The following is a 72,089-nucleotide window of genomic DNA, read 5'->3' as shown; positions in this document are numbered from 1 at the left end:
GATATTGATCATGTTCTTGCTGGTTTGCCTTTTGCTCTTGGTAATTTACTTGCCATTGTTTTGTCCTGAACGACCCGTCAAGGGCCACATAGGTGTCGATTTCATAATCGTCACCACTTTCTTGGTCCGTATGGACCTCAGGCTCGACTGTAGGCCGTTTGCCTTCATTTGTTGGTACAGTTTCAGAAGCCATCTAAGAAGTACTCTCCCCACAGACAGCGCCAAATGTTTCGGGGGTTTTTGATGTGTCCTACGGGAGAGTTACAATCCCTAGTATGTGTAACCGACGCCTGTACCTGCAAAACCACGGAGACTCCGGTTGGTGGGAGCTCCGCCTCCGACGATCAAGTCAGTAACGTACAGGAGGTAATAAGTGCGGAAACAGTAATTACTCCTCGCTAATACAGGAGGATTCTGCAATTAATATTGCTCGGGATTCGTGTTTGTATTTATGGGTTTGTGAATGCCCAATAAATGAGGACTGACCCACTATTTATAGTGGGGAGACCAGTACCCCATCTAGGGTTCAAAGGACACGTGTCAATAGGGGATTGGCGCCAAGTTGACCTATGGCTGGTTGCCACGTGTCTCAAGGCCATTAGGCCACGTGTCTAGGGTAATTTTTACCCTAAACAACTACGACTAGGAAAAATCTAAATATTAAGGTACAAAAATACGCAACGGTACGCAGACCGTATTTAGATTTACAAAAATACATGACGGATCGTAGTCCGTATTTACTATACTAGTGGGGCCCCACTAGTTGCCATTTTCACAAAACCTGTGAAACAATATACATTCCATTCATCCATTCACTATTTGTGAATGGCCCATGCATTTTACAACGCTAAACTAGTAACAATGCATAACACGCGCATACTAGTAACTAACTTAGGTGGTTAATCTAATTAACGCGCCTAATTAAAACTAGTCAAAGTTGTTAAATATTTTATGTGATTAAGACGCAATTAGTTCATGCAATTAACGAAGCTCCCACTAAATTCCGCATCCAACTTAATTAATCAAATTGATTAAGTCGGTTAACCCAAATTTTGTCAAAAATATTTTTGCAAGAACAGGAAGAACCGAGGCCTAGCCTCGTTAAAATAATTAAAAAAAGATAATTAAAACGGCAAAAATTCGCAAAACACATAGCCCACATAACATAAAAATCAGCCCACTAAAACCGAGTGCCTAGCATCCTAGCCTTGGGGTTAGGCTTGCTAGGCACCAAGGCTGCATCTTATGTGTGCTGGCGCTGGCAGAGTGTGGCTGGGCCTGCTGGGGCTCGCTGCCTTTCCGCCCAGCAGCTCTTGCGAGCATCGTCCAACAGCCCTTGCACCACATAGCAAGCACACACCTAGTGTGCACTCCCAGACTGCCACACAGCAGCAGCATCTTGAGGTAGGAGCACCTCCATGCGCACCTAGGCAGCCACATGTGGGCTGCATGAGTAGCCCGGCTAGCCTTGGTGGCGCTTGGGTGATTTTATCTCGATTTGCGTGCTTTTATCTCGGCATTTTAATCCCGATATATGTGTGACAAAAATTAATTCTAAATTTATTTTAGAACCAATTTAGAGCAAAATGAAAATAAAACAAGTCTAACTTAATTAAATTCAATTTTAATAGTGCACAAGCCTAAATTATTCAAGAAGCATTCTTTAAATCAATTTAGGTCTATCTTAAAGCTACAAAATTGAAGGGCTATACTCATAATTAATTTAACCAAATATAAATTAATAATGAGATTTGACAAAATTAAAGGGGTTGGAAAAATAAAACCTTTCATCCAATGAAAAATTTCCAACAATAACTTGTGTATAATTGAAAAATTACATCTTCCAATATGAAGATTAATTAAATTTTAATAAGTTTTGAACTTTTAGGACTTTAATCAACTAAAAAATGATTAAATCCGAAAATTAGTTCAACATGGAATTTAGCAACCAAAGTTCCAACCAAATAAACAATTAAAGATTGGATCTTTGAAATATTAGGGACTTCAAAATTTCAAATTCACCATAAACATTCACACTTGAAGCAATTTATTTGCAAAAATGTGAAAATTTCAAGTTTATGTGAAAAATGAACTCACCAAATTAAGAACCAATTATGACTACATAAACATGCTTAATAAGGTTTATAATTGCAGTAGATTAGTGATGCAACCATACATTTAATCTACCTTTAACATGCCATAATTAATCAAGGTTTAAAGATTTAAAATTTTTCGTCAAAAACGAAAAGCCCCTCGAAAAACATGTTTCTGGGTGGATTGTGGCTTCTGGACAGTCTTTAAAGAAGGTCAAAAACGATTTAGAACATCGATTCCGCCCAAAAATCACTATTTTTGAGTCAGAATTAGGGTTCGTTGGCCAAAATTAGTAAAATACGAGATTAAAACTTATTAAAACGAGCTTAATTAGAAAGCAAAACCAGAATTTAAATCCATTTGAAATCACCTCAATTAATTATAAGTTAAATTATTAAAATGAGCGCGGCTCCGATACCGCTGTTGGGTTTCATAGCATCTAACGCTACGCGGAAGAGGCCCAAGACCCGCTCACTAATTAAAGCAACTAAACATGCACTCACATAATTAACAACATAAGAGAGAGAAAGAGAAAAGACATTCTTACCGTTGACGCGTGCTTCGCTCGATTCACGAGCTCTTAAAGACTTCAAAGTTTGAGCCTCGCAAGTGCAACGGCCTCCTACGACTCGCACCCTCGACCCGACTCGAACGGTCTTAATCCCGAAGGTTAGTCTGGACTTGACCAAATAAAACTAGAGTATTACGAACTTAAGGTTTTCTCACTTTACAAATGAGATGCCTTTTTAGTTCCACTCAAGTGATTTTTTCCAAACCTAAAACTTGGGTATGTATAGGGAATGGAGCCTTAATCTCCCTTCTCCCATCAATTTGGGAGATTTGCATTTTCCTCTATTTTATTTTAATCAAAACAAAATAAAAAGGCAATGCAATCAACAAGCTCCAAGTGGCACAAGGAGGGAGAGAGTAGGTGAGGACCACCAAAGGAGGGACCAACTCACCTAGCTCCCCAAACCAAACACCATCCCCTTTGGTCCCTTCCCTTGACCGGCTGACCATGCCACATGGCTGGTTGGCAGCCTGCCTTGGCTGCCAAGGCTTCCAGCTGGCGCCTAGCACAAAGGCTGGACTACCCAGCCAGCACGCCCATGCATGCATGCGTGCAGCTAGCAAGCCACGCAAGCACAACATGCAGCGATGGTTGGCCCAGCTTGGCTAGTAAGCACGCACAGTGCTATACGTTGCCTGCTTGCGATAGCGAGGCCTAGCAAGCACTTGCGTGCTGCTGGCCTTGTGATGCTTGCAGGCTATGCTTGGTCATGCCTAGCATGTTGCGATGGCTGGTGCTGCTATGCTAGCAATCACGCCCAGCCATGCTTGCACAGCCACAGCACGCACACACGCATGGCACGCATCTTACGATGCTTGGGCCATGCGATGTGCGTGTGCTAGGCGATGCTAGACACGCATGGGATGGTGACCTCGCCTAGCCTAGCACTTGCATGGCTAGGCCAATTCGAGGCTACGACTTGGCTTTAACTTGTCGCTTGCTTGATTCCACGTCTCGTCGAATTCTAAATTCGCCTCGACTTATGACGCTCGGTCTTGATGCTCTAAGCTCGATATCCGACGTCTTTGTTCGTAATACTCTAATGACTCATCTAATCCTTCCACTACGCGAAAAAGGCAAATAGGAACTGGTTCAAACCCCCTCTTTGGCACCGATTTTGAACCGTTGGGTATTTGAGGGATGCCAAATCTCTGAAGATTTGGCACCGGTTCAAAATCGGTGGCTATTAAGAGCTATGGCACCAGTTAACCGGTGCTAAATACACTCTTTGGCACCGGTTAACCAGTGCCAAAAACCCATGGCGCTTTTTTTTTTTTTTTATTTCAGCACAATAGGCACCGGTTTGAAGCCTGAACCGGTGCCTTTAACTTTTTTCTTTTTTCGGCTATAAATAATAATATTAATACTAATACTAATAATAATAATGAGAATCTGTACATCCTGCATTCATTCTACAAATATTACATAACAATAACAATAATAATAATAATTATTATTATAATATTATAATTAATAATAATAATAATAATTTGTAAATTGGAATAATATACATCAATACATAGATATTAATTAATAATCCCAAATGCAATACTATTTACAAACAATACTAATTTAAAAAGTATCATAATTACAAACAATACTAATCAATAATGTAGTTAACAAGTTCAAATAGAAATGATATTTACAAGTTAAATGTGATGAAGGACGCCAACATGTCTCGAACTTCATTAAGTTCTTTGCACGTCAACGGACTTCCCTTCTGTACTTTGCAAAACTTGGAATAAACAAAAAGTATGTTAGAATTATTTATTGTAGGTTATGCATGTAAAAATGCAATTTAAGTGTTTTAGGGTTCATTTTCATCCAAATTGGCCCAAGTAAGGCATGCAAAACCTGGATGACTACTAGGATGCCTATTTCCTACATTTCTTGTCAAATGAACTCATTCTTTCTCATAACATGTCATTATTACTTAGTTACAGGCGACTAAGTCTTGAAATCACAAGAAAGGAGCAATTTAAGTGTTTTAGGCTTCATTTTCGTCCAAATTGGCCCAAGTAAGGCATGTAAAACCTGTATGACTACTAGGATGCCTATTTCCTACATTTCTTGTCAAATGAACTCATTCTTTCTCATAACATGTCATTATTACTTAGTTATAGGCGGCTAAGGCTTGAAATCACAAGAAAGGAGCAATTTAAGTGTTTTAGGGTTCATTTTCGTCCAAATTGGCCCAAGTAAGGCCTGTTTGACTAGTAGGATGCCTATTTCCCACATTTCTTGTCAAATGAACTAATTCTTTCTCATAACATGTCATTATTACTTAGATATAGGCGGCTAAGGCTTGAAATCACAAGAAAGGAGCAAATTAAGTGTTTTAAGGTTCATTTTCGTCCAAATTGGCCTAGGTAAGGCATGTAAAACCTGTATGACTACTAGGATGCCTATTTCCTACATTTCTTGTCAAATGAACTCATTCTTTCTCATAACATGTCATTATTACTATGTTATAGGCGGCTAAGGCTTGAAATCACAAGAAAGGAGCAATTTAAGTGTTTTAGGGTTCATTTTCGTCCAAATTGGCCCAAGTAAGGCCTGTTTGACTACTAGGATGCCTATTTCCCACATTTCTTGTCAAATGAACTAATTCTTTCTCATAACATGTCATTATTACTTAGTTATAGGTGGCTAAGGCTTGAAATCACAAGAAAGGAGCAAATTAAGTGTTTTAAGGTTCATTTTCGTCCAAATTGGCCTTGGTAAGGCATGTAAAACCTGTATGACTACTAGGATGCCTATTTCCTACATTTCTTGTCAAATGAACTCATTCTTTATCATAACATGTCATTATTACTTAGTTATAGGCGGCTAAGGCTTGAAATCACAAGAATGGAGCAATTTAAATTAAGTGTTTTAGGGTTCATTTTCGTCCAAATTGGCCCAAGTAAGGCCTGTTTGACTACTAGGATGCCTATTTTCTACATTTCTTGTCAAATGAACTCATTATTTCTCAAAACATATTATTATTACTTAGATATAGGCGGCTAAGGCTTGAAATAAGAAGAAAGGAGCAATTTAAGTGTTTTAAGGTTCATTTTCGTCCAAATTGGCGTAAGGCATGTAATACCTTTATGACTACTAGGATGCCTATTTTCTACATCTCTTATAAAATGAACTCATTCTTTCTCATATAATGTCATTATTACTTAGTTATAGGCGGCTAAGGCTTGAAATCACAAGAAAGGAGCAATTTAAGTGTTTTAGGGTTCATTTTCTTCCAAATTGGCCCAAGTAAGGCCTGTTTGACTACTAGGATGCCTATTTCGTACATTTCTTGTCAATTGAACTCTGTCTTTCTCATAACATATTATTACTTATTTATAGGCGGCTAAGGTTTGAAATCACAAGAAAGGAACAATTTAAGTGTTTTAGGGTTCATTTACGTCCAAATTGGCCAAGTAAGGCATGTAAAACCTGAATGACTTCTAGGATGCCCATTTCCTACATTTCTTGTCAAATGAACTCATTCTTTCTCATAACATGTCATTATTACTTAGTTATAGGCGGCTAAGTCTTGAAATCACAAGAAAGGAGAAATTTAAGTGTTTTAGGCTTCATTTTCGTCCAAATTGGCCCAGGTAAGGCATGTAAAACCTGTATGACTACTAGGATGCCTATTTCCTACATTTCTTGTCAAATGAACTCATTCTTTCTCATAACATGTCATTATTACTTAGTTATAGGCGGCTAAGGCTTTAAATCACAAGAAAGGAGCAATTTAAGTGTTTTAGGGTTCATTTTCTTCCAAATTGGCCCAAGTAAGGCATGTAAAATCTATGTGACTACTAGGATGCCTATTTCCTACATTTCTTGTTAAATGAACTCATTCTCTCCCATAACATGTTATTATTACTTAGTTATAGGCGGCTAAGGCTTGAAATCACAAGAAAGGAGCAATTTAAGTGTTTTAGGGTTCATTTTCGTCTAAATTGGCCCAGCTAAGGCATGTAAAACCTGTGTGACTACTAGGATGCCTATTTCCTACATTTATTGTCAAATGAACTCATTCTTTCTCATAACACGTCATTTTTACTTAGTTATAGGCGGCCAAGGCTTGAAATCACAAGAATGAAGCAATTTAAGTGTTTCAGGGTTCATTTTCGTCTAAATTGGCCCAAGTAAGGCCTGTTTGACTACTAGGATGCCTATTTCCTACATTTCTTGTCAAATGAACTCATTCTTTCTCATAACATGTTATTATTACTTAGTTATAGGCGGCTAAGGGTTGAAATCACAAGAACTGAGCAATTTAAGTGTTTTAGGGTTCATTTTCGTCCAAATTGGTACAGGTAAGGCATGTAAAACCTGTACGACTACTAGGATGCCCATTTTCTACATTTATTGTTAAATGAACTCATTCTTTCTCATAACATGTTATTATTACTTAGTTATAGGCGGCTAAGGCGTGAAATCACAAGAAAGGAGCAATTTAAGTGTTTTAGGATTCATTTTCGTCCAAATTGGCCCAGGTAAGGCATGTAAAATCTATGTGACTACTAGGATGCCTATTTCCTACATTTCTTGTCAAATGAACTCATTCTTTCTCATAACACGTCATTTTTACTTAGTTATAGGCGGACTAGGCTTGAAATCACAAGAATGAAGCAATTTAAGTGTTTCAGGGTTCATTTTCGTCTAAATTGGCCCAAGTAAGGCCTGTTTGACTACTAGGATGCCTATTTCCTACATTTCTTGTCAAATAAACTCATTCTTTCTCATAACATGTTATTATTACTTAGTTATAGGCGGCTAAGGTTTGAAATCACAAGAAAGGAGCAATTTAAGTGTTTTAGGGTTCATTTTCGTCCAAATTGGCCCAGGTAAGGCATGTAAAATCTGTGTGACTACTAGGATGCCTATTTCCTACATTTCTTGTTAAATGAACTCATTCTTTCTCATAACATGTTATTATTACTTAGTTATAGGCGGCCAAGGCTTGAAATCACAAGAAAGGAGAAATTTAAGTGTTTTAGGGTTCATTTTCGTCTAAATTGGCCCAGCTAAGGCATGTAAAATCTGTTTGACTACTAGGATGCCTATTTCATACATTTCTTGTCAAATGAACTCATTCTTTCTCATAACACGTCATTGTTACTTAGTTATACGCGGCTAAGTCTTAAAATCACAAGAATGGAGCAATTTAAATGTTTTAGGGTTCATTTTCGTCCAAATTGGCCCAAGTAATGCCTGTTTGACTACTAGGATGCCTATTTCCTACATTTCTTGTCAAATGAACTCATTCTTTCTCATAACATGTTATTATTACTTAGTTATAGGCGGATAAGGCTTGAAATCACAAGAAAGGAGCAATTTAAGTGTTTTAGAATTCATTTTCGTCCAAATTGGCCCAGGTAAGGCATGTAACATCTGTGTGACTACTAGGATGCCTATTTCCTACATTTCTTGTCAAATGAACTCATTATTTCTCATAACATGTTATTGATACTTATTTATAGGCGGCTAAGGCTTGAAATCACAAGAATGAAGCAATTTAAGTGTTTCAGGGTTCATTTTTGTCCAAATTGGCCCAAGTAAGGCCTGTTTTACTACTAGGATGTCTATTTCGTACATTTCTTGTTAAATGAACTCATTCTTTCTCATAAAATGTTATTATTACTTAGTTATAGGCGGCTAAGGCTTGAAATCACAAGAAAGGAGCAATTTAAGTGTTTTAGGATTCATTTTCGTCCAAATTGGCCCAGGTAAGGCATGTAAAATCTATGTGACTACTAGGATGCCTATTTCCTACATTTCTTGTCAAATGAACTCATTCTTTCTCATAACACGTCGTTTTTACTTAGTTATAGGCGGCCAAGGCTTGAAATCACAAGAATGAAGCACTTTAAGTGTTTCAGGGTTCATTTTCGTCTAAATTGGCCCAAGTAAGGCCTGTTTGACTACTAGGATGCCTATTTCCTACATTTCTTGTCAAATGAACTCATTCTTTCTCATAACATGTTATTATTACTTAGTTATAGGATGCTAAGGGTTGAAATCACAAGAAAGGAGCAATTTAAGTGTTTTAGGGTTCATTTTCGTCCAAATTGGCCCAGGTAAGGCATGTAAAATCTGTGTGACTACAAGGATGCCTATTTCCTACATTTCATGTTAAATGAACTCATTATTTTTCATAACATGTTATTATTACTTAGTTATAGGCGGCTAAGGCTTGAAATCACAAGAAAGGAGCAATTTAAGTGTTTTAGGGTTCATTTTCGTCTAAATTGGCCCAGCTAAGGCATGTAAAACCTGTGTGACTACTAGGATGCCTATTTCCTACATTTCTTGTCAAATGAACTCATTCTTTTTAACATGTTATTATTACTTAGTTATAGGCGGCAAATCACAAGAAAGGAGCAATTTAAGTGTTTTAGGGTTCATTTTCGTCCAAATTGGCCCAAGTAAGGTATGTAAAACCTGTGTGACTTCTAGGATGCCTATTTTCTACAGTTCTTGTCAAATGAACTCATTCTTTCTTATAACACGTCATTTTTACTTAGTTATAGGCGGCCAAGGCTTGAAATCACAAGAATGAAGCATTTTAAGTGTTTCAAGGTTCATTTTCGTCTAAATTGGCCCAAGTAAGGCCTGTTTGACTACTAGGATGCCTATTTCCTACATTTCTTGTCAAATGAACTCATTCTTTCTCATAACATGTTATTATTACTTAGTTATAGGCGGCTAAGGCTTGAAATCACAAGAAATGAGCAATTTAAGTGTTTTAGGGTTCATTTTCGTCCAAATTGGCCCAAGTAAGGCATGTAAAACCTGTGTGACTTCTAGGATGCCTATTTCCTACATTTCATGTCAAATGAACTCATTCTTTCTCATAACACGTCATTGTTACTTAGTTATAGGCGACAAAGGCTTGAAATCACAAGAATGGAGCAATTTAAGTGTTTCAGGGTTCATTTTCGTCCAAATTGGCCCAAGTAAGGCCTGTTTGACTACTAGGATGCCTATTTCCTACAATTCTTTTCGAATGAACTGATTCTTTCTCACAACATGTCATTATTACTTAATTATAGGCGGCTAAGGCTTGAAATCACAAGAAAGGAGCAATTTAGGTGTTTTTCGGGTTCATTTTCGTCCAAATTGGCCCAAGTAAGGCCTGTTTGACTACTAGGATGCCTATTTCGTACATTTCTTGTCAAATGAACTCATTCTTTCTCATAACATGTTATTATTACTTAGTTATAGGCGCCTAAGGCTTGAAATCACTAGAAAGGAGTAATTTAAGTGTTTTAGGGTTCATTTTCGTCCTAATTGGCCCAAGTAAGGCATATAAAACCTGTATGACTACAGGGATGCTCATTTCCTACATTTCATGTGAAATGAACTCACTCTTTCTCATAACACGTCATTTTTACTTAGTTATAGGCGGCGAAGGCTTGAAATCACAAGAATGAAGCAATTTAAGTGTTTCAGGGTTCATTTTCGTCTAAATTGGCCCAAGTAAGGCCTGTTTGATTACTAGGATGCCTATTTCCTACATTTCTTGTCAAATGAACTCATTCTTTCTCATAACACGTTATTATTACTTAGTTGTAGGTGGCTAAGGGTTGAAATCACAAGAAAGGAGCAATTTAAGTGTTTTAGGGTTCATTTTCGTCCAAATTGGCCCAAGTAAGGTATGTAAAACCTGTGTGACTTCTAGGATGCCTATTTTCTACAGTTCTTGTCAAATGAACTCATTCTTTCTCATAACACGTCATTTTTACTTAGTTATAGGCGGCCAAGGCTTGAAATCACAAGAATGAAGCATTTTAAGTGTTTCAAGGTTCATTTTCGTCTAAATTGGCCCAAGTAAGGCCTGTTTGACTACTAGGATGCCTATTTCCTACATTTCTTGTCAAATGAACTCATTCTTTCTCATAACATGTTATTATTACTTAGTTATAGGCGGCTAAGGCTTGAAATCACAAGAAATGAGCAATTTAAGTGTTTTAGGGTTCATTTTCGTCCAAATTGGCCCAAGTAAGGCATGTAAAACCTGTGTGACTTCTAGGATGCCTATTTCCTACATTTCATGTCAAATGAACTCATTCTTTCTCATAACACGTCATTGTTACTTAGTTATAGGCGAAAAAAGGCTTGAAATCACAAGAATGGAGCAATTTAAGTGTTTCAGGGTTCATTTTCGTCCAAATTGGCCCAAGTAAGGCCTGTTTGACTACTAGGATGCCTAATTCCTACAATTCTTTTCGAATGAACTGATTCTTTCTCACAACATGTCATTATTACTTAATTATAGGCGGCTAAGGCTTGAAATCACAAGAAAGGAGCAATTTAAGTGTTTTTCGGGTTCATTTTCGTCCAAATTGGCCCAAGTAAGGCCTGTTTGACTACTAGGATGCCTATTTCGTACATTTCTTGTCAAATGAACTCATTCTTTCTCATAACATGTTATTATTACTTAGTTATAGGCGCCTAAGGCTTGAAATCACTAGAAAGGAGTAATTTAAGTGTTTTAGGGTTCATTTTCGTCCTAATTGGCCCAAGTAAGGCATATAAAACCTGTATGACTACTAGGATGCTCATTTCCTACATTTCATGTGAAATGAACTCACTCTTTCTCATAACACGTCATTTTTACTTAGTTATAGGCGGCGAAGGCTTGAAATCACAAGAATGAAGCAATTTAAGTGTTTCAGGGTTCATTTTCGTCTAAATTGGCCCAAGTAAGGCCTGTTTGACTACTAGGATGCCTATTTCCTACATTTCTTGTCAAATGAACTCATTCTTTCTCATAACACGTTATTATTACTTAGTTGTAGGTGGCTAAGGGTTGAAATCACAAGAAAGGAGCAATTTAAGTGTTTTAGGGTTCATTTTCGTCCAAATTGGCCCAGGTAAGGCATGTAAAATCCGTGTGACTACTAGGATGCCTATTTCCTACATTTCTTGTTAAATGAACTCATTCTTTCTCATAACATGTTATTATTACTTAGTTATAGGCGGCTAAAGCTTGAAATCACAAGAAAGGAGCAATTTAAGTGTTTTAGGGTTCATTTTCGTCTAAATTGGCCCAGCTAAGGCATGTAAAACCTGTGTGACTATTAGGATGCCTATTTCCTACATTTCTTGTCAAATGAACTCATTCTTTCTCATAACACGTCATTTTTACTTAGTTATAGGCGGACAAGGCTTGAAATCACAAGAATGAAGCAATTTAAGTGTTTCAGGGTTCATTTTCGTCTAAATTGGCCCAAGTAAGGCCTGTTTGACTACTAGGATGCCTATTTCCTACATTTCTTGTCAAATGAACTCATTCTTTCTCATAACATGTTATTATTACTTAGTTATAGGCGGCTAAGGCTTGAAATCACAAGAAATGCGCAATTTAAGTGTTTTAGGGTTCATTTTCGTCCAAATTGGCCCAGGTAAGGCATGTAAAACCTGTGTGACTTCTAGGATGCCTATTTCCTACATTTCCTGTCAAATGAACTCATTCTTTCTCATAACACGTCATTGTTACTTAGTTATAGGCGACAAAGGCTTGAAATCACAAGAATGGAGCAATTTAAGTGTTTCAGGGTTCATTTTCGTCCAAATTGGCCCAAGTAAGGCCTGTTTGACTACTAGGATGCCTATTTCGTACATTTCTTGTCAAATGAACTCATTCTTTCTCATAACATGTTATTATTACTTAGTTATAGGCGGCTAAGGCTTGAAATCACTAGAAAGGAGCAATTTAAGTGTTTTAGGGTTCATTTTCGTCCTAATTGGCCCAAGTAAGGCATATAAAACCTGTATGACTACTAGGTTGCTCATTTCCTACATTTCATGTGAAATGAACTCACTCTTTCTCATAACACGTCATTTTTACTTAGTTATAGGCGGCGAAGGCTTGAAATCACAAGAATGAAGCAATTTAAGTGTTTCAGGGTTCATTTTCGTCTAAATTGGCCCAAGTAAGGCCTGTTTGACTACTAGGATGCCTATTTCCTACATTTCTTGTCAAATGAACTCATTCTTTCTCATAACATGTTATTATTACTTAGTTATAGGCGGCTAAGGCTTGAAATCACAAGAAATGCGCAATTTAAGTGTTTTAGGGTTCATTTTCGTTTAAATTGGCCCAGCTAAGGCATGTAAAACCTGTGTGACTACTAGGATGCCTATTTCCTACATTTCTTGTCAAATGAACTCATTCTTTTTAACATGTTATTAGTACTTAGTTATAGGCGGCTAAGGCTTGAAATCACAAGAAAGGAGCAATTTAAGTGTTTTAGGGTTCATTTTCGTCCAAATTGGCCCAAGTAAGGTATGTAAAACCTGTGTGACTTCTAGGATGCCTATTTTCTACAGTTCTTGTCAAATGAACTCATTCTTTCTCATAACACGTCATTTTTACTTAGTTATAGGCGGCCAAGGCTTGAAATCACAAGAATGAAGCATTTTAAGTGTTTCAAGGTTCATTTTCGTCTAAATTGGCCCAAGTAAGGCCTGTTTGACTACTAGGATGCCTATTTCCTACATTTCTTGTCAAATGAACTCATTCTTTCTCATAACATGTTATTATTACTTAGTTATAGGCGGCTAAGGCTTGAAATCACAAGAAATGAGCAATTTAAGTGTTTTAGGGTTCATTTTCGTCCAAATTGGCCCAAGTAAGGCATGTAAAACCTGTGTGACTTCTAGGATGCCTATTTCCTACATTTCATGTCAAATGAACTCATTCTTTCTCATAACACGTCATTGTTACTTAGTTATAGGCGACAAAGGCTTGAAATCACAAGAGGGGAGCAATTTAAGTGTTTCAGGGTTCATTTTCGTCCAAATTGGCCCAAGTAAGGCCTGTTTGACTACTAGGATGCCTATTTCCTACAATTCTTTTCGAATGAACTGATTCTTTCTCACAACATGTCATTATTACTTAATTATAGGCGGCTAAGGCTTGAAATCACAAGAAAGGAGCAATTTAAGTGTTTTTCGGGTTCATTTTCGTCCAAATTGGCCCAAGTAAGGCCTGTTTGACTACTAGGATGCCTATTTCGTACATTTCTTGTCAAATGAACTCATTCTTTCTCATAACATGTTATTATTACTTAGTTATAGGCGGCTAAGGCTTGAAATCACTAGAAAGGAGCAATTTAAGTGTTTTAGGGTTCATTTTCGTCCTAATTGGCCCAAGTAAGGCATATAAAACCTGTATGACTACTAGGATGCTCATTTCCTACATTTCATGTGAAATGAATTTACTCTTTCTCATAACACGTCATTTTTACTTAGTTATAGGCGGCGAAGGCTTGAAATCACAAGAATGAAGCAATTTAAGTGTTTCAGGGTTCATTTTCGTCTAAATTGGCCCAAGTAAGGCCTGTTTGACTACTAGGATGCCTATTTCCTACATTTCTTGTCAAATGAACTCATTCTTTCTCATAACACGTTATTATTACTTAGTTGTAGGTGGCTAAGGGTTGAAATCACAAGAAAGGAGCAATTTAAGTGTTTTAGGGTTCATTTTCGTCCAAATTGGCCCAGGTAAGGCATGTAAAATCTGTGTGACTACTAGGATGCCTATTTCCTACATTTCTTGTTAAATGAACTCATTCTTTCTCATAACATGTTATTATTACTTAGTTAAGGCGGCTAAGGCTTGAAATCACAAGAAAGGAGCAATTTAAGTGTTTTAGGGTTCATTTTCGTCTAAATTGGCCCAGCTAAGGCATGTAAAACCTGTGTGACTACTAGGATGCCTATTTCCTACATTTCTTGTCAAATGAACTCATTCTTTCTCATAACACGTCATTTTTACTTAGTTATAGGCGGACAAGGCTTGAAATCACAAGAATGAAGCAATTTAAGTGTTTCAGGGTTCATTTTCGTCTAAATTGGCCCAAGTAAGGCCTGTTTGACTACTAGGATGCCTATTTCCTACATTTCTTGTCAAATGAACTTAGTATTTCTCATAACATATTATTATTACTTAGTTATAGGCGGCTAAGCCTTGAAATCACAAGAAAGGAGCAATTTAAGTGTTTTAGGGTTCATTTACGTCCAAATTGGTCTAAGTAAGGCATGTAAAACCTGTATGACTACTAGGATGCCCATTTCCTACATTTCTTGTTAAATGAACTCATTCTTTCTCATAACATGTCATTATTGTTTAGTTATAGGCGGCTAAGGCATGAAATCACAGGAAAGGAACAATTTAAGTGTTTTAGGGTTCATTTTCGTCCAAATTGGCCCAAGTAAGGCCTATTTGACTACTAGGATGACTATTTCCTACATGTCTTGTCAAATGAACTCATTCTTTTTAACATGTTATTATTACTTAGTTATAGGCGGCTAAGGCTTGAAATCACAAGAAAGGAGCAATTTAAGTGTTTTAGGGTTCATTTTCGTCCAAATTGGCCCAGGTAAGGCATGTAAAATCTGTGTGACTACTAGGATGCCTATTTCCTACATTTCTTGTTAAATGAACTCATTCTTTCTCATAACATGTTATTATTACTTAGTTATAGGCGGCTAAGGCTTGAAATCACAAGAAATGCGCAATTTAAGTGTTTTAGGGTTCATTTTCGTCCAAATTGGCCCAGGTAAGGCATGTAAAACCTGTGTGACTTCTAGGATGCCTATTTCCTACATTTCCTGTCAAATGAACTCATTCTTTCTCATAACACGTCATTGTTACTTAGTTATAGGCGACAAAGGCTTGAAATCACAAGAATGGAGCAATTTAAGTGTTTCAGGGTTCATTTTCGTCCAAATTGGCCCAAGTAAGGCCTGTTTGACTACTAGGATGCCTATTTCCTACAATTCTTGTCGAATGAACTCATTCTTTCTCACAACATGTCATTATTACTTAATTATAGGCGGCTAAGGCTTGAAATCACAAGAAAGGAGCAATTTAAGTGTTTTTCGGGTTCATTTTCGTCCAAATTGGCCCAAGTAAGGCCTGTTTGACTACTAGGATGCCTATTTCGTACATTTCTTGTCAAATGAACTCATTCTTTCTCATAACATGTTATTATTACTTAGTTATAGGCGGCTAAGGCTTGAAATCACTAGAAAGGAGCAATTTAAGTGTTTTTGGGTTCATTTTCGTCCTAATTGGCCCAAGTAAGGCATATAAAACCTGTATGACTACTAGGATGCTCATTTCCTACATTTCATGTGAAATGAACTCACTCTTTCTCATAACACGTCATTTTTACTTAGTTATAGGCGGCGAAGGCTTGAAATCACAAGAATGAAGCAATTTAAGTGTTTCAGGGTTCATTTTCGTCTAAATTGGCCCAAGTAAGGCCTGTTTGACTACTAGGATGCCTATTTCCTACATTTCTTGTCAAATGAACTCATTCTTTCTCATAACATGTTATTATTACTTAGTTATAGGCGGCTAAGGCTTGAAATCACAAGAAATGCGCAATTTAAGTGTTTTAGGGTTCATTTTCGTCTAAATTGGCCCAGCTAAGGCATGTAAAACCTGTGTGACTACTAGGATGCCTATTTCCTACATTTCTTGTCAAATGAACTCATTCTTTTTAACATGTTATTAGTACTTAGTTATAGGCGGCTAAGGCTTGAAATCACAAGAAAGGAGCAATTTAAGTGTTTTAGGGTTCATTTTCGTCCAAATTGGCCCAAGTAAGGTATGTAAAACCTGTGTGACTTCTAGGATGCCTATTTTCTACAGTTCTTGTCAAATGAACTCATTCTTTCTCATAACACGTCATTTTTACTTAGTTATAGGCGGCCAAGGCTTGAAATCACAAGAATGAAGCATTTTAAGTGTTTCAAGGTTCATTTTCGTCTAAATTGGCCCAAGTAAGGCCTGTTTGACTACTAGGATGCCTATTTCCTACATTTCTTGTCAAATGAACTCATTCTTTCTCATAACATGTTATTATTACTTAGTTATAGGCGGCTAAGGCTTGAAATCACAAGAAATGAGCAATTTAAGTGTTTTAGGGTTCATTTTCGTCCAAATTGGCCCAAGTAAGGCATGTAAAACCTGTGTGATTTCTAGGATGCCTATTTCCTACATTTCATGTCAAATGAACTCATTCTTTCTCATAACACGTCATTGTTACTTAGTTATAGGCGACAAAGGCTTGAAATCACAAGAGTGGAGCAATTTAAGTGTTTCAGGGTTCATTTTCGTCCAAATTGGCCCAAGTAAGGCCTGTTTGACTACTAGGATGCCTATTTCCTACAATTCTTTTCGAATGAACTGATTCTTTCTCACAACATGTCATTATTACTTAATTATAGGCGGCTAAGGCTTGAAATCACAAGAAAGGAGCAATTTAAGTGTTTTTCGGGTTCATTTTCGTCCAAATTGGCCCAAGTAAGGCCTGTTTGACTACTAGGATGCCTATTTCGTACATTTCTTGTCAAATGAACTCATTCTTTCTCATAACATGTTATTATTACTTAGTTATAGGCGGCTAAGGCTTGAAATCACTAGAAAGGAGCAATTTAAGTGTTTTAGGGTTCATTTTCGTCCTAATTGGCCCAAGTAAGGCATATAAAACCTGTATGACTACTAGGATGCTCATTTCCTACATTTCATGTGAAATGAATTTACTCTTTCTCATAACACGTCATTTTTACTTAGTTATAGGCGGCGAAGGCTTGAAATCACAAGAATGAAGCAATTTAAGTGTTTCAGGGTTCATTTTCGTCTAAATTGGCCCAAGTAAGGCCTGTTTGACTACTAGGATGCCTATTTCCTACATTTCTTGTCAAATGAACTCATTCTTTCTCATAACACGTTATTATTACTTAGTTGTAGGTGGCTAAGGGTTGAAATCACAAGAAAGGAGCAATTTAAGTGTTTTAGGGTTCATTTTCGTCCAAATTGGCCCAGGTAAGGCATGTAAAATCTGTGTGACTACTAGGATGCCTATTTCCTACATTTCTTGTTAAATGAACTCATTCTTTCTCATAACATGTTATTATTACTTAGTTAAGGCGGCTAAGGCTTGAAATCACAAGAAAGGAGCAATTTAAGTGTTTTAGGGTTCATTTTCGTCTAAATTGGCCCAGCTAAGGCATGTAAAACCTGTGTGACTACTAGGATGCCTATTTCCTACATTTCTTGTCAAATGAACTCATTCTTTCTCATAACACGTCATTTTTACTTAGTTATAGGCGGACAAGGCTTGAAATCACAAGAATGAAGCAATTTAAGTGTTTCAGGGTTCATTTTCGTCTAAATTGGCCCAAGTAAGGCCTGTTTGACTACTAGGATGCCTATTTCCTACATTTCTTGTCAAATGAACTTAGTATTTCTCATAACATATTATTATTACTTAGTTATAGGCGGCTAAGCCTTGAAATCACAAGAAAGGAGCAATTTAAGTGTTTTAGGGTTCATTTACGTCCAAATTGGTCTAAGTAAGGCATGTAAAACCTGTATGACTACTAGGATGCCCATTTCCTACATTTCTTGTTAAATGAACTCATTCTTTCTCATAACATGTCATTATTGTTTAGTTATAGGCGGCTAAGGCATGAAATCACAGGAAAGGAACAATTTAAGTGTTTTAGGGTTCATTTTCGTCCAAATTGGCCCAAGTAAGGCCTATTTGACTACTAGGATGACTATTTCCTACATGTCTTGTCAAATGAACTCATTCTTTTTAACATGTTATTATTACTTAGTTATAGGCGGCTAAGGCTTGAAATCACAAGAAAGGAGCAATTTAAGTGTTTTAGGGTTCATTTTCGTCCAAATTGGCCCAGGTAAGGCATGTAAAATCTGTGTGACTACTAGGATGCCTATTTCCTACATTTCTTGTTAAATGAACTCATTCTTTCTCATAACATGTTATTATTACTTAGTTATAGGCGGCTAAGGCTTGAAATCACAAGAAATGCGCAATTTAAGTGTTTTAGGGTTCATTTTCGTCCAAATTGGCCCAGGTAAGGCATGTAAAACCTGTGTGACTTCTAGGATGCCTATTTCCTACATTTCCTGTCAAATGAACTCATTCTTTCTCATAACACGTCATTGTTACTTAGTTATAGGCGACAAAGGCTTGAAATCACAAGAATGGAGCAATTTAAGTGTTTCAGGGTTCATTTTCGTCCAAATTGGCCCAAGTAAGGCCTGTTTGACTACTAGGATGCCTATTTCCTACAATTCTTGTCGAATGAACTCATTCTTTCTCACAACATGTCATTATTACTTAATTATAGGCGGCTAAGGCTTGAAATCACAAGAAAGGAGCAATTTAAGTGTTTTTCGGGTTCATTTTCGTCCAAATTGGCCCAAGTAAGGCCTGTTTGACTACTAGGATGCCTATTTCGTACATTTCTTGTCAAATGAACTCATTCTTTCTCATAACATGTTATTATTACTTAGTTATAGGCGGCTAAGGCTTGAAATCACTAGAAAGGAGCAATTTAAGTGTTTTTGGGTTCATTTTCGTCCTAATTGGCCCAAGTAAGGCATATAAAACCTGTATGACTACTAGGATGCTCATTTCCTACATTTCATGTGAAATGAACTCACTCTTTCTCATAACACGTCATTTTTACTTAGTTATAGGCGGCGAAGGCTTGAAATCACAAGAATGAAGCAATTTAAGTGTTTCAGGGTTCATTTTCGTCTAAATTGGCCCAAGTAAGGCCTGTTTGACTACTAGGATGCCTATTTCCTACATTTCTTGTCAAATGAACTCATTCTTTCTCATAACATGTTATTATTACTTAGTTATAGGCGGCTAAGGCTTGAAATCACAAGAAATGCGCAATTTAAGTGTTTTAGGGTTCATTTTCGTCTAAATTGGCCCAGCTAAGGCATGTAAAACCTGTGTGACTACTAGGATGCCTATTTCCTACATTTCTTGTCAAATGAACTCATTCTTTTTAACATGTTATTAGTACTTAGTTATAGGCGGCTAAGGCTTGAAATCACAAGAAAGGAGCAATTTAAGTGTTTTAGGGTTCATTTTCGTCCAAATTGGCCCAAGTAAGGTATGTAAAACCTGTGTGACTTCTAGGATGCCTATTTTCTACAGTTCTTGTCAAATGAACTCATTCTTTCTCATAACACGTCATTTTTACTTAGTTATAGGCGGCCAAGGCTTGAAATCACAAGAATGAAGCATTTTAAGTGTTTCAAGGTTCATTTTCGTCTAAATTGGCCCAAGTAAGGCCTGTTTGACTACTAGGATGCCTATTTCCTACATTTCTTGTCAAATGAACTCATTCTTTCTCATAACATGTTATTATTACTTAGTTATAGGCGGCTAAGGCTTGAAATCACAAGAAATGAGCAATTTAAGTGTTTTAGGGTTCATTTTCGTCCAAATTGGCCCAAGTAAGGCATGTAAAACCTGTGTGATTTCTAGGATGCCTATTTCCTACATTTCATGTCAAATGAACTCATTCTTTCTCATAACACGTCATTGTTACTTAGTTATAGGCGACAAAGGCTTGAAATCACAAGAGTGGAGCAATTTAAGTGTTTCAGGGTTCATTTTCGTCCAAATTGGCCCAAGTAAGGCCTGTTTGACTACTAGGATGCCTATTTCCTACAATTCTTTTCGAATGAACTGATTCTTTCTCACAACATGTCATTATTACTTAATTATAGGCGGCTAAGGCTTGAAATCACAAGAAAGGAGCAATTTAAGTGTTTTTCGGGTTCATTTTCGTCCAAATTGGCCCAAGTAAGGCCTGTTTGACTACTAGGATGCCTATTTCGTACATTTCTTGTCAAATGAACTCATTCTTTCTCATAACATGTTATTATTACTTAGTTATAGGCGGCTAAGGCTTGAAATCACTAGAAAGGAGCAATTTAAGTGTTTTAGGGTTCATTTTCGTCCTAATTGGCCCAAGTAAGGCATATAAAACCTGTATGACTACTAGGATGCTCATTTCCTACATTTCATGTGAAATGAATTTACTCTTTCTCATAACACGTCATTTTTACTTAGTTATAGGCGGCGAAGGCTTGAAATCACAAGAATGAAGCAATTTAAGTGTTTCAGGGTTCATTTTCGTCTAAATTGGCCCAAGTAAGGCCTGTTTGACTACTAGGATGCCTATTTCCTACATTTCTTGTCAAATGAACTCATTCTTTCTCATAACACGTTATTATTACTTAGTTGTAGGTGGCTAAGGGTTGAAATCACAAGAAAGGAGCAATTTAAGTGTTTTAGGGTTCATTTTCGTCCAAATTGGCCCAGGTAAGGCATGTAAAATCTGTGTGACTACTAGGATGCCTATTTCCTACATTTCTTGTTAAATGAACTCATTCTTTCTCATAACATGTTATTATTACTTAGTTATAGGCGGCTAAGGCTTGAAATCACAAGAAAGGAGCAATTTAAGTGTTTTAGGGTTCATTTTCGTCTAAATTGGCCCAGCTAAGGCATGTAAAACCTGTGTGACTACTAGGATGCCTATTTCCTACATTTCTTGTCAAATGAACACATTCTTTCTCATAACACGTCATTTTTACTTAGTTATAGGCGGACAAGGCTTAAAATCACAAGAATGAAGCAATTTAAGTGTTTCAGGGTTCATTTTCGTCTAAATTGGCCCAAGTAAGGCCTGTTTGACTACTAGGATGCCTATTTCCTACATTTCTTGTCAAATGAACTTAGTATTTCTCATAACATATTATTATTACTTAGTTATAGGCGGCTAAGCCTTGAAATCACAAGAAAGGAGCAATTTAAGTGTTTTAGGGTTCATTTACGTCCAAATTGGTCTAAGTAAGGCATGTAAAACCTGTATGACTACTAGGATGCCCATTTCCTACATTTCTTGTTAAATGAACTCATTCTTTCTCATAACATGTCATTATTGTTTAGTTATAGGCGGCTAAGGCATGAAATCACAGGAAAGGAACAATTTAAGTGTTTTAGGGTTCATTTTCGTCCAAATTGGCCCAAGTAAGGCCTATTTGACTACTAGGATGACTATTTCCTACATGTCTTGTCAAATGAACTCATTCTTTTTAACATGTTATTATTACTTAGTTATAGGCGGCTAAGGCTTGAAATCACAAGAAAGGAGCAATTTAAGTGTTTTAGGGTTCATTTTCGTCCAAATTGGCCCAAGTAAGGCATGTAAAACCTGTGTGACTTCTAGGATGCCTATTTTCAACAGTTCTTGTCAAATGAACTCATTATTTCTCATAACACATCATTGTTACTTAGTTATTAGCGGCTAAGGCTTGAAATCACAAGAATGGAGCAATTTAAGTGTTTTAGGGTTCATTTTCATCCAAATTGGCCCATGTAAGGCCTGTTTGACTACTAGGATGCATATTTCCTACAATTCTTGTCGAATGAACTCATTCTTTCTCACAACATGTCATTATTACTTAATTATAGGCGGCTAAGGCTTGAAATCACAAGAAAGGAGCAATTTAAGTGTTTTCGGGTTCATTTTCGTCCAAATTGGCCCAAGTAAGGCCTATTTGACTACTAGGATGCCTATTTGCTACATTTCTTGTCAAATGAACTTATTCTTTCTCATAAAATGTAATTATTTCTTAGTTATAGGTGGCTAAGGCATGAAATCAAAAGAAAGGAACAATTTAAGTGTTTTAGGGTTCATTTTCGTCCAAATTGTCCCAAGTAAGGCCTATTTGACTACTAGGATGACTATTTCCTACATGTCTTGTCAAATGAACTCATTCTTTTTAACATGTTATTATTACTTAGTTATAGGCGGCTAAGGCTTGAAATCACAAGAAAGGAGCAATTTAAGTGTTTTAGGGTTCATTTTCGTCCAAATTGGCCCAAGTAAGGCATGTAAAACCTGTGTGACTTCTAGGATGCCTATTTTCAACAGTTCTTGTCAAATGAACTCATTATTTCTCATAACACATCATTGTTACTTAGTTATTAGCGGCTAAGGCTTGAAATCACAAGAATGGAGCAATTTAAGTGTTTTAGGGTTCATTTTCATCCAAATTGGCCCATGTAAGGCCTGTTTGACTACTAGGATGCATATTTCCTATAATTCTTGTCGAATGAACTCATTCTTTCTCACAACATGTCATTATTACTTAATTATAGGCGGCTAAGGCTTGAAATCACAAGAAAGGAGCAATTTAAGTGTTTTCGGGTTCATTTTCGTCCAAATTGGCCCAAGTAAGGCCTATTTGACTACTAGGATGCCTATTTGCTACATTTCTTGTCAAATGAACTTATTCTTTCTCATAAAATGTAATTATTTCTTAGTTATAGGTGGCTAAGGCATGAAATCAAAAGAAAGGAACAATTTAAGTGTTTTAGGGTTCATTTTCGTCCAAATTGTCCCAAGTAAGGCCTATTTGACTACTAGGATGACTATTTCCTACATTTCTTGTCAAATGAACTCATTCTTTTTCATAACATGTTATTATTACTTAGTTATAGGCGGCTAAGGCTTGAAATCACAAGAAAGGAGCAATTTAAGTGTTTTAGGGTTCATTTTCATTCAAATTGGCCCAGGTAAGGCATGTAAAACTTGTGTGACTTCTAGGATGCCTATTTCCTACATTTTTTGTCAAATGAACTTATTATTTCTAATAACACGTCATTGTTACTTAGTTATTGGCGGCTAAGGCTTGAAATCACAAGAATGGAGCAATTTAAGTGTTTCAGGGTTCATTTTCATCCAAATTGGCCCATGTAAGGCCTGTTTGACTACTAGGATGCCTATTTCCTACAATTCTTGTCGAATGAACTCATTCTTTCTCACAACATGTCATTAATACTTAATTATAGGTGGCTAAGGCTTGAAATCACAAGAAAGGAGCAATTTAAGTGTTTTTGGGTTCATTTTCGTCCAAATTGGCCCAAGTAAGGCCTGTTTGACTACTAGGATGCCTATTTGCTACATTTCTTGTCAAATGTACTTATTCTTTCTCATAACATGTCATTATTGCTTAGTTATAGGCGGCTAAGGCATGAAATCACAAGAAAGGAACAATTTAAGTGTTTTAGGGTTCATTTTCCTCCAAATTGGCCCAAGTAAGGCCTATTTGACTTTTAGGATGACTATTTCCTACATTTCTTGTCAAATGAACTCATTCTTTTTCATCACATGTTATTTTTACTTAGTTATAAGCGGCTAAGGCTTGAAATCACAAGAAAGGAGCAATTTAAGTGTTTTAGGGTTCATTTTCGTCCAAATTGGCCCAGGTAAGGCATGTAAAACCTGTGTTTCTTCTAGGATGCCTATTTCTTACATTTCTTGTCAAATGAAATCATTCTTTCTCGTAACACGTCATTGTTACTTAGTTATAGGCGGCTAAGGCTTGAAATCACAAGAAAGGAGCAATTTAAGTGTTTCAGGGTTCATTTTCGTCCAAATTGGCCCAAGTAAGGCCTGTTTGACTACTAGGATGCCTATTTCCTTCATTTCTTGTCAAATTAACTCATTCTTTCTCATAACACGTCATTGTTACTTAGTTATAGGCGGCTAAGGCTTGAAATCACAGGAAAGAAGCAATTTAAGTGTTTTCGGGTTCATTTTCGTCCAAATTGGCCCAAGTAAGGCCTGTTTGACTACTAGGATGCCTATTTCGTACATTTCTTGTCAAATGAACTCATTCTTTCTCATAACATGTTATTATTACTTAGTTATAGGCGGCTAAGGCTTGAAATCACAAGAAAGGAGCAATTTAAGTGTTTTAGGGTTCATTTTTGTCCAAATTGGCCCAAGTAAGGCATATAAAACCTGTATGACTTCTAGGATGCTCATTTCCTACATTTCATGTCAAATGAACTTATTATTTCTCATAACATTTCATTATTACTTAGTTATAGGCGGCTAAGGCTTGAAATCACAAGAAAGGAGCAATTTAAGTGTTTTAGGGTTCATTTTCGTCCAAATTGGCCCAAGTTAGGCATGTAAAACCTGTATGACTACTAGGATGCCTATTTTCTACATTTCTTGTCAAATGAACTCATTATTTCTCATAATATGTCATTATTACTTAGTTATAGGCGGCTAAGGCTTGAAATCACAAGATAGGAGCAATTTTAGTGTTTTAGGGTTCATTTTATTCCAAATTGGCTTAAGTAAGGCCTATATTACTACTAGGATGCCTATTTCCTACATTTCTTGTCAAATGAACTCATTCCTTCTCATAACATGTTATTATTACTTAGTTATAGGCTGCTTAGGCTTGAAATCACAAGAAAGGAGCAATTTTAGTGCTTTAGGGTTCATTTTATCCAAATTGGCCCAAGTTAGGTATGTTTGACTACTAGGATGCCTATTTCCTAAATTTCTTGTCAAATGAAATCAATCTTTCTGATAACATGTTATTATTACTTAGTTATAGGCGGCTAAGGCTTGAAATCACAAGAAAGGAGCAATTTCAGTGTTTTAGGTTTCATTTTATTCCTAATTGGCCCAAGTAAGGCTTGTTTCTTACATTTCTTGTCAAATCACATTTTATGAGCAAATAAACTAAGTCAATGGCATACCTCATCAAGCTGTAGTAACGACTCACTATGTCAGACATGAATCTCATCACGTATAGGCCATAATCAACTCCGTTATCTTGTTGCGCACTTGTATAGGAACGAAATACATGAATCAAACATGCATATATAGCAAAGTAGTATTTTTTTTACGCATTGTTTATTACGAAAATCACAATGTCATGTGGCATTACCATAGGTGATTTCCATGTGGGACCTTGAGGAGCTCGACAATTATCTTCTTCATAACACTATAGAAAAGAAAGGTCAAATTTGATTAGTATGACTAATAAATGAGTTAGGTAATGATAATCAACACTAGGTAGCTCCATTTACTTTTGCAGTATGGACTTCACGAGGAGCTTTTTAGATGAGGCAATCGAGCTGAATCAAAAAGGAAGATTGTGTTACTGGAAACACAAATCACCAGCAGGGTCCAATGCAAACTACATAAATTCACAATAGACAAACAAATAAATTATTAGCCATGTACAACATATAATCAGGGGAAACAAATGAACTTGACATGGTATAACGTACTCCTCATAACATGGGGCCAATATGAACTTGTCTCCCGCACGCACTGATTCCTTGATACTCCGTTCAACATAGTACAACACGTCAGGGTGGTTGCCTAAGATTCTAGTAGTGGAGATCTGCTCGGGGCATAACCACCCAACTTGACACGGAGAATCAATGTCACGTAAGTGCTCCTGTAGTGCTCTGCATGCATGATAATAGAATATTAATGGAAAAATAAACGACAATCACCACTCATTTGAATAACATACTTTGAGCGGCATTGAATTACCTCATGAATGTTTGAATGAGGGAAATGTTAAGCATTGATCCACTTAGAAATTCCTTCACATCTTCTTTGCTGAGCCATGCAATTGCATCGTCATCATAGTGGAACAATGCCTTAGGTAGTGCAACTTGAACGGGAGTGTCACTAGGCAACACAGTTGTGTAGATAAGTTAAATCTTTAGAGAGCGATTGAAGGACCGTGTCTGCAACAAGTGGAGTAGCTTGCATAGCTGAACCTTTCGAAGAGTTCTTCTTCGACGCTTTTTCACTCTCCGACCGTTGTTCACTCCTCTTCTTTGGCACCGGTGGATCAATGCTTGTAGGCTGCTCCACTCTCCTTCTCTTTGAAGTTTGGCTTTTCTTCGAAATCTGATAAAGCAAATCACGCAATTGGTTAGAAAATAAATCCATCCAACTCTTGGGAAGACAACCGGGCATAAAGTAAAGAGTGAACCCGAAATCTTACCTCGTTGATCAACCTTACCCAAGCACAGGGCCATTGCACAAAGCTCCCTTTTGCTTCCTAGAGTGTAGTAATCCCATCCTCCTCTACGGGCACCGGTACTAGGATGTACTCGAACCCCGCAATCACAGAATTGATCCCGACCGAGTAATGTTGTGGCCTAAGCGGTCGCGAATGGACCGTACCACTGGCCGTTTTTGCACTAGCATACGCAACCATTTGCGAAGGTCCACTGTTTGATAGCCCCGGGTGTAGAAGTGCACAACGGGTCTCTTCCTACACCAATTTGGAAGAAGAAATCTCATTACCGAAAACAAAACCGAAAACATCCGTACAGCAACACACACAACAACACAATGCAACACACACAACAACACAGAGCAACACACACAACCACACACAACAACACACACAGCCACAAACAGGCAGGCAGCAGGCAGACAACATCATCACAGCATGACAGCATAGAAACAGAAACAGCAGGCAGGCAGCAAGATCACAGCTCACAACTCAGAAACAGGCATGACAGCAGGCAAGCAGATGATCGGTGGACAATAAGTCGTTAGTTTACTATCCTAGATCAAAATTACAATTTATATCTCCTATCCTAACTCTATCAATTCTACTTTAGATAGTGGTAAGGTAAGGTCGATTCCCAAGGAAACAGGGGTTTAGCACAATTAATACGATATCTAGGATAAATTGCTAGTAACAAAAAGAGGTATTGAGATTTGTGTTTGAAGAATCCTATGGACAAACCATCTACTATTGAACCTATAATAAACTAAAAACGATGGGAATAGATGACGAGGGTTAAATCGGTCGCTACAATCTAACTCTCAATCAAACAATACTTATACGAACACCCTATAACCAAGTACAATGGCAAATAAAGGTTCGGTCCACGAGGAACGAGAGTAATTGCAAATCAATCTTAAACCTAAGCTAGTTCGAAATCAATGGAAAATGGTGTTCTAAAATACTACTAATAAGATGGAATAAATCAATAAACTAAGACACTAGGGAGAACGGGAATTCACAAAACCATCGGTAACTACGCAACAAGGAATCACAGAGACAAACAGGATATGCAAAGACTATATGTCTGATCAATATCATGTGATAGGAAGACAACGGGCAATACTAAGCTTGGATTTCTCATGCACTTAACATTACTCGATACATAATAAAACCACATTCAATAATGAAATACTCAATTCACAATCTCTTGTTCAAATCAAGGATATCATGCAATCAAATTCAAGATTCTAGGTTAGCTACTCCTATTATAATGAATTAACATGCAATCGCATATAATCAATTTAATCACAATCCGTTTATCAAAATCAATCCTCAATTACATAGATTACCTAGGCCGGGTTTCATCCCGAAACCCTAGCTAGGAGACTACTCACACATATTCATAATCAAAGCAATAATGAATTCCAAAAGCATAATAGATATAAACATGAATTCTGATTAAGGAATAATAAAGCTTGATTAATAAACAAGAATGAATAATACCAATTGTATTGATGCGAATCAATGGAAAAGTTCAGAACTTTGATATCCGTCGTCAATGAATAATACAAAGAATCTTCACAAATCTTGCTTCAAATCAATCCAAGAAAACTAAAATCGCTAGAATAATCTCTAAGAAAACTAATGAATATCTAAAACTAAGAACGTTCTCCAATAACTCTCTACAAAGGCTCTCAAAAACTATCTCTAAAAAACTGTCTGTTAACCCTTACAATCGGGCTATATATATATGTTTTAAATCGGAAAGTAAATCGCATGCTGCCCTTCGTGAATCGGCACGGCCGTGCTGGAAGTGGCACGGCCGTGCAAGCATGGCAGTAGCTGATCCGCAATATCTTCAATTATGGCACGGCCGTGCTGAATTTGGCACGGCCGTGCTAATGCCTGGCACGGCCGTGCTGAATCTGGCACGACCGTGCTAATGCCTGGCACGGCCGTGCTGAATCTGGCACTGGCACGGGCATGGAAATTGGCTTGGCACGGCCGTGCTAATGCCTGGCATGGCCGTGCTAAAAGTGGCACGGCCGTGCAGCATAGGCAGGAAGGTTGCAGGCACTTTGGTCTTCTTAAAACAGTCACAACTTCTTATCCAGAGCTTCGTTTGAGGCGTGCAATATATCGTTGGAAAGCTCTTCAAGTCTACTTTCTAATGCAATTGAAATCACTCCATTATCATTTGTATACCGAAAGTTGTGAGCAAAATAGTGAACAGGTGTCATATTTGTGAACTGTTCTGCCTTGCCTGCTACTTAACTTGCCTTTCAAGGCCTTGAGAACCGCAGCAAAGCCTTAGCTTGGTGGACTAGGATCGATAATAGCCTGATTACGCACCAATGGTTCGGGACTCGACATAACTTGGTCAACTATACCTGTTAACACACCAAAAACAGACCGAAACCCGTGAAGCACGTAATATGAAGGAAACGAGTGTAACAAGGCAATAAACGACCAAAACGGGCCTAAATACATCCAAAATCACCCATTTATATGCCTTAAAGCGCGCCCTAATGTGCGCTTGTCAATAGATTAAACACTCTTAAATGCAAGTAAATGGACTAGATTAGAGAGATAACAATGGCAAAAGCACTAGGGAGAGGGGGTTCCAATCATGACCGACAAGATACTAATGAGAATCAATAAGGAAACATAACAAGGAGTTCAAACTCTACTCAAAGCAATTCATTCTCATGCAACTACTCAAAGCAAGTTGATGAAATCAATCGACCCTAAACTAGATCATTCTCATGCATCTAATCTAGGACTAAAACATTGGGGTTATAGGTGCACACAATAACTCCAAGCATATTAAGCACAAATCATCAACTCAAGGTATTTTCCAATCAATAATCAATAGAAACTTAAATAAACATGATTTTCACCCCCTTCCCTAGCTAAAAATCTAAGCTAGAGAAAGGAAAATAGCTATGACAACCAAGCTAAACAAGTTTTCAATCCTAATACAACCTAGCATGATTCTAAGTCAAGGAGAAAATCAAAGAAACCAATAAAGCTTGAATATTTATGAAGGAAAACTCAAGTAAGAACAATAAAACCAAGTAAATAAAAAACTAGAGAAACAAAAGTAAAGATTGATATTATAATGTTGAAAGAGTACCAAATCACCAAAGTAGTAGCAATAATCTAGAGGAAATCTTGAATATTTGATTACAAAGATTGATTCTTGAAAGCTAATGTTTTATCTCTCTAAAAGACATGGATTTTCTCTCTCTACAAATGTTTTGAAGCCAATGGAATAGTGAATATCCAAAAACTCAAGCTAAAGACTATTTATAGTCTTCTTCCAAAAAGAAGAAAAAGGGCAACGGAGAGGGCTCTCCGAACTGGCTTCCGCGCCCTCTCCAAACTGGGTATTAAGTTCGTCAGACCCAGATTGCCGCGCCCGCGGAGGAAAATGTCGCGCCCGCGGGTCTTCTCTGCCGCGCCCGCGGGGCCAATGCTGCGCCCGCGGCTCGCCGATCTCCACTTTCTTTAGCTTGTATCAGGACCTCCCTGTCCGCGCCCGCGGCCATTCTTAACAGCGCGCCCTCTCCATTTTGGCATCTCCACTTCCTTGGCAAGCTCCTTTAGCATCTCTACTCGAGCTACCAATTCATGATTCGCACACGAGCGCTAGGAGGTAATTACTAAAAGAAAAGACAAAAAGGGAAGGGAAAACATGAGAGGGAGCTAAAGTGACTAGAAACGAGGTAAAAGGGGTGCAAAGAGGCGTAAACGAGTGACAAATCCGGGGGAAATCTCTAATGAAAGAGGGTAAAAAGGTGGCATAAATGCTACACATCAAAATCCCCCACACTTGCCTCTTGCTTGTCCTCAAGCAAGACAAAAAGAGAAAGATAAAACAAACACCACAAAGACAAACATAATATGACATGGTTTTGGAAAAACAACATTAGAGTTCGAAAGGAAAAATGCCTTATTCGGACTCAACCATGTCAAAAACATCAAAGAATCTTAGCTATTCTCAATTACATGATGCATGCACGCCTCAAGATGCTAAAAATTGCAAGAGTTAAGCCTCAACCAAGCATAGAGAACTAGTGAGTCGTCTTCCGCCCTAGTCCTCTCTAAAACGGTCCGCGTTCTCCCCACTAGCTTCAAATCGTCTCCCTAGATAGCTCCTCATGGTTCCATGAAGGAACCGAACAAAGATTCATTTTGAGGAGGTAAAAGGTCATCCCGACATCTCAACTATGCACGCTCTTTCCACAGGGTTGAAAACCATCTCCCTCCACCGGTTGTTGACCACGTACTCTGGCAAAGGGGCTTCACAAGGGTTGTAATGACACGGCTCAAGGTAGAGGCAGGGAGGACATTTGAAATAGTGGTGGCAAATCCTAAGTGAAGCAAAAGAATTGCAAATTCTTATAGACGAAACAAGTCACAACCACAACTCAAACGAATACCCATAATTTCAATTTCATCGCATTATCAACCTTATTCAATTATATACAAAATAGGCAAGCTTTCTTATTCCTATACGACATTTTTTTCAATTTTTTTTTTATCACTCTTCTCCAATCTTCCTTGCATGCGCAACTTTAGGATTACAAACCAATTTCACCAATGATTCATGCTCATATTCATGACGCTCTTCACACTAGCCTCACAAACCCATTGCTTTAGTAACTAAAAGGGTTGGTAAACATAGGTCATTAGGCTTGTAATGGGGTTGAGATAAGAACGAGAAACATCAGGCTCAAATTGGTTGGCAAGAAGGTTGATGCAGAAAGGAAAATCAAATTTGTAACTAAATAAAAGAGAATATAAACAAAAATGAGAAATAGTGCCTTTTTCCTCCCCTAAAAGTCCTAGGTCACGATCTCGGGAGCTAGTAATCAACACAAGGATTCAAACATGCATAGTCGAGGATCCTAAAACGCCACTCAACAAATTGATGAAGGCTTGAATAATGTGAACCTCACAAGGGATGAGAGAAGTAAGCAAATACCAACTAGAGAGCTTCAAATCCACTACAGGGAGCAACTCCATCTTACCACATCCCATGAACTAGGGGTTCAAACGCCCTCACAAGTTCTTACCCTTGCTATCTTAGCTAAGGCTCGTCTAATTCGACCAAAAGCAATCTCAAAATGTGCATCTCATCACAAATTTAAGAAAAATGACAAACATTCTAGGATGCATTATCACGGAGATAGAGTCCAAATGTAGTAAGCAAGTTCCGAAATACTACCATATCATCATGCCATAATTATGCTTATCACACAAATGAAAGTGGAACAAAAGAAGAAAGGAATAAAAAATGTTCATATAAGAGGCATAAAGATACAAATTAATCCCAATCGACATATAAGTGATCGTTCGGTATCAATACCAACGATTCCAGGTTCCTTGGAACCGCAAGCAAACATCCTCGAACCATTCAACTCCTTCCTAAGCTATATCCTAAACTAAACACAACACGAGAAGGGAAAAAAAAAGTAAAGGAAAGATCTCACCCATCTCTCTTGAAGAAAGAATAAAGCAACCATGCAATTTACCGTGTCTCCACATGTCGCTTCCAATTTCTTCCAAGCTACAAGGGAGAGAAAAACAAAGAAAAACAAGACAAGTACTACCAAGAAAAAGAGGTTAGTACTATAGAGAGAAAAAGAAAATCAATGAACTCAATTCTTTGGGAATGACCTACTACCCAAACATACCATCATCAAGAAATCATCATCATCATATCATTATCATCATATCATTATCATCATATCATCATAATCATAGAAATGGACATCATAGACACCAAACAACAACAACGCTACCAACAACAACTACACCCAAAACCCCTAAATAGTCCCTTGAGTCCTAGGTGCTTTTCCCCCACACTTACCTAAAGCATTCCCTAACACTCTCCTTTGACTCAAACACCCCCTCACACTTGGGTAAAGCATTGTCCTCGATGCGTCACAAGGACATGTAATAAATGGGAGGGAAAATAAAGGGAGGGAACAAATAGAACAAGGTGGAAACTAATGGCCACTAGGGCTGGCACCATCGTTATCCGCATGCCCACTGTTATAAGAGAAGCCCGAGGGGGCCCATAGGGGTCCCAACTGTTTCGGGGTTTTCTGATGTCCTGCGGGAGAGTTACGATTCCGGGACTGGAACCGTGCGCCTGTACCTGCAAAACAACGGAGACTCCGGGTGGTGGGAGCTCCGCCTCCAACGGTCAAGTTAGTACTTGTTTTAGGAGTAATAAATGCGGAAAAAAGTAAAGGTTTTCTCTAGGTGAGAGTAATTAATTACTGAATCCCATTTAATGAGGATTAAGTGGAGTATTTATAACCTTGGGAAACGTGTTAAATACTAGGTTTAGATTAACCTAGGGTTGTCTGGGCTTCCCTCGGAAACTGGGCCTAGGTGGCTGTTTGGCCTCTCTAGCATACGGAGGCCACGTGGTGTGACACGATTGGTCCATGGTGTACAGATCACCGCCTGACACGTGGCAGGCTTCTATTGGTCCATGTGGCGGACACTTGGCAGAGCCTGAATGGTCCACTTGTCAGATGGTGATTGGTAGGGAAAAATCCCCTAATTATTTGCCCCTCATAGGTGGCACGTGACTGGTCACTTGTCATCTGTGACAGGTGTCGGCCTGTAATAGGCGACAGCCTGCTACAGGTGTTGCTTGGCGAGTGGCCGAGGGTTTTTCCCGCTCATTTTTGAATTTGGGAGTGACCCTTCGACTTCTCATTTTTCCTATATAAGGGCATGTTGACTTCAAGTTTATTTTCACACTTGAAATCTTTGAAAGAGAACACTCGGATCCCTGAACTTGCTCTGACATTTTGGACATTTATAGCCCACCGCCTGATCTGACAAGCCGGCTGATTTTTCAGATACCTGCTTTTCACAACTTCATCAATTCTTGAATCGTTCAGGTAACCGTCTGTTCTCTTACTTTTCTCTTTATTTCTCTTGAACTATGGTACCTCGAAAGAACCCGGCACGACCTAGGGTAGTGATCAGTCGGTCACCGGGGATGGCTGAATCTTGGACTAGGAGTGCCGCCTGCACCTTTCCGGACCAAACTCTGCCCTTTATACATAGCCCAACTGTCTTTGTGTCTGTGCAGAACACGATGGCTCGAACTAAGAGAACAGCCAGGATCACCAACTCTGATGGCTCCTCCTTTTATGTGCCGGTTAGCGAGACATTTGACCAGGCGCCTGATGCTGAAGTCAACCAAAGCGGCTCTGTCGCTGGGAGCTCAGAGGAGGGAGCCAAGGTGTTCCCTACCCACTTCACTGTTGACTTAGCCAGTCGACAATTGACCACTACAGAAGGAGAGGGGTCGGCCCCCTCTAGGACAGAAGAGGAGTCGGACTCTTCTGATAGTGAGTCCAGCTTTAGCTCCTCAAGCCGTCACTCCCTGAACTCGGAGGAGAGGCACTCCCGACTGCATGAGTCAAGACTTTCTCATGCGGCCGAAAAGGGGGACGAATTGTCAAAACCATCCGCCTCTAACAGGGCGTTGAACACTCCTTATTTCTGCCATGTCCCAAAGGGCCGCATCAAGGCCATGAAAGAAAAATTGGACTCCTTTCTATCGGACCATGTGATGGGTCCAGATATTGATTTATTTGTGCCGGATGTTGAGGATGCGGTAGTCTAGCCTAAGACGATCAGTTATGGGGACGCCTGCTTTGGTTGCTATGAGGCAGCCATTAAGGCGGGGATTCGATTTCCCTTGCATCCGGCTGTTCAGAAAATCCTCGATGGATACGAGGTGGGGCTATGACAGCTAGCCCCTAACTCTTGGTTTAACATCCTTGGCTATGTGGCCGGATGTGAAATGCACGGGGTGGAGCCAAATTTTGAGGCGTTCACCCATATGAACTATTTGAGTCGGACCCCCAAAACAAGCGGTATCGGCTGGTACCAGCTATCAAGCCACAAGGGCTACTTAATGACGAGAGGGAAAGAAAATAAGTGGAAGGACTAGAGGAACACCTTCTACCTCATCCAAACCTCTGATCCTCTGTTGAACAAGTGGTACAACAGATGGAATAGAAATCTGCCCCTCCTTGCAGGCGGTGCTGGCATGCCGCCTGTTCCTCGCAAAGCGAAGGAAGAGATCCTGGACCGAGGGCTCTTCAAGGTGAAAACACAACTCAACCCCGCTAGCGGGGAACGGGAGCAGGTGCCTTTACATTGTATCCCCAAATTCAGGTGGCTATATGACATGACAAATACTTCCTAGCCGTCTGTGGCCTGAGTATTCGGGTCTCGAGAGGTAGCCGGCACCTTGTTTCTTTTTTAAGCAGATGTTGATTTATTTCTCAAGACTTTCCTAACTCTCGGTTGTATCTTTTCAGCGAAAGCTATGGACAATATTTCTGCTTCCAGGAAGGCGGCAACCATGCTCAGGGCCGCAGTAATTGGCAGTCCAAGGCCCTCCACTGAACCTCCTTCAAAGGAGTCGCCCCAAGTGAGCTTTGACCCTTCAAGCTTTGTCTTCTACACATTTGTGTTTATTTAATATTGACCATCCATCGATTTCTGCAGGCAGGCATTTCTAAGACCTCCTCCGAGCAACCACACTCAAAGGTTCGGAAAACGACTAGTGGGAGTACGTCTGGTTCTGCCAGGAAACAGGCGACCGACAAGCAGCCGTTCACCCCCCAATCTGGGGTAAAACTACTCAAGTCTCTAGCCAGCCCCCGAGAGGTACAATCCGGTTCCCTGTTTTGTTGATTCATTGCTTTATTTTCTTTACTACATCGCGCTAATGTTTACCATTTGATACAGGCGGCGAGCAAGGACCGGACCTGGTGAAAATGGCCAAGTCCATGGTGAGAGCTGTCCCTCTTGAGGAGAGGGACGCGGTCCGGGGAGTCGGCACCCTGGATCTTGATGGCATAATGGGTCTCCTCTCTGAGGTATACTTGGTATTTTTGTCGTTGTTTTCCAAGACGCCTACTTTTTGTCTTAGTATCTGACGCCTGTTTTTCTTTTATAAACCCTACTCCGAGTAAACGGCCTTCGCAAGCCAATTAATGCGAAGAACAAAGAGGTAAAGGCTGATAAAGCCATGGCCGCCTCTGACTGTGACAAGGCAATGTTTCAAATTGCCCAAAATGAAAATTTGACAGCTAATATTCTTTATTATCAGGCGCAGGCCACTTTAACGGTCCGCACTGAGTTGGAGGCGGCCAAGAAGAAGAATGCGGAGCTGGAGACCGCCATCAAGACTCTCCGAGAGGAGCTGGAGCCACTCAAGCATATTGCGCACCTTAATGAATCTTTGTTGAAATCAGTAGAGAATCTCAAAGGACAGCTAAAGGTCCAGGAGGCGGCCATCACCAAGGAGCTGACGGCCAAGGCTAAAACTGAAAAGATGGCTTTGGTTAGGTCTATGATGGAGGACCTGGCAAAAATCCAAAAAATTAACTTGGTCCCGCCTCTTCCCAAAAGCCAATTATGCCTCATGGGAGAAGAAGTTCAAAGCTTGTACTGAAGAGTACAATCGAAGGATTATGAAGGCGGCGGTTGTGGCGGATGAGGCGCAGGAGGTCAGCGAGGAGGAAGAGGCGGTGGTCGCCCTTGACCCAATGGAGGTGGATGTAACCAAGGATTCGGCCCCTGAAGGCGAGTCAACTAAGAAGGGTGCTTTGAAGGACCAAGCGCCCACAGTTGATGTCGATCAGGCGGCCGTTAATACCGATGCCCCTCCAAATGCTTCAGCTTTTTATATCTTCAACTTTTTCTTCGCCTGCGTGCCGTTTATTTTTGTCTCTTTACCCGGCCAGGGGGCCGGAGTATTTGAATATTTTGCCGGTCTTTATGGCCGGCTGTTTATGAATTTGGCGACCATCTTTTGGTCGTCTTTGCTTATTGAATTTGTTTCATACTTTGTTTTTGCTAAGTGTCGAGGATCCTTGATATCCGCTTGCATGTCATGCCGACTGTGTTTTGGCCATATTTAAAATTTGTAAGCCAAAATTTGCGCAGCCAAAAATTGCGAAAAGGTGCACATTAATGGCTGCCTTTGCCCTTGGACGACTGGTTGTCTTGGTTCCAGGTTAGGCGATCAGTCGGCCATATACCCAGTCAGGCCCCAACATATTTTAGGCGATACGTTAGGTTTGTTTAACATTTTCAAGTTAGAAAGGAGCAGGCCGCTTATAACTAGCCCGCCTGTTTGTTAAGATAGGAATAGTTTTTTAGTCCTTGCTTTCCAAAAAGCAGTCGACCCACGAACCAGTTTTTCAAACTTGTTTGGTTTGAAAAGAAATCATCTTAGCAGGGTGGGGGTACGAGAGCTCTTGTTTGCCTTTAAGCAGGCGGACTCGTCATACCTTTTGAATCCTGACTAAGTATGAGAGAGTGACTTGTGGGGAGGTTACCCATTCGTCATTTTCTATGCTTGAGTAGTAGAGGCACCAAGCGGCGGAGGCCGGCTGGTCCCCTTGATTCGCCAATGTTTGTTAGCTTTTAACCCAAGGAGTGGTAACCTAGTAGGAATAGGGGTTTGAATGTCCCTGTTTGCCAAAAAACAGGCGGTCTATTCAAACCTTTTAGATTCCATACCAAGTTTGAGGGAGTGACTATGAGTTAACGTTGGTGTTATTCAGTCGTCGTCACTCCTGCTTGAGTAGTAGAGGTACCATGCGGCGGAGGCCGGCTAATCCTCTTGATTCGCCAATGTTTGTTGGCTATTAACTCAAGAGGTACCGGCTGTACTTATCCCAAGTAATACAGACGGTTATCCGACTCAGATGTTAACAGCTAACACTTGTTTGGTTTAGTGTTAGAGTTATCCTTTCCTCAAAAACGGCTACGTGGTTGTCCTTGTGGACAGTCGTCTAGGTGCCGTGTAATTAGTTTATAGAACAATGTTCCACCCAAAAGGGAGCTGCTCTCTGTGACGAATTTCATCTGAATGGATGCCGCCGGACGCCTTCTATGATGTTGGGACAAGTCGTATTAGTTTAAAGATTGGACCAATTGGCTAGGCGCCTGTTTTGATCATTCGGCCGTAAGCCTTAGATAGTTCTTGACGAACTAAGTATAGGAGAGCAGCCGACTGTATTGCTATAGGCAGCGTGCCCCTCTTAATTAGATTCATATTTGAGTAAAATGGAGAGTAGCCGACTGTTTTACCAGTTTGGCATGCTCCTCAATTGATAGAAAAAATGGAGAGTAGCCGGTTGCTCATGGAGCAGGCGGCATGCCTCTCATAATACAAAATAGATGAAGTAAAATAGCAAACTTTCATTACTAGCTCTTAGCTTTTTACATCATTCAGAAATAATACTTCTTGAGATTATTTACATTCCTGGTTTGAGGCAGGGGTTGACCGTCTGGTGTTTCCAGACGGTAGGTGCCGTATTTATAGATTCAGTAGGGTCCTTCCCAGTTGGGAGTTAACTTGCCTGACTCATTAGCCTTACCGACTGCTTCCATTTTTCTTAGTACAAAGTCCCCCCACTTCGAGTGGACGCCTGTGCACTCTTTTGTTATATGACCTTATCATTCTTAGGCGGTAGATTTCATGGCGCAGGGATGCATTGCCCCTTCTTTCTGGAAGTGAGTCCAATGCCAGGCGCATGGACTCCCAATTTGCCCCTTTGTCATACAACATTACTCGAAGAGTCGGCTCATAGTGTTCAATTGGAAGAACAGCTTCTGCACCATAAGTTAAGAGGAATGGAGTTTGTCCAGTCGACCCTTTTTCAGTTGTCCTAATGGCCCAGAGAACATGTGGTAATTCGTCTGCCCATAGGTCGCCTACTCGTTCAATCTTCTTCTTGAGTCCGTTTGAGATGATCTTATTGAAAGCTTCTACTTGGCCGTTTGCTTGAGGACGACCGACTGATGCAAAGCAGTGTGAGATTCCTTGGTCCCCCAACCAATTTTTGAGAACAGGCGTTTCAAATTGGGGACCATTATCAAAAACCATAGACATGGGCACCCCAAACCGAGTGATGACATTTTTCCAGATGAATGAGATCACATATTTCGTCTTGATTCCCTTAACAGCCTCTGCCTCTACCCATTTGGTAAAGTAGTCAACTGCAACATGTATTTTCTGCCGCCTGTAGCAGGCGTATAGGGACCAAGGATATCCATGCCCCACTTAGCAAACAGTAGTGGGCTATGGATGGCAGTGAGATCAGTAGCCGGACGGTGAATTAATTTGCCAAACCTTTGACACTTGTCACACTTTTTAACTATCTCCATGGTGTCTGCTTCTAAGGTAGGCCAAAAGTAACCCTGCCGCCTTGCTCGTTGAGCAAGCGACCTGCCGCCTATATGAGAGGCGCATAATCCAGAATGCAGATCCTCTAAGACCTCTCGTCCTTTTTCTGGGGTAACACATTTCAAGAGGGGTTGAAGGTACCCTTTCTTGAAGAGTTCCCCTTTTCGCATCTCAAAACTGGACGCTCGCTTTTTTAGTAAAGCTGCCTGGTAATGATCATCCGGCAAGGTGCCGTCTGTTAAGTATGCCCTGATTGAGTCCATCCAGGTTGAACTTCGATCTAGAATTCCAATATGATCTTCTTTAATACTTCTCTTCTCCATAACTTCCCAGAAGACGGTTCTTGGAGTATCACAGGAGGCTGAGGAGGCTAACTTTGAGAGAGCATCCGCCTGGTTATTTTCAGACCTGGGCACCTGAGTCAGATGAAACTCTTCAAGGGACCCGACTGCTTGCCGTACCGCCTGCAAATATTTAATCATGGCCGGATGGGTTGCTTCGTATTCACCATTATACTGACTCACTATCAATTGTGAGTCAGAGCAGGCGTCTATTCTTCTTGCCCCAGCCGCTTTGCACATGCGGATACCGGCCAGTAAAGCTTCATATTCTGCCTCATTGTTCGAGGCTTGGAAATTAAAACGTAGAGCATACTTATACCTGTCGCCTTCTGGCGACTGACATATGACGCCTGCTCCACAACCACTTGAGGTGGAGCTCCTGTCCGCATAAACTTTCCAGACTTGGTCTGGAATCTGAGAATCAAAGGGCCGAGTCATTTCTACAATAAAATCAGCAAATGCTTGCCCCTTTATTGCTCTTCTAGACTCTAATGTGATTTCAAGGCTCTGAATCTCTATTGCCCATTTGATCATCCTGCCTGACGACTCCATGGTCGTTAGTGGCCGCTTGATTGGTTGATCTGTGTATACGACGACTGAATGTGCCAAGAAGGACAACACTTAGAGCATGGTCAGACACTGCGAGATACATGTATAGCACTTCTTTAGGCAAGGGACTGACCAGCCTTGGCAAGGAATGCAGATGAACTTTCAGTTTTTGGAAGGCCACCTCAGCATCCGGCCCCCATTCAAACCTTGCCTTCTTCTTTATTGCCTGGAAAAAGTAAAGGCACTTGTCTCCTGACCGACTGAGAAATCTTCCCAAGGCCGCCAGACAACCTGTTAATTTCTGAACCTCACGGATGGTGCGAGGCGACTGCATGTCAATGACCGCCTGCACTTTCTTAGGGTTTGCCTCTATACCTCTTTGATTAATGAGGAATCCGAGAAACTTTCCAGACTCAACCCCAAAAACACATTTCTTGGGATTAAGCATGACATGGTGCCGCCTGAGTGTGGTGAATGTTTCTCAGAGGTCCGCTAGATGATCCGTCTGAAGTTATCATCTATGTATGCCTCGACATTCCTTCCAATTTGGTCAAAGAAGACCGTATTTATCATTCTTTGAAAGGTAGCCGGGGCGTTCTTCAAACCAAACGGCATGACCGTGTAACAATACAGCCCTTGATCAGTGACGAAGGCCGTCTTCTCCTGATCTTTCTTCCACAAAGGAATCTGATGGAAGCCTGAGTAGGCGTCCATGAAGCTCATTAAAGCATGGCCGACTGTTGAGTCGACCAAACTGTCAATTTTAGGCAAAGGATAGCTATCTTTAGGGCACGCCTTGTTCAAATCTGTATAGTCCACACATATTCGCCAGGTACCATTCGGCTTTTTTACTAGTACCACATTTGCAACCCAGTCAGGGAAGTAACATTGCCGAATGAACCCTCCATCAAGCAGCTTTTTAACCTCGGCAACAGCCGCTGACTTCTTTCTTCACCATGGTTCCGCTTCTTTTGCCTGACCGGCTTCTTTTTCGGATCCACAACCAATTTATGTACAGCCAGGTCAGGACTGATGCCTGGCATTTCATGAACTTCGAATGCAAAGATATCTTTGAATTCCTTCAAAAGTTGGTGAAAATCTTCACCCAAAACTTGAAGAGCAGTCGTCCCAACCTTGACTGTTCGGTCAGGACGTGAGTCGTCCAAGACAACATCCGTGTGCTCGCCAGCCGGCTGAGGGCGGAATTCATCTGACCGCTCCTCTGCCAGTGATTTCTATCTTTTTTCTTTTCTCTCGGACCCCAATTGGGTAGCCTTTCTTTTCTTGCCTCCTGCCTTTTGAACAGGCGCATCCTCCTTGATGAGTTCAAGGTTAGTTCTTTCACCACTTGGGCCAGTAGCCGCCATAGTGGGTTTGATATCCAAGAGGTAACACTCTTGGGCCATCTTTTGATCTCCCCTTAGGGAGCCGACTGTTCCATTATCCCTCTCAAATTTGAGCAGCATAAGAGAGGGTATAATGACAATTTTAGAGTTGTTCAGGGTGGGTCGTCCCAATATCATATTATAGGCCAAGAGTTCCTCAACGACTAAGAACCGAACCACCATGTGACGACCCTCCCCTTTCTCACCCAGGCGGATGGGTAGATCCACTCGTCCTACTGGGTGTACGACACTTCCTCCAAATGATACTAAAGGGTGAGATACCGGATGTATGCAATAAGTTTTGTACTTGAGCTTTTCCAAGCACTTGTTGCTGATCAGATCAGAAGAACTACCAGTATCTATGAGGATCAGGCCAACTCTTTGGTTGGCCACCTTACATTAAATGACAATGGGGTCATCATGCAGCCCCTTAACACCTCCCAGATCCTCTTCTGTGATGACAATTTCTGGGAATGAACTCTTGGCGGTCCGTCCTTGGTGAACGGAATTAACATCTAGCCGCCTGATATTGTCTTTGTTGCCCCTTATAGTGGGGCCGCCTCCTGAGAAGCCGCCGACTATAGTGTAGACGACTGCGTCATCAATATCAGAACTGTCGGCCGACTGATAATTCTTCTTGGTCGACTGCTTGTTCTTTGTGGGAGCATTCCCCTTGGACTTCTCAACATAGGAGTCAAGGTCGCCTTTTTCAGCCCGGCGGTCCAGGTAGCGCATGAGGCTGATACATTCATTGGTTTCATGACCAACATCTTCATGAAAATGACAGAATTTATCCTGGTTCCGATTGCTTATAGAACCCTTCATGGGGGTCGGCTTCTGGATTGAGATCCGGCTCTTGATTTCTTTGAGGATAGCTTGGCTATCCTTGTTGAATGCATACTTGGGAGAGTATGGTTTAAATTCTTTCTTCTTTTTTTGGGCTGGATGTCCAAAAGAGTCGGCCGCCCAGACTTCTTTCCTCTTTTTCTCATCTTTATTTGCCGACTGCTTTTGTCGGCTCTCTTTTTTGTCAGACGTCCTTCCATCCGACTGTTTTCCAGTGTTACAGAGATCAGTCGCCTGTATATAGGCTTCAACTTCGATCAATGCTTCTTGGAGAGTGGCAACCCTCTTTCGGAACAAGTCTAACTTGAAGGCCGACCCATCCTTAAGACCTCTGAAAAAGTCAGTGTAGGCTACCTCATCCGGCAGCCCTTGTACTTGAATTCTCATCAGGTTAAACCGCCTGATGTAGGAACGAAGTCCCTCCTTCTCTCCCTGCTGAATGGTGCCCAAGTCAAGGGTCGTCTTCTTAGCAGGGATGTTTATAGAAAAATTGGAGGTGAACAAGTAGGCAAGTGTTTTGAAGTTATTCACACAACCAGTCGGCAGGTTGCCGAACCATTGTTGTGAAATTCCCTTGAGAGTGGCTGGGAAGCACTTGCACCAAGTGGGATCATCCAACCCTTGGAGGTACATTAGGTTGGTGAACGCCATTAAATGATCTTCTGGATTAGTAGTGCCATCATAGGCGCCTACTAAGACATTTTTCACTTTGGCCGGCTGGGCGGCCTCAATAATTTCCTTAGAGAAGGTGGACGGTTGTTCTCCAAGTCTGAGCAACCATAGCTGCCAGTCCAATGGTTGGACATTTCTTGCCGCCTGCCCTCCAAAACAAAGGGGGCTGCAAGAAGTATTGTTGTTGCGTTACGTATGGTACATTCGGTACCGACTGATCTTTATGAGTTCCGGACCCACGGGAGGTACCGCCTGTCTGACTCTCATAATTTGATTGAGTATACCTCATGGAGGTATTATGAAAACTATTTTGAAAATCTGAAGTAGAGGCCGACTCTGACAATCGGTCATTCTTCTTCTGCTCTAGCAACAGTCGAGCATTTGAATAAGTTTTCTTTGACCCATCCGCTTGTACATGACGAATGGGCTTTCTCTTCCCTGGTGAAGGAAAGCGGTACTTTGTTAAGTCAATCACAGGCGGCTCCCACTTCCTAGAGTTAGGGTGAGGAGTCGCCTCTCGACCTTGTACAGGTTTCCTTCTTCCAGACTGAGAAGGTTTTCCAGCCAACTGCTCCTTGGAGGGAGTAGGCGTCTTCTTATTAATCAACTCTTGGAACTCTCCCTTAAATCCCCTCATGAAAGTCATGAGTTCGTTCCTTGTAATGGGAGCGGATCCTTCAGCCACCTGTTGTTGCTCAGGCGGTGGGCCGGCTGGATTGCTGGGTCCAGCTTGGGAATCTACCCGTTCTTTCCTCTCGGTGTGACGGGTGCGTTGAGCTCGTAAGGTCCCGTCTGGGGCCGTATGAGTCTCAACCTCAATCTCATTTTCAGTATCCTGGTCACTATAAACCTGAGGGTCGTTCGTAGGACGCCTCTCGCTCTAAGTCGGTACAGATTGTGACTCCATCTCGAAAGTACCCACCCCACAGACGGCGCCAAAATGTTTCGGGGTTTTCTGATGTCCTGCGGGAGAGTTACGATTCCAAGACTGGAACCGTGCGCCTGTACCTGCAAAACAACGGAGACTCCGGGTGGTGGGAGCTCCGCCTCCAACGGTCAAGTTAGTAATTGTTTTAGGAGTAATAAATGCGGAAAAAAGTAAAGGTTTTCTCTAGGTGAGAGTAATTAATTGATGATTCCCTTTTAATGAGGATTAAGTGGAGTATTTATAACCTTGGGAAACGTGTCAAATACTAGGTTTAGATTAACCTAGGGTTGTCTAGGCTTCCCTCGGAAACTGGGCCTAGGTGGCTGTTTGGCCTTTCTGGCATACGGAGGCCACGTGGCGTGACACGATTGGTCCATGGTGGACAGATCACCGTATGACACGTGGCAGGCTTCTATTGGTCCATGTGGCAGACACTTGGCAGAGCCTGAATGGTCCACTTGTCAGATGGTGATTGGTAGGGAAAAATCCCCTAATCACCAACCTCCGGAGTAGCCAGGTGGCCACCCATAATGACCTTTAAAGAGGTCAAGTTGGGATGCGGATAAATGGTCATATGGCTCGGGTTGGACAAAGGGTGCGGGGTGAGAGGGATCAACATAGGGGTAGTTAGGATCACCCCTGTAATCACTCCCACCCAAAACCCGATAATCATAATGACCGGACTCATCAGGGAAATCACGCCTAGGCACATTAGGGTCCGAGGGCCCCTGCCAATAGGGGTACGTAGGTTGGTTGTCACCCCCCCAAGATGGCACGGGCCCTTGTTGGGCCGGCACATATAGGTAGTTGACCGGGGAGGTGACATCCCCTCTACGTACACTCAAATCATACAAAGAGTTGGTTTGGTAAGAAAGGTGTTGGTGGGAAGCAAACATACCTTGCATGCCAAGTTGCATGCTTTCCATTTGGGCTCTCATCGCCTCCATTTGTTGTTGGTAGTCGGGTTGATGATGTTGTTGTTGTTGCCTTCTTCCTTGCTGTTGTTGTTGCTGTTGCTATTGTTGTTCGAACTCATCCTCCACACTTTCATGGCTTTGACCGGACCTTTCACCCATAACCATTCTTGCACTAGGAAGGACACCCGAGTCCTTCTTTACCCACCATGGGTAATTTACTCCTTCCCTCGTGAAGGAAGTGAATTCCGGCTTGGGAAGGAAACAATGATGTTCATGGGAGACAAGTAAGCTCCAAGTCCTTCCTCGATCCGCGATATCCGCGATGAATTTCATAGTTTTTAGTTGATCGAGGTCGAGCCAAATATCGCTCCAATCACTCTTCCCCACGGAGGTGCAAGATTCCAGCTTAGCCAAATGCCCCAACTTCTCGGCTATCCGAATGACCATCCCTCCAAAGTGGATTTCCCCCTTCCTTGTTCCCGAGAGGACACCTTCAATGCACTTAGTGAAAAGAAACCCGAAGTTCATTCTATGCCCAATCTCTGGCTACGTAGCAAGCCATAGAATTCGGATTTTGTCGGTGGTAATCTTCCCCAAGTCTTGCTTATTTAAGACCATGTACCCAAGAATTCGATGCAGATGTCTGATGGCTGGGTGCATGATTTGGCTGGCCAAGGAATACTTGGAGTTGAAGGCGTCCATCCTTGAGATGAATTTCCACCAGTGAAGGGGCTCGTAAGCATGGAGGCCTGCATGCTCGGGTAAGAAGATATCGGCATCTGGATTTAAGTCCAGTAATTGGTTGAACTGGCGGAGGGTGAAGGTTTCTTTTTTGTTAAAGAGTTGGAAGGAGATGGAGAGATCATTATCCCCTGCTGCATGGCATTCGAATGAGGCAAGAAACTCAAGGGTAGGCTCTTTGTAGGTTCGATATGCACTAGTCACAAAAGACCCTAGTCCGAGATTGTTGAACAAGAACCAACAATCCTCGTCGATGCCAAGCTTGGTGGTGGTGGGTTGGTGGTAGTGTTTGGTTGGTCTCAATTTCTTGTTTTGGAGGTTGTTGTAGATGGGTTTATGGATTTTATTGTGGAATTTGAGGGGTGGTAGAGGTGGTGGAGCGGTTTGTGTTTGTTCATTTTGTTGGGGGTTTGAGGATGACGAACCTTGAAGTTCCTTCCCACTCTTTCTTTTCTTTGAACCAAACACCATTTTTACCACACAAATATACTAATACCAAGAAATTCTCCTCAACAAGCCACACCAAAATCAACCGCAACAACTTTCAAATCCAACCAAACACCACAAAGAACACCTCCAAGTAATTACCAAGAATAACTCACAACAAAGAAATCTATATGGGGAGACAACTATCACAAACAACAACTCAAAAATCAATAATGGTTAAGATGATAAATGAGTATAAAATAGGAGTACAACCATCAAGAATTTCAACATGCAAAATCACAAACATAAAATTTTCTCAAACAAGCATATACTTCAAATTCAAAGGAAATAAAGAGTAGAAGAGAAATTTATACCAACAATGAGTTCAAATGAGTACTCCTACTAGCCTTTGAAGAAGAAGAAAAGCCCACCTCCAAGAACCCTTCAATGGTGGAACCAAATCCTACACAAGAAGTAGTACCGAAATGTTGGGGTGTTTTGATGGTGAAAATTCATATTTTTGTTGAGAAATTGCAAGTAAAGTGATGCAATTTGATGGATTTTGATGATTTTGGGGAGGAATTTGATGAAGAATAGGTTAGGGCTTGGAATGGAGTGAGGAATAGAGAGAGATAGAGGAAAAAAAACTGATTTGGGGTGAAATGCATCTCGGGCATATGGCTGAGAATTAGCGAAGAACTCGCAGTTCTTTAGGGCCGCGCCCGCGGGTTGGGCATTCCAACTTTCTGATATTCTGAACTGCTGTTTGCCGCGCCCGCGGAGTTGCCTGTCCGCGCCCGCAGGGGTATATGTCGCGCCCGCGGGGTTCCTTTCCGCGCCCTCTCTCGGGCATCTCTCAGGCATCTCCACTTTCCTTAAAATCCTGAATAACCCTTACTCTGCGCCCGCGGGCCTATTGGTCGCGCCCGCGGGTCTTCTGTGCGCGCCCTTTCCAGTGTTTCTCCTAGCATCTCCACTTTCAATTCTTCCATTCTCCTTCTCCTTTCCAAACTCAACTTAATAGATCAAAATCCCAAAGATCCAAGTACCTAATGGAAGAACAAACACACATACAATAAGAGATTAAAGAAAAATCATCCAAAAATAATCAAACACAAGAAACACAAAATCAAAAGAGTTGAGAACTCGGGTTGCCTCCCAAGAAGCGCTTCTTTATAAGGTCATTAGCTTGACCATAACATGTCATCATCAAGCAAGTGGCTTAGGATCCGGTGGATCGAGCCTCATGCACTCAATTATGCCAACTTGATCATTGCAATGGTAGAGCTTCAAACGGTGGCCATTGACCATGAACTTGTTCCCCTCCGCCTCCAACTCAAAAGACCCGTAAGGAGTAGTCCTCGAAATTGTGAAAGGCCCAGACCACTTGGATTTTAGTTTTCCGGGAAACAACCGAAGCCTAGAGTTGAACAACAACACCTTGTCTCCAACCTTGAAGCTCTTGTTCCTTATATGTCGGTCGTGCCATCTCTTAGTCCTCTCCTTGTAGAGCCTCGAGCTCTCATAAACATTAAACCGGAGCTCCTCAAGTTCATTGAGCTTAAGAAATCTTTTCTCACCCGCCAAGGACATGTCCATGTTAAGCTCTTTGATCGCCCACCAAGCCTTATATTCTAACTCAACCGGCAAATGACAAGCCTTCCCATAGACCAACCGGTAAGGGGTCGTGCCAATGGGGGTTTTGTAAGCCGTCCTTAGAGCCCAAAGCGTGTCATCGAGCTTGAGAGACAGTAAGGGAGACCAAGCTTGTGATGAACCCCATACCTTTTGAGGAGAGCTTCGAATTGCTTCTTGGCAAAATGAGAACCACCATCGCTAATTAGCACTCTAGGTACCCCAAACCGTGGAAATATGACTTTTTTGAGAAGCTTGAGCACAACCTTGTGGTCGTTGGTGGGGGAGGGTATAGCTTCAATCAATTTGGTTACATAATCCACCGCCACGAAGATATAAAGATTCCCACAAGAAGAAACAAAAGGCCCCATGAAGTCGACACCCCAAACATCGAACGGCTGCACTTCCAAAATGTTTTGTTGAGGCATTTCATCCCTTTTGGTTATACCCCCACTTCTTTGGCATTTGTCACACCTTGAAACGAACTTATGGGCATCTTTATGCATTGTTGGCCACCAAAGAAGAGATAGGGAGATCTTTGCCACGGTCTTTTCAACTCCTCCATGCCCTCCACATGGCAATGAGTGGCAATGTTCAAGAACTCCTTCTATCTCATGATCCGGAACACATTTCCGAAAAAGACCATCTCCACATTGCTTGAATAAATAAGGGTCATTCCAAAAATACCTCCTCACTTCCTTGAAAAATCTCTTCTTTTGTTGAGAGGAGAACTCCGGGGGAACAACTCCACATGCTAGGTAGTTGGCTATAACCGCGTACCAAGGGCTAGATGTTGAAGCAATAACCATGAGGGTTTTAAATCCCACCTCATCATTGATAGGAACATCTTCCTTATTCTCAAAAGGAAGCCTAGAAAAGTGATCCGCTACATAGTTCTCCGCTCCCTTTTTATCCCTCATCTCAATATCAAAATCTTGTAGCGAAAGAACCCAACGGATAATACGCGGTTTTGCTTCCTTTTTGGTCATGAGATAACGAACCGCTACGTGATCCGTGTACACGATCACTTTGGAGCATATAAGGTAGGATATAAATATCCATGGCAAAGATAACCGCTAGCATTTCCTTTTCAGTTATGGTATAATTCCTTTGAGCTTCGTCAAGCGTTCTACTTGCATAGTAGATGACACAAGATCTTCCTTCTTTCTTTTGTCCAAGTACGGCACAACTGCAAGATCACTAGCATTGCACATTAGTTCAAATGGCAAGCTCTAATCCGGAGCTTTCACAACGGGAGAGGAGATGAGGGCTTCCTTGAGTTTTTAAAACGCCTCAAGGCAAGCTTCATCAAAGCTAAATACAACATCCTTTTTGAGCAATTCGGTCAAAGGCTTGGCGATTGATGAATTTTTTTTGATAAATATCCGGTAAAAACCGGTATGCCCTAAAAAGGCTCTTACTCCCGTAACGGAAGTAGGAGGGGGCAACTTGGCAATCACCGAAACCTTTGCCGAATCAACTTCTATGCCCTTTTTTTGATACTTTATGGCCTAGGACTATGCCTTCCTCGACCATAAAATGGCATTTTTAACCAATTCAACACTAAACTCGTCTCTTGACACCTTTTCAAAACTTTTTCAAGGTTAATAAGGCATGTGTCAAAAGACGAGCCACCAACACTAAAATCATCCATAAAAACTTCAATCTCATTCTCAAGCATTTCAGAAAAATGGAGGTCATGCATCGTTGGAAGGTTGAGGGAGCATTGCAAGCCCGAATGGCATTCTTCGGTATGCAAATGTCCCATATGGACACGTAAAAGTAGTTTTCTCTTGGTCACTTTTATGGATAGGAATTTGGAAAAAGCCGGAATATCCATCCAAGAAGCAAAAGAAAGCATGATGGGAGAGTCTCTCTAACATTTGGTCCATGAAGGGGAGAGGAAAATGATCTTTCTTAGTTTTTTTGTTCAACTTCCTATAATCAATGCACATCCTCCACCCGGTCACCGTCCGGGTGGAGATTTCCTCTCCTCCTTCTCCCTTGACAATGGTCATTCCACCCTTTTTTGGGACCACGTGAACCGGGCTAACCCACTTGCTATCGGAGATAGCATATATTTTACCCGCTTCACGCAATTTCAAAATTTCTTTCTTGACATCCTCTTAGAGGTTTGGGTTTAACCTCCTTTGAGGTTCAATAGAGGTGGATTGATCATCCTCAAGGTGGATACGATGCATGCATAAAGAAGGGCTAATACCCTTGATATCATCAATGCTATACCCTATCACATTTCTATATTTTCTCAAAACAACAAGTAATTTTTCCAAATCAAGACCATCAAGGGAAGCATTGACAATAATAGGGTATTCCCCTTCACTTCCAAGATAAGCATATTTCAAAGAAGGGGGAAGGGGTTTGAGTTCTACCTTGGGAGGAGGCTTAGAACTCTCCTCCAATTTTTCCTCCTCAAGTTCTAGCTCATCATGCTTAAGATCATTCACTTCCTCCTCTTTGGCTTCGTCAATGGCCATGACAAACTCCCTTGCTTCTTGAGAGAAGTACTCTTCCTCACATGTGAGAGCTTCAGCCATTGGGTCTTGAGGACTCATCATAACCCTTCCCAAACGATCTAGTTCTTCATTCACAACATCTACCCTATAGCACTTCTCAACCATGGGGGTCTTGAGTAGCTTAGAGAATTCAAAGACAATTTTTTCATCGGCTACCTCACATGTAATGGTATTGTTCTTGCAATTGATCACCGCCCCCAAGGTCTTAAGAGCTTAACGACCCAAAATCAAGGGTGTATCCACATCTTTTTCCATATCCATCACTACAAAGTTACAAGGCACATAGATATGTCCAACTTGAATAGGGACATCTTCAAGCTTACCACAAGGTAGCTTCACCGAACGGTCGGCCAAATTGAATGGTTTTACTTGTGGGGATCATCTCAATGTTAAGCTTTTGAGCAATGGATAGAGGGATCAAACTAACACTTGCTCCAAGATCGGCTAAGGCACCCCTAGCTTCCATGTTCCCAACCTTAACCGGTAGAGTGAAACTTCCCGGATCCTTTTGCTTCTTGGGCATTTTGTGTTGAACAAGCGCACTCACTTGATGGGGAAGAGTGATAAGCTCATCATTAAGCTTCCTCTTGTTGGTGAGAATGTCTTTCAAGAACTTGGAGTATGAAGGCATTTGTGTGACTACCTCAATGAAAGGGAGGTTAATGTATAAGTTCTTCATCACACTTAAGAACTTTGCGAATTTGTCATTCAATTTTCTCTCCGCAAGTTGACTGGGAAAAGGAACCGGTCCATCAAGATTTCTAGTCTCACTAGAAGTTTAGGATGTCACCACATCCTTAGACTTATTTTTCTCCATACTTCTCTCTTTCTCATCAACCTTCTCTTCTTCAACTTCTTTATCTTCACTCACCCTCTCTTCTCCTTCCTTCTTTTCTTTGCCATCCCCCTCTTTGGGACCTTCATAGGATGTGCCCGATCTTAATGTGATTGCCTTGCAAGAGTCGGGTTTCACGATGTTAGAAGGGTTGGTTTGTGATTGTCCGGGTAAAGTAGAAGATGAGTTGAAAGGAACTCTCTCAGCCAATTGAGCTAGTTGTGAATCAACCATCTTGTTGTGAGCCTTGACCTCTTGCATTTGTTGATTCATGGCTTGAAGTTGTTGAAGAATTTAGGTTTGAGTAGAATCGGGTTGTGATGCTTGCTCTTGACTCCTTTGAGTCGATTTATTTTGGTTGTGGTATTGGTGTTGATTATTGTGTTGGTTGTTTCTTCGGTAGTTTCCTCTTTGATTTTGGGTTTGGAATGGAGGTGGGTTTTGATATTGGGGGTTGGAGTTGTATGGTTGTTGAGCTTGTTGATTCCATTGTTGAGGTTAAGTTGCAAATCCGGGTGGTGGTTGTCTCCAAGCTACTCCACCGCCACCTCCCCTATATATGTCTTGCCTTATGTTATAAGCCGCTACATGCTCCGGGCTCAAACCTCCACAATAAGATGTATCGTGGTTAGTGCCGCCACAATTTTGACAAGAGAAAGAGTTTACTTGGGAGGAGCTCGCCCCACTATTGACAATAGTATTCAACTTTGCAAGCCCTTTTGTCAAAAGCTCAATTTGATGTTGCAATTGATCAACTTTCTCCAACTCGTACTTCCCACCTTTCTTCGGTGCATTCCTCCTTTTACCACCCCAAGAGTAGTTCTTCACTACCTCTTCAATTATTGCTTCAACTTGATTTTGTGGGACTTTGATTAATTGTCCACCCGCCCCCGCATCCAAGTTAGCTTTAGACATCGGCTCCAAGCCATCATAGAAGAACCTCATGAGTAAGCTTTGGTTGTATTCATGGTGAGGACATGCTTGCACCAACTCTTTGAACCTCTCCCAAGATTCACTAAGGCTTTCATCTGCCCCTTGTTCAAATGATGCAATCTTCCTCCTCATCTCGACGGTCTTCTCTTTGGAAATGAACCTTTTCAAGAATGCTTAGACAATTTCCCTCCATGTTGTGAGAGAATTAGGCTTGACTTTCTTGAGCCACTTCTTTGCTCTCCCCTCAAGAGATTTTTGGAATAGATGCATCCGAATGTATTCTTGAGAAACTTGGTTGGTTTGTATCATGGCACAAAGTTCAAGAAATCTATCTAGATGCTCAATGGGGTCTTCGCTTGGAGAACCCGAGAATTGCTCCGCTTGAACCATTCGAGTGTATTGAGGATGGATGGTGAAGTTAGTTTCCGTGACGGGTAGCAATATCCCACTGATGAGCTCATAATCCTCTGGATTACCGAACTCACGAAATAAAACATCCACTTGTTGTCCCGCCATTTAGTTTCCTTGAGAATGTGACAAACAAGAACCACTCTCACTATCAAAAATAGCACCAAAACCTCGCCCCTCTTCTTGATAAAGTCGACGGACTTGTCTCAAGGTGCGGTCGATTTCGTGATCGATGTTGTGAGTAGCTGGTCCTTGAGATCTTCTTTGCATCCACCAAAGCTAAGCAAACTATTAGCAATGACTAGCAAGTGGAAAAAGAATGAAGTAAAAAGCAACAAATCCAATAATAATGCAAATTAAATGTGCAAAACTAGCCGCCTCCCCGGCTACGGCGCCAAAATTTTGATCGGTGGAAAATAAGTCGTTAGTTTACTATCCTAGATCAAAATTACAATTTATATCTCCTATCCTAACTCTATCAATTCTACTTTATCTAGTGGTAAGGTAGGGTCGATTCCCAAGGAAACGGGGTTTAAGCACAATTAATACGATATCTAGGATAAATTGCTAGTAACAAAAAGAGGTATTGAGATTTGTGTTTGAAGAATCCTATGGACAAACCATCTACTATTGAGCCTAGAATAAACTAAAAACGATGGGAATAGATTAAACACTCTTAAATGCAAGTAAATGGACTAGATAAGAGAGATAACAACGGCAAAAGCACTAGGGAGAGGGGGTTCCAATCATGACCGACAAGATACTAATGAGAATCAATAAGGAAACATACCAAGGAGTTCAAACTCTACTCAATGCAATTCATTCTCATGCAACTACTCAAAGCAAGTTGATGAAATCAATCGACCCTAAACTAGATCATTCTCATGCATCTAATCTAGGACTAAAACATTGGGGTTATAGGTGCACACAATAACTCCAAGCATATTAAGCACAAATCATCAACTCAAGGTATTTTCCAATCAATAATCAATAGAAACTTAAATAAACATGATTTTCACCCCCTTCCCTAGCTAAAAATCTAAGCTAGAGAAAGGAAAATAGCCATGACAACCAAGCTAAACAAGTATTCAATCCTAATATAACCTAGCATGATTTTAAGTCAAGGAGAAAATCAAAGAAACCAATAAAGCTTGAATATTTATGAAGGAAAACTCAAGTAAGAACAATAAAACCAAGTAAATCAAAAACTAGAGAAACAAAAGTAAAGATTGATATTATAATGTTGAAAGATTACCAAATCACCAAAGTAGTAGCAATAATCTAGAGGAAAGCTTGAATATTTGATTACAAAGATTGATTCTTGAAAGCTAATGTTTTATCTCTCTAAAAGACATGGATTTTCTCTCCCTACAAATGTTTTGAAGCCAATGGAATAGTGAATATCCAAAAACTCAAGCTAAAGACTATTTATAGTCTTCTTCCAAAAAGAAGAAAAAGGGCAAGGGAGAGGGCTCTCCGAACCGGCTGTCGCGCCCTCTCCAAACTGGGTATTAAGTTCGTCAGACCCAAATTGCCGCGCCCGCGGAGGAAAATGCCGCACCCGTGGGTCTTCTTTGCCGCGCCCGCGGCTCGCCATCTCCACATTCTTTAGCTTGTATCAGGACCTCCTTGTCCGCGCCCGCAGCTTCCAAGCCCGCGCCCGCGACCATTCTTAACAACGCGCCCTCTCCATTTTGGCATCTCCACTTCCTTGGCAAGCTCCTTTAGCTTCTCTACTCGAGCTACCAATTCATGATTCGCACACAAGCGCTAGGAGCTATCAAAACACACAAAAAGGAGTTAAAAACTAAAAGAAAAGACAAAAAGGGAAGGGAAAACATGAGAGGGAGCTAAAGTGACTAGAAACGAAGTAAAAGGGGTGAAAAGAGGCGTAAACAAGTGACAAATCCGGGGGAAATCTCTATTAAAATAGGGTAAAAAGGTGGCATAAATGCTACACATCAGCAGATCAAAAGCAGCCAGCTCACAGCAGATCATAGCTCACAGCGAATCACAGCTCACAGCTCACAGCACATCAAAGCAGATCACAGCAGGCAGATCAGCTCACAGCAGATCACAGTAGGCAGATCAGCTCACAGCAGCTCACAGCTCACAGCAGATCACAGCTCACAACTCATAGCAGATCACAGCAGACACAGCTCACAGCTCATAGCAGACGCAGAAACAGAACAAAATACACAGAAACAGCGATAGAAACAGACAGCAGACACAGAAACAACAACAGAAACAGCATAACAGCAAACAGCTAGCACAGCAACACAGAAACACAGAAACAGCAAGCAGCACAGCAACACAGAAACAGCGCGCAGCTAACTAACACAGAAACAGCAAGCACAACAGAAATTTACAAAGAACTGAACAAATTACCTGTAACTCTGGAAAGTGAACCGATGTTGGAGTATGAAGCTCCCTCGAGTCCGCATGTGTAGGAGTACGAACCTGAAATAGTAAGTTAATAATGCCACGTTAGATCTCACGTAACTCAATATGCCAAAACTAATAGATATGAAACTACCTCATCATCGTCTCCATGTATCTCATCTTCTCCTTGTCCTTATGGGTGACTACATGAGTCGACCGGTGTAGTCGAGGGGAAAGGCAAGCCCGACAAATTCAGTTGCTTCGCCCAAGCATTGAATTCTTCTCGCATCTCGTTGCGCACTTGTTCCTCAATTGATGCCACCGTGGCATCCAAGTCAACCAGTGAGTTCACACTTGCTCGGGATCTTCCTGATTTGGTATATTCTAGACCCATTACCTTTTCCCATCCTAGCAAGGTCCTTCCCGCACCTAATACCCGTCCTGGATGGTAGGGCTTTCCTAAAGCCAAGGTGAAAGGGTCCTTCTCTACTGTTGGGACGAGCTTGCCTTTAACCAGTTCTTCAGTGTACTCAAGCTGTAGCAAAACCAAAAAGGCAACATGAATATAGTAAATGTTTTTGTAAAGTGATATTTATGCTAAAGCTTCATAAAGTTAGTTCATAGTTGCTTACGAGTTTATCTGCCATTTCTTTGGTTTCCGGAGCCTAGATGACCCATTTTCCGGTTTTCTTTTCACGCGAATGCAGAGAGCAAATGAAATCGCCGGCAAGACTCACCAACGTACTGGTCGTGGAATCAGAGGCTTCTTTGGAAGACCCTAGAAGCGCAGTGGGGTATACTCCCTCCTTCACCCACGTTTCCCTCCATTCACCAAATGTTTTTGTAGGGTTTCGTACTGACCCTCACTACGCGGAAGGAAACCCACCAAGACCCGCCCCGATAACTAAAGCAATTAAAGCATGCAAATATAATTAATGCATAATTAAAAGAAGAAGGGATAAAGAATTATACCCTAGACGCGTGCTTCGCTCGTTAAAAGAGCTCTTACTTGAACCTCGCAAATGCAAGGCTTCCGATGGTTTGTACCCTCGAACCCGACTTGATCATCCTAAGTCCTGAAGGTTAGTCGGGACCAGAACAAAATATAAATTTTAGAGTTTTACGAACTTAAGGTATTCTCAACAATGGAGATGCCTATATAGTTCCACTCAAGTGTCTATTCTCAAAATCCCAACCAAGTGGGTATTTATAGAAAATGGGTCTTGAATCCCATTTCATGATCAATGTGGGATCATGTGAAAACACATTAATTTATTTAATTCTAAATTAAATAATTAATCAAAAGCAATCACAATGCAACAAGTGTCATGAGGGTAAAGAGAGTTAAGTGAGGACCATGTCCCTTGGGAGGACCATTACCTTGCTCCCCAAGGGAATCCTTGAGGCTTTTGGTCCCCACACCCTCAAACTACCACACCTTAGACAGCTGGGCTGGCAGCCTACCTTGGCTACCAAGGCTGCCAGCTGGCACCTAGCACCAAGGCTGGGCAGCCAGCCAGCTGGCTGTGCCAGCACGCACTGGCCTAGCATGCACTGGCCCTAGCATGCTGCTGGGCTGCTGGGCGCTGAGCGCTGCTAGCGTGGTGGTGCTGCCTAGCCAACACACACACACACGCACAGCCAGCATGCGTGCTGCTAGCGAGCCACGCATGCTGGGCATTGCCTCGCAAGCTGCTGGCCTCGACACTCACATATGCGCAGAGCACATATGCTGGATGGCTGGTGCGTGGCGATAAGCCTAGGCATACACACACGCACATACGCAAGTGCCCAGCACTGCGATGGTGCTGTGCTGTGAGAAGGCACACACGCAGGCACATACGCTAGCGCCTAACACTACGATGGTGATGTGCTTGTGCGAAGGGCTGTGCGATGGTGATGCTATGCCATGCGAAGGCACGCACACACGCAAGCATGCTGCTGCGATGGTGCTGCCAGCACGCATGGCGCCCCTAGCACACACATGATGCGCCTAGCACACACATGGTGCGCCTAAGCTTGCGATGAACTAGCCTAGCCTAGCACTCACATGGCTAGGCCAATTTGATGCTACGGCTATGCTCGTACTTGTTGCTTGTGATTTTGTGATGCTCGGTTTTGACGCCCTAGGCTCGATATCCGACGTCTGTGTTTCTAAAACTTCGACAACTCATGGAATCCTTCGGATTAATTCGTCGTTTCGGATCGGTTGTTCGATTGGGTTCGACCCGAATGGTTCAGTTAAGATTAAGCTGTAATATTAATTGTACCTTAATATTACTGATCGGAAGTGGCCTCCACCTAGGCATTCCGATCACTTGACCTTACTGAAGAATTAGCTATGTAATAATTCTGAACCCTCTATCAGAATAATACACTTGTTGGAAGGACTCCATTCCTTTCAATCTCCCACTTGTCCTTCCGGACAAGTGTGCGTACAATGTATAGCCCATTTCCTATGTCACTTAATGTCTTTTCGTGAACTATAAGGTAAGATTCATCGTCATCCTTATTACGTTTAGAAGTGTTTCTCGATTTCCAAGTTCGACTGTCAATAAGCAGATGATTTCTAAAATCCATCTGAGCACGGCCATGGATTTTCATAGTCTCGCTCTTCGAGCGGCCTTATAAACAACAAAGACATATTCCCTATTGTTAATATGGGGACATTCCCATCCTTGTAGTGTAAGTTTCTCTTACTAAGAGGACCTAATCTCCCGAGTGTTCTCGTTATGATCCCTAGTTACGGCAGACGTTAGGCAACATCAAAGAGACTAGTACTCAAACAAGAAAACTTCACAATACTCATGGTTGAGGAAACAGGTTCCGATAGCTATAATGAGAAATGTACTTATGGGGACAGAATAAGTGACCCTTAGGTAGTGTGTAGGGATTTTAATAATGCTTTGAATTTTGATGACAGAGTTGGTGCTCCTGTGACCTTAACTGAAGTTGAGAATTTTAGGAAGTGCATAAGAGATACTAAACTTTGTGATGTGAAAATTGATGGGTTGTTCTTTACATGGAATAATAAACAGTTGGGGGAGGGAAGAGTGTGTTCCAGAATAGACAGGGTTTTTGCTAATGATGCTTAGCTGGAAAATTTCAACAATGCCTGCATCACTTTCCTGCCATAGGGCCTTATGGATCATTGCAATTGATATTATAAATTTTGTGGGAAATATAGGGTCCACTAAAAAACCTTTTAAGTTTTTTAATGTTTGGACTGATCACCCTGGTTTTTTGCAGCTTGTTACAGACAGTTGGGGTACTCAGGTCAATGGTACTCCAATGTTTATAGTTGTTAAAAAATTGAAGAAGGTTAAGGAGGCTTTGAAAACTTTGAATAGGGATCATTTTTCTAATATCTTGGGGGAGGACTCAGAGTTTGAAGCTAAATTGGTCAAGGTGCAAACTCAGTTGAATTCTGCTCCAACAAATGAGGCATTGATTGCTTTTGAAATTGAAACAAGACAGAAATTTGCTGAGGCTCATAACAGGAAGACTAAATTCTTGTTTCAGAAGGTAAAGACTCAATGGCTAAAAGCTGGTGATATCAACACTGCTTACTTCCATGCCTGTATGAGGAGGAGAAGAGTTCACAATAGTATCTGTAGTATAGAGGGGGAGTCTGGCATTGTGACTCAGAAGCCACATGAGATAGATGAGTCTTTTATTGGGTTTTATAAAGACCTTTTAGGTTCTGCTAAGCCTATGAGAAGGAAGATTCATCATGAGGTCATTTCCATGGGACCTGTTTTGGATGAGACACAAGGTACCAACCTCTGCAGACCCTTTACAAGTGCTAATGTGAAGAATGCTCTCTGGGGTATTGATGAGAATAAGGCTCCTGGCCCTGATGGGTTCTCTAGCAGATTTTTTAAAGTGTCATGGCACATAGTAGGGAAGGAGATCACTAAGGCTGTTTTGAATTTCTTTCAGCAGGGCAGGATTTTGGCTCAGATTAACACAACTGTTCTTATAATGGTCCCTAAGGTTGAAAATGCTTCGAAGGTTAATCAATTTAGGCCCATAGCCTGCTGCAATGTATTGTACAAGATCATTTCTAGGATGCTCTGTAACAGATTCAAGGAGGTCCTTCCTGGTTTGATCAATGATGTTCAGAGTGCATTTGTGGCTGGAAGGTCTATACTTGACAATATTCTGATTTGTCAGATGTGCTGAAGAATTATAATGACAGGCAAAAAGCTCCTAGGTGCACTGTTAAAGTGGACCTCAAGAAGGCTTATGACTCCATAAGCTGGGATTTCATCCATGCCGACTGCTATGAGGTTTCATGCAAGGTTTGTTAACTGGGTTATGCAGTGCATTTCTTCCCCTACATTCTCTATTATGATTAATGGGGTTATGAATGGCTTCTTTAAGGGGAAAAAAGGCATTAGACAGGGAGATCCTATGTCTCCCCTCCTGTTTGTTATTGTTATGGAGTACCTGTCTAGATTGATGAAGAAGGTAGGGGACATGAGAGTCTTTAAGTTCCACTAAAGATGCAAGGCGTTAAGATTGAATCACCTGGCTTTTGCTGATGATTTGATGCTCTTTAGTTATGGTGATCAAAAGTCTATTTCTCTACTAGTGAGAGCTTTGAAGACCTTTGAAAACTGCTCAGGTCTTCAAGCTAGTCCTGAGAAGACTGCAATTTATTTTTGGACTGTTTCAAGGCCTGTCAAACAGGTCTGAAGTTGTCTGGATTTGTTGAGGCCTACACCCCCTTTAAGTACCTGGGAATTCCCTTAAATGTAAGAAGTTTATCAAACAATGATTATGATGGCTTAATTGATAAGATGTTAGTTAGAATTCATTGCTGGTCCAGCATGAACCTCTCATATGCAACTAGATGCTTATTGGTGAATTCTGTTCTGCTCAGTCTTCACACTTACTAGTCTCAGTGTATTTTGCTTCCTGCTGGTGTTATTAACAGAATTACTCGGTTGTGTAGGGCTTTCTTGTGGGGAGGAGATGCTACTTTAAGGAAGGCCCCCCCTATTTCTTGGAGTTGGATCTGCAAGCCCAAGAAGGCAGGTGGATTAGGCATGAGAGACTGTGGCACTAGAAACACAGCAGCCCTAGGCAAGTGCATCTGGAAGATTGCCAAGAAGGAAGATACTCTATGGGTAAAATGGGTTCATGCTATTTACATTAAAGATGGTGACTGGTGGGAGTATAAGGTAAAGAAAAATGCAGGTTGGGCATGGAAAAATTTATGTAGAGTCAAAGACAAGCTGAAGGATGGTTTTCAGAGTGAAAGCTGGATGAATAAAGAATATAGCATCCCTAATGTGTACAAGTGGCTTCAAGGTCCTCATCCATAGGTTACCTGGTGCCTTTGGGTTTGGAACAGCTTCAATATCCCTAAGCATTCCTTTATTCTCTGGCTTGCTATGCAGAATAGGCTAAAGACTAGAAGCATCCTCTCTGATTGGGGTGTCTACCAGGATAATGCTTGTCTGGTGTGTGGAAATGATATTGAGGACAGGAAGCACCTGTTCTTTCAATGTGAGTATAGCAGGAAGTGTATGCAGAGCATTAGTGCTTGGCTGGGTATCTCTGAAGACCTGTATGATTTAGACACTTCCTGGGTGCAGTGGGAAAGGAAAATGTAGGATCCCATTAAAAGGAAAGTGTGCTATGCTGCAATGGCTACAATGGTGTACCACATATGGTTTTCTAGAAACAAAGCTTTCTGGCTGAAAGTTGTTATTCATCCTAGAGCCGTTTGCAAGGTAATTTGTGCAGAGACTACTAAAAGATGCAGACAACTGATAAATAGAAGATGGAAGACGCAGCACTGCCAGTGGTTATATAGTTTGCAGAATTATGATTATAATTAGTGTAGTTTCTAATGTTTTGTCTGCTTGTTCTGCTTGTTGCTGGTTTGTATGTCTCTTGGCCTGTTATTGGCTTTGTCTTGTGGGGTGTACCCTCCCTAGGAGGTGCCACTTCCTTGCCCAAAGCTTGCTCCCCCTCCTTTAAGGTGCACTCTTCCTAGAAGGTGGATTCTTTTTAGGAGAGGGAATATTTTAGTTGGAGGTTGTATGCCTTGTTTGGCTTGTGTAGTTTGGTGAGTTGCAGCTTGCCTGCTGTAAGTTGTAACTTTTTCATTGGTAATAAAATTGACTTAATTACCAAAAAAAAGAGAAATGTACTTATGACAATTTTGAATCTCTTAAAGTACTCTCATAGGTCTATCCAGTTCAGTTCTAAACTAGCACTTGTGCAAATGATTTATGACCATTACGTCCTTGCAGCACAAGAAACAGTGCTGTAAATCATACTACACACTAATCTCTGGCGGTCATCAATCGTCTATCAGTTAGATGACCTTGATTAGGGACAATTTTCGATTTAAATATTCAATGTTCACATAACAGGTGTTTCTTTATCCAAGACATGGTCTTGATACCCTGTTTTGAATATTTCCATAAATCGAATGGAGTCATTATTTAATTCTAAACCACAATTAAATAGCAATGGAGTGAATAGTAATTTTGCATAAAAAAAATATTAATTACTCCATAAATGAATGGTTTCTACATAGAGTTTTACATTAAGACAACCAATTTAATTAAAACACATGTACAAGGAATTTCATAGCCAATCTCCAATGTGCTTGATTCCCATTGCCTCAATGTGCTTGTTGTGTTTCACTTGAGGCATAGGTCTAGTCAAAGGATCGGCCACATTATCATCCGTTCCGATCTTACAAATTCTGATTTCACCTTCGGATTTCCATTCCCTTATCATGTGAAATTGCCTTTGGACATGTTTGACCTTCTGGTGCTCTCTTGGCTCTCTAGCCTGAGCGATAGCTCCATTGTTATCACAGTAGAGATCTATCGGACCCTTGATGGAGGGTACAACACCAAGTTCACTAACGAACTTGCTAATCCAAAAAACCTCCTTAGCGGCTTTTGAAGCTGCCAAGTATTCGGCTTCAGTTGTAGAATCTGCAGTGGTGCTTTGCTTGGCACTCTTCCAGCTAAACGCTCCTCCATTTAGGCAAAATATGTACCCTGACTGTGACTTGAAGTCATCTCTGTCAGTCTGGAAGATAGCGTTGGTGTAACCTTCAACAACCAGGTCTTTGTGGCCACCACAAATCAGGAATTTATCCTTGTTCCTTTTCAGGTACTTCAGGATGTTCTTGGCCGTAGTCCAATGCGCCTCTCCTGGTTTTGATTGGTATCAGCTCATAGCGCTTAAAGCATACGATACATCTGGCCTGGTACATATCATGGCATACATGATCGACCCAATTAACAAAGCATATGGAATTTGATCCATTCTTTCTCGCTCAACAGGTGTCTGTGGACACTGTTTCTTACTGAGAGTCACGCCATGGGATATGGGTAGGTGCCGTCTTTTGGCATTCTCCATGTTGAATTGTGCCAGTACTTTATCAATGTAAGTACCCTGGCTCAATCCAATCATCCTCTTAGATCTATCCCTATAGATCTTGATGCCTAATATGTATTGTGCCTCTCCTAAGTCCTTATTGAAAAGCACTTTCCCAACCAGCCCTTTACGGACTCTAGGACTAGGAATGCGATGTCACTCCCACTGACCTTCTTGTAAACACAAGATTCATCTAGATTCTTAATAAAACCAAACTTGTTGATGGCTTCATTAAATCGCAGATTCCAACTTCTGCTTGCCTGCTTCAGTCCATAAATAGACTTCTTAAGCTTGCATACCTTTCCAGCATTGCTTGGATCAACAAAACCTTCTGGCTGTGTCATATACACAGTTTCTTCCAAAATCCCATTCAGGAAGGCGGTTTTGACATCCATCTGCCATATTTCATAATCGTAATATGCAGGAATCGCTAGGATGATCCGGACAGACTTTAGCATTGCAACCGGTGAAAAGGTTTCATCATAGTCAATCCCGTGGATTTGTCTACAACCTTTTGCCACCAGTCTAGCTTTGTATATTGATACATTTCCATCTTTGTTTGTCTTCAGTTTGAAGATCCATTTGCAACCGATGGGTGTGTAACCCTCAGGCAAATTCACCAAGTCCCAGACTTGATTTTTAAACATGGAGTCCATCTCGGATTTCATGGCTTCTTGCCATTTAGCAGAGTCGGGGCTCGTCATAGCTTGTTTGTACGTCACTGGCTCATCGCCATCCATAACTAGGATGTCTTGATCATTGGTTAAGACAATACCGAGGTATCTGTCTGGTTGAGATCTTAGCCGTTGCGACCTACGAAGGGTAATGGGTTGAGCATTTACATTGTCTGTTTGATTCTGACCAATCTTCTCAGCTGCTTCCAAAGCACTTAGATTTTTATCAGGTTGACATTGTTGCTCGTCCTCTCGAACTTCTTCAAGTTTGATTTTCCTCCCACTTGTCATTTTGGAAAGGTGTTCCTTCTCCAAAAAGAAACCATCACGAGCAACAAACACTTTGTTCTCGGATTTATTGTAGAAGTAATACCCTTTGGTTTCTTCTGGGTATCCCACAAAGAAACACTTGTCTGATTTGGGGTGAAGTTTGTCCGAAATTAATCGTTTAACATATGCTTCGCATCCCCAAATCTTGAGAAAAGACAACCTAGGAGGTTTCTTAGTCCATAATTCATATGGAGTCTTTTCAACAGCTTTTGACGGAGCTCAGTTCAGTGTTAGTGCTGCAATTTGTAGCGCATGTCCCCAGAAAGAGATAGGAAGTTCACTAAGACCCATCATTGATCGAACCATGTCCAACAAGGTTCGATTCCTTCGTTCGGATACTCCGTTCCATTGAGGAGTTCCAGGAAGTGTTAACTCTGAAAGAATACCATTTTCTTTCAAGTGATCGTCGAATTCGTGGCTCAAATATTCGCCACCTCGATCTGATCGAAGTGCTTTAATTTTCTTGCCAAGTTGATTCTCAACTTCTCTCTGAAATTCTTTTAATTTCTCAAAAGATTCAGATTTTTTCGACATTAGGTAGACATAGCCATATCTACTAAAATCGTCTGTGAAAGTGATGAAATATCGGTAACCTTGTCTTGCGGGTGTACTCATTGGTCCACATACATCCGTGTGTATTAGACCTAATAAGTCACTAGCCCTTTCTCCCAACTTGGAGAACGGCTGTTTTATCATCTTGCCTAATAGACATCCTTCGCAATTTTCAAACGACTCCAAGTCGAATGAGTCAAGACCACCTTCTTGTAGAAGTTTCTTGATGCGTTTGACGTTAATATGGCCAAGACGACAATGCCACAAGTAGGTTTGATTCGACTCGATTGTCTTAGCCCTTTTGGCGGTATCATCAATGTTATAAACTTGTTTGTCAAGAGAAAGCACATAAAGACCATTTTCTGAATATGCCTTACCATATAAAACATTATCGAAATAAAATGAACAACTATTGTTCTTAATTCGAAATTCAAAACCTTTGGCGTCTAACGCTGAAATTGAAATAATGTTTTTGGTAACTCTAGGAACATGATAACAATTGTCAAGTTCTAAAATAAGCCCAGAGGGCAAAAACAAACTGAGAGTTCCAACAGAGACGGCAGACATCCTTGCTCCATTGCCGACCCGAAGCTCGACCTCTCCCTTCTCTAGCATCCTATTTATCCTTAGTCCCTGAGCATTGGAACAAAGGTGTGAGCCACATCCGGTATCTAATACCCATGATGTTTTGCTAACGAAGTTTAAGTCTATAACAAAAATACCTGATGAAGAAGTAGCGGTGCCTTTCTTCTTATCTTCCTTGAATTTGAGGCAGTCCCGTTTCCAATGTCCCTTCTTCTTGCAGTAGAAACATTCGGAATCGGATTCGGAAGAGGCTACCTTTTTGTCCTTGCTGCGCTTGGCAGTGTTTGACTTAGGCGGAAATTTTTTCTTTTTCCCTTTAACGATCTTCTTCTTACCCGAGCGCTTAAATGGCTTTCCCTTTCTCACCATGAGCATATCATGCTTTTCCTCATCCTTGAGGGTTTTCTCGGCTTGCTTCAACATACCATGAAGCTCGGTGAGAGTTTTCTCCATGATGTGCATAATCATAGCCTTTATGCAGCGAGTGGAGAATGATGTCAATTCCCATCTCGGTTGAATACCTAGCATCTAGCCTTTCCATGTTCTCAAATAATCCAATCAATTTAAGAACATGCGGGCTTACTGGCTCTCCTATCTTGAGCTTGCTCTCAAGGATTTGCCTGTGGGTTTTGAACCTTTCAGTTCGGGCCTGCTCTAGAAACATATTCTGAAGCTCAGAAATGATCTCAAAAGCCGTCTCCTTTTCAAAGAAGGTCTTTTGAAGGTCCGGAGACATAGTGGCCAACATGATGCATTTGACATCTCGATTAGCACTTTGCCATCGGTTAAGGGCAGCCTGGGTGACCTCCTCATTGGGAGCGTCAGGCATTTCCTCATCAAGGACGTATTCCTTTTGTTCTTGCATGAGAACAATACGCAAATTTCTTTGCCAATCAAGAAAATTTGGCCCGCTCAACTTCTCCTTGTCGAGAATTGAGCGTAAAGAGAATTGGTTGTTGTTTGAGTTACTTGCAGACATCGTTCTACAATTGAGAGAATTTGAAATGAAAAACCATTCATATAATCAATAAGTTTGAAATTTAAAAGCTTTCATCAAATTTCCAATCTTATTGAGCATTTTATCCACGCATTAATAATTTTGTCCATTTTAGGCGAGAATAAAATGATTCCGAGATCCTAACGATCAAGAAATGGTTAAGCATGCTTTGGCTTGTCTTAACATTAAATATCTTAAGGTAAGCAATCCAATAAAGCTCTAAATTAAGAAACGGCAAAATTTTCGCAAAAACACATAGCCCGAAATTAAGCCAAAAAACACCCACTCGTATCCTAGCGGGCCGTGCACCATGGCTGGCAAGAAGCCTAGTGTTGCTTGTGGTGCTGACTGCTAGCAAGCACGCCTAGCGCAGCATGCTCTGCTAGCTAGCACCAGCAGCACGCTAGGCATGCTACGCATGCTAGCTACTCGCTGGCGCAGGCAGCAGTGGGCTGGCTGCCTCGCTGCCCAGCAGCACGCACAAGCTCGCAAGCAGCCTGAGGCCCACGCACCCAGCATAGGCAGCACGCAACAGCAGCCCTCGCCACACATTGCAAACAACATCATGGCTTGACCCCTGTGCGCACCATAGGCAGCCTACATGCGGGCTGTTGGGCAGCCCGGCTAGCCTTGGTGACGCTTGGGGTTTTGCCTCGATTTGCGTGCCTTTTTCTCGGGATTTTAATTCTGATTTACATGCAACGTAAAATTATTCTAAATTTATTTTAGAATTAATTTAGGGAAAAATGAAAATAATATAAGTCCAACTTAATTAAATTCAATTTTAATGGTGCACAAGCCTAAATTTCCAAAATCACCTTGGAATGTTTTAGGTCTTTCTTAATGCTTAAAATTGAAAGATCTATGTCCATAATTAATTTAACCAATATGCAAATTAATAATGGATTTGACAAATTTGGGAGTTGGAGAAATAAATTAATCATCTAATGATAAAATTTTCCAACTTTTTTACTTGTGTAAAATAACAAGATTACATCTTCCAACATGAAGATTAATCAAAATAATCACAAGAATTTGAACTTCAAGGATTTTAATAAACGAAATATGAAAAATCCAAAATTAGTTCAACATGGAATTTAGGGTTAAAGTTCCAACCATTTAAACATTTAAAGATTAGATCTTTAACATACTAGGAACTTATAATTACATATTCACAACAAGTATTCACTCATTAATGCAATTTATTTGCATAATTGTGAAAAACAAGTTTATGTGAAAAAGAACATATCAACTTAAGCACATATTATAACTCCATAATCATGCTTAAAAGATATTTAAATTACAGTAGATTAGGGATGCAATAATGCATTTAATCTACCCTTGACATGCTTGCATTAATCAAGGCATAAAAGATTTAAAATTTTCATTGAAAACGAAAAAACCCTCAAAAAAACTGGGTTTTCGGTTCGAATTTGGCTTCTGGACAGTTCTCAAAGAGGGTTGATACTAATTCAGAACGTCGATTCCACCCAAAAAACACTATTTTTGAGCCAAAATCTGGGTTCGACATCCAAAACGAGAAAAATACGAGTTTTAAAATTAATTAAAACGAGCTTCTAATCCAATTAGAAAAGCAAAACAAGAATTTAAATCTACTTTAAAACACCTTAATTAATAAATAGTTCCAATAATTAAAAGGAGCGCAGCTTCGATACCGCTGTAGGGTTTCGTAGTGACCCTCACTACGCGGAAGGAAACCCACCAAGACCCGCCCCGATAACTAAAGCAATTAAAGCATTCAAATATAATTAATGCATAACTAAAAGAAGAAGGGATAAAGAATTATACCCTAGACGAGTGCTTCGCTCGTTAAAAGAGCTCTTACTTGAACCTCGCAAATGCAAGGCCTCCGACGGTTCGTACCCTCGAACCTGACCCGATCGTCCTAAGTCTCGAAGGTTAGTCGGGACCCGAACAAAATATAAACTTTGGAGTTTTACGAACTTAAGGTATTCACAACAATGGAGATGCTTATATAGTTCCACTCAAGTGTCTATTCTCAAAATCCCAACTAAGTGGGTATTTATAGAGAATGGGGTCTTGAATCCCATTTCATGATCAATGTGGGATCATGTGCAAATGCATTAATTTATTTAATTCTAAATTAAATAATTAATCAAATGCAATCACAATGCAACAAGTGTCAAGAGGGTAGAGAGAGTTAGGTGAGGACCATGTCCCTTGGGGGGACCATTGCCTTGCTCCCCAAGGGAAGCCTTGAGGCTTTTGGTCCCCACACCCTCAAACCGCCACACCTTAGACAGCTGGGCTGGCAGCCTGCCTTGGCTGCCAAGGCTGCTAGCTGGCGCCTAGCACCAAGGCTGGGCAGCCAGCCAACTTGTTGTGCCAGCACGCACTGGCCTAGCATGCACTGGCCCTAACATGCTGTTGGGCTGCTGGGCGCTAAGCGCTGCTAGCGTGGTGCTGCTGCCTAGCCAATGCACACACATACGCACAGCCAGCATGCGTGCTACTAGCGAGCCACGCATGCTGGGCATTGCCTCGCAAGCTGCTGGCCTCGGCACTCGCATATGCGCACAGCACATATGCTAGATGGCTGGTGCGTGGCGATAGGCCTAGGAATACACACACGCACATACACAAGTACCCAACACTGCGATGGTGTTGTGCTGTGCGAAGGCAAACAAGCACGCACGTACGCTAGTGCCTAGCACTGCGATGGTGCTGTGCTTGTGCGAAGGGTTGTGCGATGGTGATGCTATGCTATGCAAAGGCATGCACACACGCAAGCACGTTGCTGCGATGGTGCTGCCAGCATGCATGGCGCCCCTAGCACACACATGGTGCGCCTAAGCTTGCGATGAACTAGCCTAGCGTAGCACTCACATGGCTAGGCCAATGTGATGCTACGGCTATGCTCGTACTTGTTGCTTGTGATTTTGCGACGCTTGGTTTCGACGCCCTAAGCTCGATATCCGACGTTTGTCTTCGTAAAACTCCGACGACTCATCGAATCCTTCGGATTAATTCGTCGTCTCGGATCGGTTGTTCGATTAGGTTCGACCCGAAGGGTTCAGTTAAGATTAAGCTGTAATATTAATTGTACCTTAATATTACTGATCGGAAGCGGCCTCCACCTAGGCATTCTGATCACTTGACCTTACTGAAGAATTAGCTCTGTAATAATTCTGAACCCTCTATCAAAATAATACACTTCTTGGAAGGACACCATTCCTTTCAGTTTTAGGCCCCATACGATGGGTGTATTGCCTCTTCAATGCATTTTTGGAATTTTTCTCCCTCAGTTCCTACATATATAGACATGTTAGTATCATTACTTAAAAAAGAGTTAATATATTATACAATTGTCATCATATTTACTTAAACTTACAATTGCTTCCTTTTTAATTTTTTGAAGAACGAAAGCTTCCCAATCATCCTTCGATATGCTTGGCCATTTTTGCCAGGGGAGGTTCTCTTCCTCGATGACTTCATCATCATTGCCACCTCCTTTTTTATTCTTTGGTCTTCTCACCCTTGTCTTTGTGATCCACGTACGAACTAAGAGGGTCTTGAAGCCTCTGAATCTTTCCGGTAGGAAAGATTCAAACACCCTTCGCTTGGCGGCATCATTAGGAATGTCAAACACACTCTGCAAGCACAAATAAAAGCGATTATTAGTTTCCCCTTTTAAATAACAGTAAAGTGAAGGTATTCATAATTGTGTACAAACAAAACACTTGCCCTTGTATCATTCCAAAATGTGTCAATCAAGCCCGGAGATACTCCCCGCCAACCAAGAGTAATGGGGATTTTACGCGAACAAATCCCAACGTGAACAGCATACTAACGACGCCATTCGCCTGTAGGTTGGCCTGCCTTGTCGTACTCCAGGACTATGAGACCGACGGGTTCCTTGAAACTTTTTCTTCGCTGGTGCCTTCACCCCCCCCCCCTCCACTTTATTCTTGGCTTTGAGTGTGGAAAATATGATTCTGACCAAACGTCTCAGAAATGGCATTTTCGATAGGAGAAGCTTGTTCAGCTGCAATTTCAAACTCATCAAGCATACGCTCCAAATCATCTTGAGCCTGATCTTCTGCCTCACCCAAATCAGGCTCCTTGTTCACATCATACAACTCGTCCCATCCTTAGAGGAATCATCATCATCATCCTCTACATCCTCGACTCCAATACGGTACTGATCGTCCGCGATTTAATGATACTTTCTACGCCTACAATTTCAAACTAACAAAAAATAGTACCTTAATCTAATATTCCTTCGTTATGGTCTGATCGCATGTAATTGGCTTGGTCGTCTATCTCATTTGGTACAACAGGTCTAGGAACAGTGAAAGGTGTCGAGTCATCAAAAGCATCATATTCTTCCTCATCCTCGACATCTCCAACACCAAGGATTCTTCTTTTGCCGGCTAGCACAATAGACCATTTTGAATCGGCTAGGTCAGTTACGTAAAACACTTGCTTAGCTTGAGATGCAAGGATGAATGGTTCCCCACTATCATTCAGGTGGCCAAGGTCTACAAGAGTAAAGTCATCATATTTGACGTTACGCCTGATATTATCAACCCACTTACTCCGGAAAAGAGCAATCGTGAAGTTACAATAATCAAGCTCCCATATTTCTTGAATTCGACCGTAGTATGACAACTCTGCATCAACGGGTGATTTATCCTTAGCACTTGCAAACTCCCTTGACGATGCCACAAGCGTTACACCACTGTTTTGGGTCGAGGAAGATTTCAAATCCTGACGCTCAGTCCAAAATGTGTACCCATTTATGTCATATCCCTCAAATGAGCGAACATCATCCCTAGGACCATAAGCAAGCCACCTTACTGTATCTGTGAAACTCTCATCCATTCCACCAATCACTCGATCGCGAAACCAACTCACAAACTTCTTATTATGTAACTGCATCAGTGCCCTTTCATCTTTCGATGGAAATTCATCACGCAAACTAGCCATGTGCTCGTCTAAATATGGGTGAACATCTGCAACATGGTGTAACACATGTAGGTGTGCTTGTAAGAACTTATCTCAATCAGGTGACATTCGTTTCGACCCGATTGTGCCATGACCATCAAGTCTCCCTTCATGTCGAGAAGTAGGAATACCAATAGGTTCAGCAACGGCTATATAGTCGGCCACAAAATTACCAATCTCCTCAGCCACGGTCCCTTGAATCATACTTCCTTCCAGGTGAGCCCGATTCCTTACCTTATTTTTTAATGTTCCCATGTGTCTTTCAAAAGGATAGCACCACCTCATGAACACTGGACCGCACAATTTAATCTCACGCATCAAATGAAGAATCAAATGCACCATTATGTCAAAAAATGAGGGTGGGAAGTACATCTCAAATTTGCACAAAGTCACAACCACATCCGCCTGTAAAGCATCAAGTGTACAAGGATCAAGCACTTTGCTACATATTGTATTGAAAAACGAACAGAGGCTTGTAATAGCTTCCCTCACGTGCTTTGGTAAAATACCACGTATTGCAACTGGTAGGAATACTTGCATCAGAACATGACAATCGTGGGATTTCATACTTGTCAACTTCAATTCTCCATTCAAGGATACAAATATTTTCATGTTAGATGCGTACCCTGATGGAACCTTAATGCCGTATAGACATGCACAAAACATCCGTTTTTCTACCCTTGACAATGAGTAGCAAGCCGGAGGTAAATAAGCCTTGTCATCCTTGGCTTTTCCGGCATATTTCTTCTTTGACGCATCCGTGGCCTTTCCCTTTCCCTTGCTCTTCCCCTTTCCTTTTTTTACTCATTTCATTTTCCGTTTCCTGTTCCTTTCCCTTTGTAACCTTTTTCTAAGCCCATAATTCTGGACGAACCCCCATCTTTTCCAATTCTAACCGTGCACCCTTTCCGTCCTTTGTTTTGCCTTGAATATTCATCAGCGTTCCCACGAGAGCATCACACACATTCTTCTCTATATGCATTACATCAAGACAGTGCCTAACGTCATGTTCTTTCCAGTACAGAAGCTTCCAAAAGAGTGATTCTTTTTTGAAGAGAGCAGTTGAGTCCGCAACTTTTTCTATTTTCCCAAATACTGTTCATATACCCTTAACTCGAGCATAAACCTCCTCACCAGTCAATGGCCTAGGCGCAGTCCCCTCTTCCGCTTTCCCATCGAAAGCCTTTTTCTGCCTACAGTACGGGTGATCGTGCCTAAGCAACCTTCAAGTACGCACGTACACCTCTTTTTGACAATTGTCAAGGTGTATGCTTGGGGTGTCATCAATACAAATGGGGCATGATTTTTTTCTTTTGTTCTTGTAACCAGACAAGTTGCCATATGCAAGAAAATCATTACCGGTCCACATAAGAGCTACACGCAATGTGAACTTCTCATTCTTATGAGCATCAAAAACGGAAACCCCTTCGTCCCACATCTTTCTCAAATCGTCAACCAGTGGCGCAAGATAAACATCTATGTCGTTTCCAGGTTGCCTTGGCCCCGTTATCAAAAGTGAAAGAATTACGTATTTCCGTTTCATGCACAACTAAGGAGGCAAATTGTAGATCACTAAAAGTACCGGTCATGTGTTGTGTTGGGTACTAAGAGTGCCAAATGGATTCATCCCGTCCGTGCACAAACCAAGCCTTAAATTTCTGACTTCATCACCAAATTCCCCAAACTTCATATCAATGTTCTTCCATTGCGGGGAGTCGGCTGGATGCTTCAGCTTTCTGTTTTTCTTTCTTCCCTCTGCATGCCACCTCAAGTTTTTAGCGTCTTTTGGTGTTGAGAATAGACGCTTAAACCTTGGAATAATGGGAAGATACCACAACACCTTAGCAAGAGGTCCCTTCGTACCAACATTGCAACTCATGCGCTTGTAGCGCGACTTCTTGCATCGTGGACACTCCTCCAATTGTTCATATTCATTTCGATAAAAAATACAATCATTAGGGCATGCATGTATCTTCTGATACTCCAAACCAAATGGACACATGAGCTTCTTTGTGTAATAGTAAGACTTAGGAATTTCATTCCTTTCGGGCAACATCTCACTTGACGCAGTCAACAAAGAAGTAAAACTATTGTCCGTCCACCCATGCTTCGACTTAATGTTAAAAAGTGTTAGCACGGCTGATAGTTTGGAGTATTTTTTGCACCCAGGATAAAAAGGCTTTTTAGAAGCCTCCGATAATGACTCAAACACGTCACCTTCAACACCACGCATCATCTCATCCACCCCTTCATCCTCAACCTCATCCACCTGATCATCCTCAAATCCATCCTCATCACCATTATCAATAATATGTTCATCATTCCTGTATTCCTCGTCCACATGAATGTTATTGCTTCTATCATCATGCACATCATTCCCATT

At 41.1% G+C, this 72,089-nt stretch overlaps 3 protein-coding genes across 3 annotated transcripts; 1 reads left to right on the top strand and 2 right to left on the bottom strand.

Annotated features, from left to right (window-relative positions):
* Positions 1-46,645: 46,645 nt before the first annotated feature.
* Positions 46,646-47,035, bottom strand: LOC110722450. Its single transcript, XM_021901720.1, has one exon. It carries the CDS (start codon positions 47,033-47,035, stop codon positions 46,646-46,648), a length of 390 nt encoding a protein of 129 aa, XP_021757412.1.
* A 3,348-nt stretch (positions 47,036-50,383) lies between these two features.
* On the bottom strand, positions 50,384-51,505 carry LOC110722448. The gene is made up of 2 exons (XM_021901719.1): positions 51,046-51,505; positions 50,384-50,715 (listed from the first exon to the last, which is right to left on the bottom strand). The coding sequence occupies exons 1-2, from the start codon at positions 51,503-51,505 to the stop codon at positions 50,384-50,386; spliced, it is 792 nt and encodes a 263-aa protein (XP_021757411.1).
* A 3,327-nt stretch (positions 51,506-54,832) lies between these two features.
* Positions 54,833-59,787, top strand: LOC110722447. The gene is made up of 8 exons (XM_021901718.1): positions 54,833-54,957; positions 57,087-57,216; positions 57,413-58,308; positions 58,365-58,467; positions 58,550-58,611; positions 58,729-58,858; positions 59,068-59,463; positions 59,572-59,787. The coding sequence occupies exons 1-8, from the start codon at positions 54,833-54,835 to the stop codon at positions 59,785-59,787; spliced, it is 2,058 nt and encodes a 685-aa protein (XP_021757410.1).
* Positions 59,788-72,089: the final 12,302 nt, after the last annotated feature.

The sequence above is a fragment of the Chenopodium quinoa genome, unplaced genomic scaffold, assembly GCF_001683475.1.
Source record: "Chenopodium quinoa cultivar QQ74 unplaced genomic scaffold, ASM168347v1, whole genome shotgun sequence".
NCBI classification, from domain to species: Eukaryota; Viridiplantae; Streptophyta; class Magnoliopsida; order Caryophyllales; family Amaranthaceae; genus Chenopodium; species Chenopodium quinoa.
Note: the sequence above shows the minus strand (reverse complement) of the source record. Positions and strands in the feature narration are given on the sequence as shown.

What these genes read in the sequence shown, in the direction of transcription:
- LOC110722450 (XM_021901720.1), bottom strand. Translation starts at nt 47,035, where the DNA reads ATGGACATGTCCTTGGCGGGTGAGAAAAGATTTCTTAAGCTCAATGAA.
- LOC110722448 (XM_021901719.1), bottom strand. Translation starts at nt 51,505, where the DNA reads ATGAGGAGGAAGATTGCATCATTTGAACAAGGGGCAGATGAAAGCCTT. An exon ending in CGATACATCTTATTGTGGAG is followed by an intron (nt 50,716 to 51,045) that starts GTTTGAGCCCGG and finishes AACAACTTCAAG; the next exon opens with CCATGAATCAACAAATGCAA.
- LOC110722447 (XM_021901718.1), top strand. Translation starts at nt 54,833, where the DNA reads ATGACCCATTTTCCGGTTTTCTTTTCACGCGAATGCAGAGAGCAAATG. An exon ending in AGTGCATTTGTGGCTGGAAG is followed by an intron (nt 58,309 to 58,364) that starts GTCTATACTTGA and finishes TTATAATGACAG; the next exon opens with GCAAAAAGCTCCTAGGTGCA. An exon ending in GCTATGAGGTTTCATGCAAG is followed by an intron (nt 58,468 to 58,549) that starts GTTTGTTAACTG and finishes GGCTTCTTTAAG; the next exon opens with GGGAAAAAAGGCATTAGACA.